Source organism: Humulus lupulus, chromosome 6, assembly GCF_963169125.1.
Source record: "Humulus lupulus chromosome 6, drHumLupu1.1, whole genome shotgun sequence".
In the NCBI taxonomy this organism is placed as follows: Eukaryota; Viridiplantae; Streptophyta; class Magnoliopsida; order Rosales; family Cannabaceae; genus Humulus; species Humulus lupulus.
Genome location: NC_084798.1, coordinates 65,374,424 through 65,446,512, shown reverse-complemented (window position 1 = coordinate 65,446,512; position 72,089 = coordinate 65,374,424). Strand labels below are relative to the sequence as shown.

The 72,089-nt window shown below is 42.2% G+C and overlaps 3 protein-coding genes across 5 annotated transcripts; 2 read left to right on the top strand and 1 right to left on the bottom strand.

The window, feature by feature from the left end:
• Positions 1-28,340: 28,340 nt before the first annotated feature.
• On the bottom strand, positions 28,341-29,150 carry LOC133785167 (uncharacterized). The gene has a single exon (XM_062224422.1). The coding sequence runs from the start codon at positions 29,148-29,150 to the stop codon at positions 28,341-28,343; it is 810 nt and encodes a 269-aa protein (XP_062080406.1).
• Positions 29,151-33,132: 3,982 nt separating this feature from the next.
• On the top strand, positions 33,133-33,903 carry LOC133785165 (secreted RxLR effector protein 161-like). The gene has a single exon (XM_062224421.1). The coding sequence runs from the start codon at positions 33,133-33,135 to the stop codon at positions 33,901-33,903; it is 771 nt and encodes a 256-aa protein (XP_062080405.1).
• Positions 33,904-35,744: 1,841 nt separating this feature from the next.
• Positions 35,745-40,623, top strand: LOC133782234 (uncharacterized). 3 transcript variants are annotated; one of them, XM_062221472.1, is made up of 7 exons: positions 35,745-35,906; positions 36,192-36,447; positions 37,056-37,084; positions 38,064-38,213; positions 38,718-38,768; positions 39,962-40,029; positions 40,125-40,623. In XM_062221472.1, the coding sequence occupies exons 2-7, from the start codon at positions 36,353-36,355 to the stop codon at positions 40,227-40,229; spliced, it is 498 nt and encodes a 165-aa protein (XP_062077456.1). In that variant the 5' UTR covers positions 35,745-35,906; positions 36,192-36,352; the 3' UTR covers positions 40,230-40,623. The 3 variants fall into 3 exon arrangements, with proteins under 3 accessions (XP_062077456.1, XP_062077455.1, XP_062077458.1); XM_062221471.1 differs by having other exon boundaries at positions 38,022-38,213; XM_062221474.1 differs by lacking the exon at positions 37,056-37,084 and having other exon boundaries at positions 38,022-38,213.
• The last annotated feature ends 31,466 nt before the right edge of the window (positions 40,624-72,089 follow it).

The window sequence follows — 72,089 nt, the reverse complement described above, 5'->3', positions numbered from 1 at the left end:
CTTTTGCTAACATAGTATACTGGTTTTTGTACCTTCTCGTCTTCTCGAACGAGCACAGCACTGATGGTGTGCTCGGTTGTAGCGAGATATAAGTACAAGAATTCTTGTGTGATAGGTTTCGACAAGATCGGGGGTTCCGCAAGATGTTTCTTTAGTTCCTGGAATGCGAGCTCGCATTCTTCTGACCATTCAAATTTTTTGCCCCCTCTTAAAAGGTTTAAAAATGGCAGACATCGGTCTGTAGATTTAGAGATAAACCTACTTAATGCCGCCATCTGTCCAGTTAAGCTCTGGACATCTTTATGCTTTTGAGGTGAGGGCATGTTGATTAACGCCTAGATCTTGTCGGGATTAACCTCTATTCCTTGCACATTCACTATGAAGCCCATAAACTTCCCCGACGACACTCCAAAAGAGCATTTTTGAGGTTTGAGTTTCATGTTGTATTTCCGTAGCACGGCAAAGCATTCTTTGAGGTCGTCCACATGGTTATTGTTATGCTTAGATTTGACTAACATATCATCAACATACACTTCCATGTTATTACCTATCTGCTCTAAGAACATCCTGTTCACAAGCCTTTGGTACGTCGCTCCAGCATTTTTTAGCCCGAAGGGCATGAAATTGTAACAGTACAACCCTTTATCTGTTACAAAACTCGTATGCTCTTGGTCTGGTGCATGCATGGCAATCTGGTTATATCCAGAATAAGCATCCATGAATGGCATTAGATCGTGCCCAGCTGTGGCATCTACGAGATGATCGATCTAAGGTAGGGGAAAGTAATCCTTAGGGCATGCCTTGTTGAGATTGGAGTAGTCGATGCAAGTTCACCATGTTCCGTTAGGTTTCATAACCAATACTGGGTTGGCAACCCAATCAGGGTAGAAGACGTCTCGTATAAATCGGTTCGCCTTTAACCTGTCGACTTCTTCCTTCAGGGCTTTCTTCCTATCATCGTCCAGGAGTCTTCGTTTTTGCTGCTTCGGTGGGAAGCTCTTGTCAATGTTAATTGCATGGCTTATCACATTCAGACTTATCCCTACCATGTCCGAATGTGACCATGCAAAAACATCCTGGTTCTCCCTCAAGAAGCAATTTGAAAGGTTTTTCCCCACCTTTACAGTTTTTGGGGGATCAACTTCTTCAAGCTTGACCTCTTCGAGCTCCTCTAGTGACTCGAGGTCAGCCCTTTCATCTATTCTAGGATCGATCTCTTCGTCTATTTCGAAGATTGTCCCATCCTTATTTTGAATTACAACAAGTGTTTGTGCACTTGTTTGCATTTTCCCTCTAACGGAAATGCTATAGCATTCCCTCCCTGCGAGTTGGTCCCCTTTCAGAGTCTCGATGCCACTAGAAGTCGGGAACTGATGGACAGATGCCTGACGGACGAAACTGTCCCCAACCCTACTAGGGTGGGTCTCCCGAGCAGTACGTTATAGGCCGAAGGGAGATCCACCACGACAAATTCCATCATCTTGGTTACCGAGACTGGGTAATCTCCCAAGGTTACAGGGAGTTCGATGGATCCCATACAGGCAATCCCTTCTCCTGAAAAGTCGTACAATGTTGTTGCACAGGCTTTTAGGTCACGAAGTGCGAGTCCCGTCTTTTCTAAAGTGGCTTTGTAGAGGCTATTTACCGATCTCCCATTATCAATCAGGACTCGACGTACCCTCTTGTTCGTAAGCTGAAGGGTGATGACCAGGGGGTCATTATGGGGGAACTGGACATGAGACGCATCATCTTCAGTAAATGTTATGGGTTGTTTCAACCTTTTGTTGTTTCGAAGCTCTAGGTTCGGGTTCGTAGGGAGAACCATTACTAGTTTTTAACTCATTGACATATCTTTTCTGGGCATTCTTGCCCGAGCCTGCGATGCAAGGTCCCCCCGAGAAGGTTATCACATCCTCCCCATCAATCAAAGGGGGTCGCTCATCCTCCCGAGGTCGAGAGTTATTGTTTTGGGCAGGTGGTGTAGCTGCTGTCCTTTGGCCAGCGAAAGCTTGGTTAAGGTTTCGGTTTCTTACATATTGCCCGAAATATCCCCTCAAGATAAATCCTTCGATCCCATCTTTCAACTGTCGACGCTCATCAGTTGTATGTCTAATGTCTCAGTGGAATCTGCAGTACTTGTTGGAGTCTCTTATCGCCTTTTGGTTCCTCATGGGATTAGGTCGTCTGAAAGGGACCTGGTTTTCATTAGCCAGGTAGATATTCTCCCGAGACTCATTAAGCTCAGTATACACTTTGTATACGGAGAAGTATCTTTCCCCGTTCTTCTTCTTTCCCCCATCTACCTCGGGGTTATTCCCTTCATTTTTCTTTCTCTTAGAAGGGTTGTCCCCGGGGGGTTTTGAAGTCGTAGGATCCGCTGAGGTTGAAACAGAGTTTGTGTTTGCTGTAGTTACAGGCTGAGAGGTCATATTCAATGCTGAACTTGCCTCTTCTACATTAACAAACCTCTGAGCTCATCGATTGAAATCGGTTAAGGACCTTACAGGTTTCCTTTGCAAATCCTCCCAGAGAGGACTTCCAGGCATTACTCCAGCTTGAATAGCCATTAAATGGCCACTATCGTCGATATCACGGGCTCGAGCGACTTCCAAGTTAAACCTTGTGAGATAACCTTTCAGTGACTCATTTGGTTGTTGTCGGACATTGGTCAAGGCAGAAGCCTCGGGCCTAATGCCGACCATGGCTTTGAATTGTTTCTTGAAATCTCTCGATAGTTGATCCCAAGAAGCAATCGAATGTATTTTGTATTTTTCAAACCAGTTTTTTGCTGGTCTTGTGAGAGAGGCTGGGAACAGCATACACCTAAGCTCGTAGCCCACATTACTGGCTCGCATAATCATGTTGAACGTGCTTAAGTGACTGTATGGATCTGAATTTCCATCGAATGGCAGGACATGGTGAGTTCTAAATCCTTGAGGAAACGGGGTGTTGGAGATATGCGGGGCAAAGGGCTCGAGTTCTTCATCAAACTCTTCATCCCATTCCCAGCTACGTTCATTCTGCAAGAGCCAGAATGCTCTTTCCAACAGCTCAATCCTTTCTTGGATTGGATCTATGGGAGGTTTGGCCTGAATCAGGGGGAACTGGTTATCGTTGATTACAACTCCAGTTCCCCGCCTCGGCACGGGATGTTTGCGCCTGTTGAGATGATCTCTCAGATCTGGATTCGGGGGATTATCACGTCCCCGATTATGGTTTAAATGCTCCCATAAATCTGGGTGATCTCCTCAATTTCCACGATTGGGACATATCTCTCGAGATTGTAGTACACATCCTCGTCGGCCCTAGGAGTAGGTGGTCCCCGAGAGTCGGATGAACCACTCCTCTCATCGGGATCAGAATTCACCATAGGTTGCATTCCAGGGCGCCGGGGCTACTCATCTTCATCTAGGATTTCCTCCTCAGGAATATTAGGATTGTTTGCAGCCATTGCTAATTCGAGAGGCTTTCTGACTAAACAGATTCACGCATGCACTGTTTAATGGCTCTCAATGAAAGCACCACATTGTTGACGCCGTTTTTCGTCAACTCGAAAAGGAGAACAATTAAACAATAAAATATAAGAGGTGTTATACCCAGATTTCGAGCCATAGTAAATATGACCTCGAAATCTGGGTTCGCCACAAATGGTCTCGTGAGGATTAGAGTGATCTAGGATTGTAAGTCGAGCCTGCAAAGTATGATGTATGATCTCAAATGCGGTGATCTCGAAATGACCTCGATCTCGAAAGGTAGCTCCGGGAACACCTTCATCTTCAGGAACTTCGGAGCATGGTTCTTGAGCTCGATATCCCATCTCGAAAGAAACGTTAGCTCGGGAGATGTCAGTGACTCGCACAATGACATGAGACCAGAAATGCTGGAGCCTTGAAGATACGCTATGACCACCTTGAATATCTACAAGTATTATAACTATGAGATGTAGCCCTCATTAATTGATGTAAATCCCCAAGAATTGTGGGATATTATTTAATACAGTTATACGCCCCCTGATCTTTGGGGGACGTTTCCTTTTATATCTGATTATTGGCAATTAAAGCCATTTATTTTTATTCACAAAAGAGTAACTACCCAAAATATGTGGGATAGTATTCTGCATCCTTCTCTATAAATAGAGAAGTCATGCACCATTGTAAAGGACCGAAATTCTGATCCTTGGGAGAAAATTCTGCAGAATTCATGCTAAAGAATTGTTCAGAGATAATCTTGAGGTTAATAACAGAGACTCCTGGACTAGGCAGATTTAACTGTTGAACCACGTAAAAAACCGTGTGTTTGATTCGTTTGTTTCTTTTGGCCATTGTCTTTAATTGTTTACGTGCTCTCTTCTTTTATCTGTTGACAAAAAACGGCGTCAACAGTTTGGTGCTTTCATTGAGAGCCTCAAGCATCCATCCCTGAGAGATTCATGGCTGCAAACAATTAGAACACTCCTGAAGAAAATTACCCAAGGTGTCTTGGAAAACAGCCAATGGAGAACCCGGACGTTGATGAAAGGAGTGGGTCCTCTGATTCCCGGGGACCACCTCCACAACCAAGGGATGAGGACATGTACTATAACCCTGAGCGTTATGTCCCTATTGTAGAATTGGAGAATCGGCAGCTGAAACAGCTGTTGGCAGAAGCCAACAAACGTAACGAGGAGTTGACTAGGATAGCCGCAGAGGCGCAGGTGGCTCAGCCCCCGCCTCCACGCGAAGACCAAGTCCCTCCTCCAAGGGACGTGCACGTTCCTCCCCGGAGGCCCCGTGGACGTCCACGAAAAAATGCTGCCACAAGGAGGCCAGCACAACCTCCAGCACCAACAGAGCCATCTGCTCCTTCTAGGCCTCAGAGGAGTACCCGAGCTTGGGTCCCGCCTAATCCACCTGTGGAAGTGCCTGCAGGAACTGAGAACAACCGAGCTCCTGCCGAGGCTCGGACTCAGGTTCCTGGTAGTGCACCGAACGCAACTGGCCCATCTCAGGCAAATTCTGGACCCTCCAGGCCGAGGCAAGGACGACAACCACCGTCATCTATACGGTTCCCTCCGTCTCCCATAAGATATCCTTCACCTCCCCGCAGAAACGCTCAACCTGGTCGAGATGAGGATCAAGGGCGTACAGGGGAAAGACAAGGAAACAGAGAGACGTTCCAGGGGCAGAGAGGCGCGCCATCTGAGAGAAGTCAGACGTCCCGATCTCGCACTGCGGAGACAAGGCGACGTAGAAAGGATCCACCACGAAATGACCGATCAATGAGTTTCACCAGTGATGAGTCCGGAGAAACTAGGTCCGTCAGTAAACACGACCGGGGTCGTAAAAATACTAGAAATCACAAGAGCCATCCTGACCTGCGAAATCATCTGAATCAGAGCAGGGGGAAAGGAGATCAGACAAATCCGGATCTAAGGAATCATCTGAATGGGCGTAGAGATCCCTCACGGAGGCGCGAGCCTAGGATCGCGATTAATGACTATCAATTCCAGACACCCCCTAAGGACCCAGTCCAAGAAAGGATTGATCAGCTCAAAAAAGCCTTTAGGCTTTTGAAGAATGAACGAGGGAGTGGTCGATACGAGGACTCTGATGAGGAGCTCGAGCCGTTTGCTCCCAATATTTCTAACACTCAGTTTCCTCAAGGGTTCTGGATTCCTCACGTCCCAGCGTTTGAGGGAAAAACCGACCCATGTAGCCACCTGAGTACATTCAACACTATTATGAGAGCCAGTAACATAGGTTACGAGCTCAGATGCATGTTGTTTCCGACATCATTGGCCGGACCTGCCAAGAGTTGGTTCGAGAAGTACAAGAGACACTCGATAACTTCGTGGGATCAGTTGTCTAGAGACTTCAAGAAGCAGTTCCGAGCTATGATGGGAGTCAGACCAGAGGCGTCCACTTTGACTAACGTCCGGCAACAGCCGGGTGAAACACTAAAAAGCTACCTGACAAGATTTAATCTAGAGGTCGCCCGGGCACGAGATGTGGACGACAGTGGACACTTGATGGCTATCCGAGCTGGTGTGTTGCCTGGAAGCGCCCTTTGGGATGACATGCAAGGGAAACCGGTGAGGTCAATAATCGAGTTTAACAAGAGGGCGCAGAGATTTGTCAATGTAGAGGAGGCGAGGTCAACGCTAAAAGCAACCTCGCAAACCGAAACTACAACGATAAACATTAACTCCGCCTCAACCTCGGCTGATCCAGTAACTTCACAACCTACCTCAGAGAATCCCTCTAAGAGGAAAAAGAGCGAGGGAAATAACCCCGAGGCTGAAGGGGGAAAGAAAAAGAAAGGAGAAAGGTATTACTCCGTATATAAAGTACACACCGAGCTCAACGAATCTCGGGAAAATATCTACCTGGCTAATGAAAACCAGGTCCCCTTCAGGCGTCCGGACCCTATGAGGAATCAAAAGTCCAAAAGGGATTCCAGTAAGTACTGCAGGTTTCATAGGGACACCGGACACACAACTGATGAGTGCCGGCAGCTGAAGGACGAGATCGAAGGGTTGATCTCGAGAGGTTATTTCCGGTAGTATGTCAAAAACCAGAGTACTGGACAGACTCCTGCCAGCCAGAGAGTAGCCGCGCTTCCAGCAGCACAGAATAATAACTCCCGACCTCGGGAAGAAGACAGGCCTCCGCCGATAGATGGAGAGGACGTAATAACCATCTCGGGAGGTCCCCATCTCGCAGGAGGGGGTAGAAATGCTCAAAAGCGATATGTGAATGAGCTGAAGACAGGGGACGGGTCTCCTTATGAACCCGAACCAAGGGCACCAAAAAGCCAAAGAGTTGAAACTCAGCCTATAACCTTCATCGAAGAAGATGCCTCCCATGTCCAGTTCCCTCATCATGATCCACTTGTCATCACCCTGCAGCTTGCCAACAAAAGAGTGCGCCGAGTTCTCATAGACAATGGGAGCTCAGTTAACATTCTTTATAAAGCAACACTAGAGAAAATGGGACTCTCCCTTCGCGACCTGAAGGCTTGTGCAACCACTTTGTATGGCTTTTCTGGAGAAGGAACCGCCTGTATGGGGTCCATCGAACTCCCTGTGACCTTGGGAGACTATCCAGTCTCGGTGACCAAGATGATGGAGTTCGTGGTAGTAGAGTTACCATCTGCCTACAATGTACTGCTCGGGAGACCCGCCCTGGTCGGGCTGGGGGCAGTTTCATCTGTAAGGCATCTGGCCCTTAAGTTCCCAACTCCGAGCGGGGTCGGAACATTGAAAGGAGATCAATTGGCAGGAAGGGAGTGCTACAGCATTTCCTTGAGGGGAAAGAAACAAACGAGCGCTCAAGCACTCGTTGTCATACAAAATAAAGATGGGACAGTTTTAGAAATTGATGAGGAGATCGATCCGAGGATTGAGGAAAAAGTTGACCTCCAACCTTTGGAGGAGCTCGAAGAAGTTCTTCTCGAGGAAGCTGATCCCTCAAAGAAGGTGAAGGTCGGGAAACACCTCCAAGACGAATCAAAATAGCAATTAATTTGCTTTCTGAAGAAAAACCAGGATGTCTTCGCGTGGTCACACTCCGACATGGTGGGAATAAGCCCTAATGTAGCGAGCCACGCATTGAATATAGACAAAAGCTTTCCCCCGAAGCAGCAAAAGCGAAGGCAGCTGGATGAAGACAGAAAGAAAGCACTAAAGGAGGAGGTGGACAGGCTGAAATCAAATAATTTCATAAGGGACGCTTTTTACCCGGACTGGGTGTCCAATCCAGTGTTGGTCCCGAAGCCCAATGGGACGTGGAGAACTTGCATTGACTACTCGGACCTCAACAAGGCCTGCCCGAAAGATTGTTTTCCCCTGCCGAGAATTGACCAGCTCGTAGACGCCACGGCGGGGCATGGTCTGATGTCGTTCATGGATGCCTATTCTGGATATAACCAGATTCCCATGCATGCCCCCGACCAAGAGCATACGAGCTTCATCACAGATAAAGGGCTCTACTGCTACAATGTCATGCCATTCGGACTCAAGAATGCCGGAGCCACGTACCAGCGGCTCGTAAACATGATGTTCTCAGAGCAAATAGGGAACAACATGGAAGTGTATGTTGACGACATGCTTGTAAAGTCTCAACTTAACAAGAACCATGTTGATGACCTCGAAGAGTGCTTTGGCGTGCTCAGAAAATACAACATGAAGTTGAATCCTCAGAAGTGCACGTTTGGGGTGTCTTCAGGAAAATTTCTGGGTTTCATTGTCAATTCTCGTGGGATCGAGGCTAATCCCGACAAAATAAAGGCCCTGATCGATATGCCTTCGCCTCGGAAACATAAAGATGTTCAAAGCTTGACTGGCAGGATGGCAGCTTTGAGCAGGTTCATCTCGAAGTCAACAGACCGCGGTCTCCCATTCTTCAACTTATTAAAAGGAAGTAAGAAGTTCGAATGGACAGATGAGTGCGAGCTAGCCTTTCAGGAGCTCAAAAAGCACTTAGCTGAACCGCCCATCCTATCGAAGCCTGAGACGGGGGAAATACTGTTCCTATACCTCTCAACTACCGAACACGCGATAAGCGCGGTGCTCGTACGAGAAGAAGAGAAATTACAGAAACCCGTCTACTATATCAGTAAAAGATTACTGGGGGCAGAATCAAGATATCCACTGATGGAGAAGCTCGCCCTCAGTCTAATCCACTCATCTCGCAAGCTCTGCTCTGACAGATCAACCATTAAGGCAAGTCTTGTCTAAACCAGAGGCGTCTGGTCGACTCCTAAAGTGGCCTGTTGAGCTCGGACAATTCGAGATCACCTACCATCCGAGAACGACCATTAAGGCACAAGCGTTGGCGGATTTCATAGTGGAATGCACCGGTATAGTCGACGACGAGGTAACAACCACGGCCCACGAGCTGTGGAAACTTTACGTCGACGGGTCATCAAATGAAAATGGAGGGGGGCAGGAGTTATTCTGATCACCCCTGCAGGGAGAAAATTTCACTCTGCGTTAAGGTTCGGCTTTAAAGCATCTAATAATGAAGCTGAGTACGAGGCTTTACTTGCGGGACTACGAATAGCAAAAGAGCTCAAGGCCAAAGCTATACATTGCTACAGCGACTCCCAGCTCGTGGTTAATCAAATCTTGGGAGAATACCAGGCTCGTGGTACAAAAATGGCAGCTTATCTGGAGAAGGCAAAGTCCGCATTAGAGTTTTTTGAGTTTTATGCAATCGAACAGGTTCCCCGAGAACAAAACTCAAATGCAGATGCCTTAGCTCGGCTCGCCACCTCCGCCGAAAATGAGGAGCTGAATGTTGTACCCGTAGAACACCTGTCAGCACCCAGCATTACTGAGCCTGATGAGGAAGATGTGTGTATGATCGAGACAGAGCCGACCTGGATGAGCCCGATAGTTGAGTGCCTCGAAAATGGAATTCTTCCAAAAGATCGAAATCAGGCTCGGAAACTAATGTATCAACTTCCTCGTTACACCATCCTGGACGGAAGGCTATACAGAAGAGGGTATTCCATGCCATTGCTCAGATGTGTAACTCCTCCCGAGGCAAAGAAGATTATTGAAGAAATTCATGAAGGGTTCTGCGGAGACCATACCGGGGGGCATAGCCTATCCAAGAAGGTTATACACCAAGGATATTTCTGGCCAACCATTAAAACGGACTCTTTCGAGTACGTGAAAAAGTGCGAAAAATGCCAGAGATTCGCCACGATACCCCGAGCTCCACCTTCCGAACTGACCATGTTGACATCCCCATGGCCTTTTGCGGTGTGGGGCATCGACCTCATAGGCTCGCTCCCAACTGGCAGAGGAGGAGTAAAGTATGCTGTGGTCGCGGTTGATTACTTCACAAAATGGACGGAGGCTGAACCATTGGCGACCATAACTTCGAAGAAGATCCTAGATTTCGTGGTAAAGAACATCGTATGCCGATATGGAGTGCCAAGAAAGATTGTGTCTGACAACGGAACCCAGTTTGATTGCGACTTATTTACCAACTTTTGTAACAAGAACGGTATAATAAAGAGATTTTCGTCAGTGGCTCACCCTCAGGCGAATGGTCAGGTCAAAGCCGTTAATAAAACTCTCAAAAGTTCTTTGAAGAAAAAGTTGGAAGAAGCAAAGGGACGATGGCCTGAGGAATTACCTCAAGTCCTTTGGGGATATAGAACTACAGCTCGGACATCAACTGGACATACCCCATTTTCTCTAGCATACGGCTGCGAGGCAATGTTGCCCATTGAGGTCGAAATTCCAACGATTCGAACTCAGATTTACGACCAAAGTTCCAATCATACTCAGCTCGAAGAAACCCTAGACTTGATCGAAGAAAAAAGGGAGGAGGCTCAGCTGAGAAACGCTGCTTACCAGCAACGAACCACAAGATATTTCAATAAAAGGGTTCGAGATCGAAAGTTCGGAGTAGGAGACCTGGTATTGAGATGCGTATTCTTAGCAACCCGAGATCCAGCAGCAGGAGTACTCGGGCCAAACTGGGAAGGACCATACCAGATAGAATCAGTCATCCGCCCTGGCGTATACAAACTTGCGAGATTAGATGGGAGCCTCATACCACGAGCATGGAATGGCGAACACCTTAGACCTTATTATCAATAGTATAGGAAAATTGTTGCCTGTAACCATGATTTTCTATCTATGTTAGTTTGTTTTTGAATTTCATCAAATAAAATGTCAACTTTGTTTCACATGTAATTTATTTTTATTTTTGCAAACTCTCTTAATTTAATAACCTATGGTCACACTCATAGGATATTAAGGGGGGCATCATTGGTATACATACCTCCAGCTTAAAAAATAAAAAATTTATAAAGTATTTGGATATAACCAAGTACGCGATCTTAGGTAGTTTGGACACAACCAAATTATCAAACATGAAGTATTTGGAGATGACCAAATACGCGAGCTCAGGTAGTTCGGACACAACCGAATTATTAAACATGAAGTATTTGGATATAACCAAATACGCCAGCTTAGAAAGTTCGGATATAACCGAACTACCAAAAACCTAAAACGTTTGGAGTTAACCAGATGTACAAGCTTAACAGGTTTGGAACAAACCAGCCAAATTATCGATCGATGATAAATGGAAGCCTAAACCCATCACAAAATATGTCGAGATCGAGGCTGGAATATCTTAGAAATATAGTTTCGAACTCTTAACCTCGGAGCCAAAATACTGAGGATGAGGAAAAGTAACTAAAAAAGATTAACCAAATCATTCATATTACATACCATATAAGTACTTTCGAGTTCATGGTTAAAGTAATATCCGACCTTGATAAGTAACGAGGTCGGAAACGGATAATTCGAATAAACTATGCATGAATGCATCGAATTTCGAGCCTAAATCCAAACTATGTTTGTATGCACAAATAAACATAACCGGTTCATCAATTATAAAAATGTGCAAAATATTTCGAGCTAAGAAATGTAAAGCATGAAAAAGATTAGTTAAAAGAAATTGTATCAGCCCCATGGGCATAAATTACAATAATTACGTAAGGGGACGCAGCCCCGATAACTGATCTCCCCGAGGTCAGATTCAGTGAAGAGGAGTCTCCTTGGCCTTCTCAGCATCAGTGGCACCGGACCCCTCAGGACGAATAGCATGACTATCCTCCTGAGCTTCCTCCGAAATGGTCCCCGGAGCAGCCTTTTCCTTCTCGAGCTGCTCAGCCTTCTCCTTCTCAAGCCGTTCAGCCTCTTCCTTCTCGAGCCGAGCATTCCATCGTTCAAGAAACGGCGCCTCGAGGGGACCCAAAAAGCTGGTGTCCAGCTCTTCGTTATAAGCCCACATCCGGTACATGGCTGAGTCGACCGCCGTCTCCTTCTTTTCTTTGTACTCGGCAGTAAGGCGAGCTTTGACATCCTCTATAAGGTCGAAGGTGGCGGTCTTCTCTTCCTCGAGCTTCTTATTGGTCTCTCGAAGCTGGATGTTATCTTTCTTTTGCTCCTCGAGTTCAGTTTTCAGCTTTCCGAGCTCCTTGGCCATTATCTCACGCTCCTTAACCACTGCCTCGAGCTTAGTATTCGCCGCCTTCAGATCATCATTTGCTCTAAGGTGGAGGTCCCTCTCCTCTTGGGCGAGAGTCCTGCTCGAATGGATCTCGTTGTTCAGCTCATAATTGAGCTGGGCAGTGAAAGCAAGAGCCTGAAAAAAGGAAGAAACCACCATTAGCCTCGAGACAGTATGAATGTAAGCAAAAGGAATATAGAAGGATACTTACCGCGGCAGTGTGCTCGATACTCTTCTTGTACAGGACAGTGCGGTCTCGGGTGCCAGTTAGGCACTGCCACTGAGGAGCCTCGAAACTGCCGTAGCTCTGGCCGATCCGAGACATGACATCCGAAATCAGCGTAGATCCATGAGGTCCGGCAGCATTATCCACCACATATGAGTCCATATGGGTGGAAATGGTTAGCTTCTGAGCTCGAGAAGCAGAAGGTCTTTTGGCGAGCTGAGCAGAAGACGTTTGACCCGCCACAGGAGGTTGGGATTCGACCACGGCAGGGACACCAGCCTGCGAGGCCGGTGCCACCGCAGAGACGACGGCCTGCGAGGATGGCATCGTCGTGGGGGCGTTAGTTTGGCCAGTCGACGCAGCAGCAGAGCTCGAGGCCGGCGGGGGAGGAGGAGGCGTTTTCCTAGATCTCTTGGAGCCTTTCCCAGGCTGGCTGGTTTTCAGTCCCCCTGACCTGGGGCGTTTGCTCCTCTTGGCACCCGCATTGTCGATAAGGGCGTCGAGGTCGGAGTCCATATCGCCTGCACAAGTCAACGCAGTGAGTCAGTAAAAGAGGTGTACAAGTTACTTCAGTATCGCAGACGTATAGAATGATGGTAGAAAAAACCTAACTGGAACTTTCCCCCGAGCTTGAGCTTGGGGACCATGAAATTCCCCCGTCTTCAGAAGAGGCGGGGGGAGTGCCTTCCCTATAAGTTGGTGATAACCTCGAGAGGTCCCTACAGTCATTGGTCCCGTACTGCACCGCTATCCCATTCCACACCTCGTCCGTGGTGTACATGGTATCATATTTCTCGAGCCCACTATCAAACCTATGGACACAGTCATCTACCCAACTCCATATGTAGAAGTGGTATCTATCCTGTGGGCACGAGACTAGTCTATTGGGCCTGTGTTTTAATAAAGTGGGGGACCACATTCGCGAAGTAGGAAGGGTTTTACCTCCACCGGAGTCCGAACTCGAGGCTTCGTCATTGGCCTCATTTCCCAACCGCGGACTTCTCGAGCGAATTGGGAGAGATGCTTTCCTTTCTCTCCTGGGAGGAAGGATGCCTGTGGGCAGTGGCACTTCCTCCCAGCGTTCATATTTTTTACTGGACCAGTCAGAGGTTGACTGGCCCTGTCCCAACAACCCACAAGCTCGTAGCTTGTCCTCATGTAATAGAAATGAGAGAGACCTCTTGCCGTAGGGAAGTCGGAGCAGGGCCTCTCTGTGCTCCTTCATTGTTTCGTCAGGGGTGGGACGCTGAAAGTTAGCTGAAAGACGAGGTACACTTCAACTAAATATGGATTTTAGGGCTAAAATTATGAGCTTAAAAATGTATAGTAACAAGAGAACTTACGAATTCGCCTGAAAGAGTGATGTCGAGACAGGGACAGACCGTCTGTCCAGAAAAAGGCCTTCTTGGAATCAGGAGGGTGGTTTGGAAGATCTTCAAAGATCTTTGTCTCTTTGGGGTAGCTCAAAAGATAGTAAAAACCATCTCCTCCCCGAGCTCGGGAGGGATTTCTCTTCAAACAAAAGAGATATAAAATCTCTTGGGGAGAAGGCCCTGTCCACCCCAGCTCATGGAATAAGGACCTCAGGGCAAAGACCGATTCCGGGCTCAGAGATTTGGGCTCGTAAGGGATTGCTCGTAATGACCCCCACCGTCTTTCCGGATTCTGTGACATCTAACGAGAAAGAAAAAATGGTGAGGGCCATGCATGCAAGGATCACGAGCTCGATGGGATGAGCTCGGATATCTAAGGACAAGAAACTGTAACGACCCAAATTCAGTGTTAAGGCTTAAGGGCCTGGAGTAGTGTGCCTGGAGGGCATGATGGGATTTTGTGTGTGACTTTATTAAGTTTAAGGCATCATTATGATTTATTGCACGTTATATGACTATTTGATTATTTGAGATGCATGACTATGTGAATCAGTATGCATGTAGAACTGATTGTCTTAGAATGAGCATGATTGTAACTTGGCCATGTTAGGGCATAACTGTGATAATTGTACTATGTGAATTGTGCCATGTGAGTGTGATGTTTTTATCAGGATGCACGCATCGAGACGGTCCTAGAGAGCCAGTTATTCTAAAAGTCACAACGGGATGTTGTACCCGGCTCGGGAGGAGCCCAGGGGTACTTCGGGAATCTTATAAGTTGAGTTTAGAAAGAGTGATTAGTTATTGGTATTTTGGTAACCATTTGTAACTGCTGTGAGTAACAAGTTTTAAGATAGGAAGTGGTAGAATTGAAATGAAAGTGTTAAGACTTAAGTACCCTTGAAGGTTTAGCTTAGAAGGATTAGTAAGGAGGGGTAATTTGGTCTTTTGGCAAGGCAAATAGACATTTTTGCAGCTGGGATTTAGGGGGTACGGTTTGGGCATTTGGGTTCACTTGTGGCTTTGATAAAATAAGAAGAGAAGGAAAAGAAGAGGAGAGAAAGGCTAGGGCAAAGAAGAAGAAAGAAGAAGAGGTGTAGAAGGGGCTGAAGTGGGAAGCTTAGAAGGAGATCAAGGGAACTTTTAGGGTGGATTCTACTCTTGAGGTAAGGATCTTATGCTTATTTAAGTTTGTTTTCTGTGTTGGTTGAGGAATTTAATGCTTGAGTTAAGATTTTCATGGGTTTTGGTTTGGGTTGTTGAATTTGAAATCAAAGGAGTGGATTTTGTGTGTATTGATTTTTTGGATTTGATTCTAGTGTTTATGGGGTGTTAGATTGTTCATATGAGGTTTGGATTTGAGTTTTGGGGTTTAGGTTTTGGTTTGGGATGATTTGGAGAGGTTAAAGCTCGGGAAAAATTGCAGGAAAAACCCAGAATTATGGGTCTGCGAAGGTGTGCCGCGGCAGGGTTTTTGTGTGCCGCGGCAAGGGAGCTTCTGTCTGATGGGTGCCGCGGCACAAGGATGTGGTGCCGCGGCACAAGGCAATTTTCAGGATAGTTTTTTTGGCAATTTTAGGTCTTAGCTCCGGGGGTTCGGGGGATGCCTCCGGGGTGTTGTTTTAAGGTTTTAGAGGTCCCGAGAGTGCGGGATTGGTCCCGGGAAGTGGTTTTGGGTTTGGTTAGTATTAAAAGTGTTTTACGTGTGTTGTGACTAGGATTTCGGAGAGGCTCGTGCTAGAGGACCGTGCTCATGACCGTGGTGCATCGGAAAGCACGGATTACAGGTAAGAAAACCGTAACACCCGAGATTTGGGCATGGCCCCACTGTGTGATTGTAGGGCATGGCCCCGGATTGTATTACGTGCAAATGCTTAACCTTAAATGAACCATGATGTGTGTGAATGTTTATTTTGAATGTACTATATGTGTGATTATGATGAATTGAACGGCAAGGGCCGAGTACGGCATAGGCCGGGGCGGCCGTGGGGCCGAGTACGGCGTAGGCCGGGGTGGCCGTGGGGCCGAAAGTAACACACAGCACATGGGATGCTCATATTCAGGGTGGGACCCAAGGGATACATGAGTGATCCACGCGGTGAGAACCGAAACTCCAGGCTTTGGTAAGGCCTTGGGGGCGGCATGGCCGTACTTGTTTATTATGATGGTTTTTCCTATATGTCAGTGAATTATGCCAGCTATTTGATTTGCATATGTTATGTGTTATTTGGGTTTTCTTGCTGGGCTTCGGCTCACGGGTGCTCCGTGTGGCAGGTAAAAGCAAGGAGTCAGTCAACCGGCCTTGAGTATGGAGAGCGTGGGGGCGGCGCGTACATGTTCGGCCTGCCCGACTGCTTTGGTTGGGGGCATTTTGTATATGGCTGTATTTAACCATTCTTTTGATAGCTGATCAAGTGTAAATCTATTTTGAGTTGTAAATATTTTGTAAACCTTATTTTGGGATCCCAGATGTTTTATAATTAACGTTTTTAATGAAACTAAACATTTTCAAAGAGTACAGCCTTAAACTCTGGTTTATTCACACTTTTGGTTTTAGAAACCACTTGAGTCAATTAAATGCACAATTTCTGTTTTAAACTCACTTAGTAACGGCTCTAAGGTAGTAGGGCGTTACAAGAAACTAAGTATTAAGACCCTCACTAAAGAGTCAGAGCGCGTGTTCCACAGGGAAGAAAAAGAACGTGGATGATTTTTTGAAAATCCCGAAATTCAAGGGAAAGAAAGGTGGCAGTTAGCCAGGAAAGGGCATTTTTGGGTTTCGTGTAATTGTCAAGAACAAGGGTTTTTACCCGAAAACTTAGTGTACAAGAAACATGGCCTAAAATTTTCAAAACCCAGAAAGTTGAAACCCCGTTCAAAGGACAAAACTGGGCATAAACCAGAGGCGGACATCCAGAAAGAAAATCCAGAAAACATAAAAGCCTATTGATTCAGAACCTCCTATCGTATCATTCTAGTATACGCAACAAGTACGACATAAAAAAAAAAAAAGAGCTAAAAACAAAAATGGCATACTTACACAGTGATGGTGATTGCAGCAAAATCGTCGTTCGGAGAAGAGGTTGCAAGAAAGAACTCACTGACTCGAACAGACCAGGATTCCTTTGTTTTTTGGGTCGAGAAAACATGCACGGGACGGAAGCTTCTTAAGAAATTTTCTGGCTTTCTTGTTTTTCTTTTCTTTCTGGTTTACGATGAACAAACGTAAGGAAGAAGACGAAGAGGAGGTCTTATATATATAGGTGGGAAAACTAAATTGATCAGGAGCGTTGGTTAAAATCCTCAACAGATCGAATGGATGGGAATCGGTGACAAGATGGCGCCGAAAAGTTGTCAGACGAACGATCGTGGGCGTGTTCCCAAGGTACTCAAGTACCTAAAGTGAGCAATACCCATCTGGCACGTGTCCATTTTCAAGAGTGTGACGGTATGGTTCCCAGAAAGAGTAGTTCAAAAGTTTCCTTCTCTTAGGACTCGAACAAATACTTTTGAGGGGGCAAAATGTTATACCCAGATTTCGAGCCATAGTAAATATGACCTCGAAATCTGGGTTCGCCATAAATGGTCTCGTGAGGATTAGAGTGATCTAGGATTGTAAGTCGAGCCTGCAAAGTATGATGTATGATCTCGAATGCGGTGATCTCGAAATGACCTCGATCTCGAAAGGTAGCTCCAGGAACACCTTCATCTTCAGGAACTTCGGAGCATGGTTCTTGAGCTCGATATCCCATCTCGAAAGAAACGTTAGCTCGGGAGATGTCAGTGACTCGCACAATGACATGAGACCAAAAATGCTGGAGCCTTGAAGATACGCTATGACCACCTTGAATATCTACAAGTATTATAACTATGAGATGTAGCCCTCATTAATTGATGTAAATCCCCAAGAATTGTGGGATATTATTTAATACAGTTATATGCCCCCTGATCTTTGGGGGACGTTTCCTTTTATATCTGATTATTGGTATTTAAAGCCATTTATTTTTATTCACAAAAGAGTAACTACCCAAAATATGTGGGATAGTATTCTGCATCCTTCTCTATAAATAGAGAAGTCATGCACCATTGTAAAGGACCGAAATTCTGATCCTTGGGAGAAAATTCTGTAGAATTCATGCTAAAGAATTGTTCAGAGATAATCTTGAGGTTAATAACAGAGACTCGTGGACTAGGCAGATTTAACTGCTAAACCACGTAAAAAACCGTGTGTTTGATTCATTTGTTTCTTTTGGCCATTGTCTTTAATTGTTTACGTGCTCTCTTCTTTTATCTGTTGACGAAAAATGGCGTCAACAAGAGGAAATGAAAGAAGATGAATACAAGAGATTTTTATGTGGTTTAGCAGTTAAATCTGCCTAGTCCACGAGTCTGTTATTAGCACTTGGGAGTTTTCTGGAAACATTTTAGAAAATAGTTGCCCAGAGTTTTTTCTCCATATCTCAGAATTTCGGTCCCTTACAAATGAATTATCCCACTATATTTATAGATAGGTTTTTCTAAATATTTTGCCACAAATCTCAGGAAGATATTCTATAAATCAAATAAAATAATTCCATTAAATGCATTAGTTACTATGTACGCAGTAATATCACACAATATGAGGGATTTAATAACAAATTACATCAGATCCCTTAATCATAGGAAATTTATAACAATAAATACATTCACACACAGTTGACGAGCTTAAACACTAGATCCATGTATCTTCGAGACCGTTTGTCTATTACGAGCTCGTCATCTTGGTTCACCTATGCTCCCAACAAGTAACCATTGACGAAGCCATCCCCTTCGAGCTTACAGCTCTCGAGCTCGAACCATCTTGTCTGAGGGCAGGAGATGAATCAAGAAGTTTATACAAGTGTTGAACCATTGCGAGCCTAATTTATAAGCTCGGAGCACCTTCGAGGCTACATAATGCTCGAGCTTACGAGGTTGTCACTTATAGCGAAACTGAGTCTGACTTGACAATCACATGATGACTATGCTTATTTCGAGCTTACGCCATACGAGCCTGAGTTTCGAGATCAATATTTTCATTCTCGAAATCTGGGTGTAACAAACCCTTTATTTTATAAATTAACTTGTGGATCTCGTGTTTTGTCAAAAGCTTAAAATAAGAATATATAGATAGATTATTTGAACCACATGTATTTTGGTCGATTACCCGTTTAGACCATTTATTGTAAAAAAACTAACTTTTGGATCCCGTATTTTGTTAAAGGTTAAAAATATAAATAGATATATTATTTATTTATATTATTATATATATTTTTAATTACTATCTATTATAATTATTATTAAAATAAAAATGAGAAAAGAAGAGAAAATAGATAATTTAAATGTTAATTGTATACATAGGTTGGTTGTTATTTTGAGATTTTTATTTTACTTTGTTATCATTATACGAATATTTATTAAAAGCAAAATTGAATGTGTATTGGTTAGGAATTTTCATTTTTTTTAAATTAGATATTTAATTAATTTCATTAATTATGATTGGTCAATTTTTTTAAAAACGATATTTAATTTGATTAAATTTATGCTTGTATAAATTGTACATAGATTATTTAATCAAAATAAATATATAATCAAATTTAAATTATTTATGATTTTAAGATATGAATTGTGTATAGAGTAAATAAACAGTTTTTAATAATAGTAATAATATTTTATTATTATTAGTAATAGTTTTTAAATCAAAATAATAATAATAATAATAATAATACGTTGATTAGCTTTTTTTTTTTTAGATTCTCAAGAACTTGATGATTCAAATGTTACTATGATTATTGCTGCAAATATGCTTACATTTTTCTTTTTTCTTTTTGACAGGATATGCTTATTAATAATAAATATATTGGTTATTCTTTTCACATTTCAATGCAAAACAAAATTACTGACACAAAAAAATGCAAAAAGTTTATCTCTTTTACAATGAAAAATGAAGCATAAATATAAATATAAATAAAAAATCAAGAAATTCTTGTATTACTAAATAATAGCAATTATGTTATTACTTTGATTTAAATAATATCTTATTTATTTTTAAACTAATGCGGTTTAAAGAAATTTTAGAGTGTCACATCATCTCATTTGAATTTGAGTTACATTAAATAAAATAATATATAATATTTTAGTTATTTTTAATTTAATTTTTCGATAATTTATGAGATAAATATTATAAATATCTTCTTGCAATATAATAAACATTTAAATTCAATTAAACACTTATTTGAATTTAAGTTACATTAAATAAAATAATATATAATATTTTAGTTATTTTTAATTTAATTTTTAGATTATCTATAATGACTAATTAATTTATTATTAAAAATATTTTAGTTTTTTTTTATAATTTAAATCTATTCTTTAAGTTATTTAAAATATTAGATAGATATTTATAATATAGATTTAGGTTTCCCGTTATAATAGATTTTAAGGCTATTAAATAAATATATATAATACTTATTTATATTGGTATATGATTATAGTAAATTTTTTAAAGCTTTTAAATAAATATATATAGATGATACTCATCATTTATATTTTTATTATTAATTAATAATTTAACTATTTTTGTGACTATATGAGTACTAGAAAATATAACCGCGCTCCGCGCAGTCTTTTGTAATTATTAAAACATATATATTTTAAAATATTTTTTGGGAGACTGTGGGGTGGTGATTCATTTTGACCATACTCGTACAACATGTTCTTTATATAGACACGTGAAGACATCTTGACCATCATTTTTTATTTCATGATGGTGTTCACTGTTATTGTATAGCGAACCTCCTGTAGATTTTTGAAAAATTCTGACAAATTTTAAAGTACTGAAAATAAAGTTCAAAAAACTTGTTGTACATTTACTTTTATTTATTATTATTATACGCTTTGCGTAGTTCTTTTTTTATAAAAAGTCGAAATTATGTATAAGAAAATTTATATTTTGTGTAAGATTTATTTTGGCCAATTGCCTGTTTGAAGTCTTTATTTTTAAAAATTAACTTTTAGATCTCGTGTTTTGTCAAAATAATAAAAATTGGAATTGATAGATTGATTATTTGAACACTGTATTTTTGCTCATTACCCGTTTTGACCCTATGTTTTTTAAAATGAACCTTTGGACCATGTATTTATTTAAAATGTTCAAACTTCTTATGAAAATTAAATTATATATTTATATAATTTTTGTTTCCTGTAAGGGTTCACACTATTTTGAACCTTGTATTTTAGTCGATCACCCATTAGAACTTTTATTTTTACAAATTAACTTGTAGAGCTCAAATTTTGTCAAAATATTAAAATAGAAATAGATAAATCTATTATTTGAACACTATATTTTGGCCGATTACTCATTTTGATTGTTTATTTTTAAAATTTAACTTGTGGATCAAATATTTATTCAAAAAGTTAAAAATTATTTATAAAAAGTAAATTATATAAATATATATAATTTATGTTTTCTATAAGGGTTCATACCATTTTGAACCTTGTATTTTAGTTGTTTACCAATTTTGACCATAATTTTTTTTTAAATTAACTTGTGGACCTTGTGTTTTGTCAAAAATTAAAAAATAGGAATGTAAAGATAGATTATTTGAACCACGTATAATTTGGTTGATTACCCGTTTGAATATTTTATTGTTAAAAGTTAACATTTGGATCCTGTATTTTGTCAAAAAGTTAAAATATAAATAGATAAATTTTATTATTATTAATATTATTATTATTATATGTAGATATTTTTATCTATTATAATTTCTATTAAAATAAAAATGAGAAAAAAGAGAACAGACAGAATAGATAAAAAAAATTCCTTAATAAATTAATAGCTATAAATTAAAAAAGTAATATAAAAAATGAGAAAAATATATTGTTTACTTATATTTATAATTTAATTAAATAGTTGTTGTAATGAAATATCTAATCAAATTTAAATTCAAAATATACATCGTTGAAATAAATCAAATTTAAATTAAATTATACATGTTGTTAATATATATTTTTGTAAAACTATTACATTTAAATTAAAAAAAAAAACATAAATAATTTAAATAAACATTTATTATTTTTGTTGTTGTGCATTATTTTATTTTTAGTAATATTATTTTTCATTCATAATGTGTTCCTTATTTCTAAAAAGATTTTTTCGTGTTTCACATCAACCTCCGCATCTTTTGTTGTTGCGGGAATGTCCACTAAAATTACAATCTATAAAATATTTATTTATTATAGTGACAACAAATCACAAATCCAAAGAATGCAATTAGTAATATCTTATTTTCACAAGCTTAGAAAAATATCAAATAAGAGAAAAATACAATTATAAATATTGATGATTGATGATAATAATTATAATATTTTGTAAAACTATTCACTTTTGAATAAAAAACATAATTATAATATAATCTATATAGATAACCGAAATCTATTATGTAATTTTTAATTAATTTTTTTTTAGTATTTTTCAATGATTAAGTAGTTAAGATATTTAAGCAAATTAAATTTTTAATTAAATTAATATGTATATATATTAATATTTTTAATTGTTAAGATATTTTAGAAAATAGAAAATGAATAAAAATTAAATTAAATGAGAAAATAGAAAGAGTGCTTTGAATAAATTTTAGAGTCTCACATAATCTCATCGAAACTCTTATTTATATATATAGATATAGATATAGATTTAATATTTACTGAATTACATAGCGAAAAGAAAAATTGAAAATTTGGTACGTGGGTTCTTTAAAATTCATATATACAATGTAAATTGATATACTCAGAGTTTACTTTCTTTAGTGAAAATAATAATAATTAGAATTTTAAATAAAAATGACAGCATCAAGCGATTCAACATCCGATAATAAATTTAATTCTCATTAATATTCAGGTATTATATATTCTTACCAATATCAAGGTAGTTCTCTTTCTAAGGAAGAGAACTGCCTGCAAAAGCAACATATTATTTTGTAACGGCATACTTTTATGGGTTAAAACTGAAAAAATTAATAAAATATTAAAGAAAATAAAAAATTAGATACTTTAGATTGTAAAATGTTAATTATAAAATGATATAATAATATAATAAAATCTAATTGTGATAACTGTTTAGTTAAATCATATGTGACAATTCTCATTGATATCTCTTTCATGCTATTATTATTGGATAACTACTGTTACGTATGACTATATTAGAATCAATGTATTTATAAGTATGTGTATTAATTTAGTTAATTCTGTTACATTTGTTGAAGGGTTGATGTACGTATATATGTATGTATATTTTTTTTTTTGACACAATATAAAATTCTCACAAAATAGTAAAAATAGATTGTAAAAAATATAGGATGCCACCTTCTCATTTATATATAGATATAGATATATTTATTTTGTAAAACTATTCACTTTGGAATAAAAAAACATAATTATAATATAATAAGAAAAATAGATATATAGATAATCGAAAATTATTACGTAATTTTTAATTAATTTTTTTAGTATTTTTCAATAAATAAGTAGTTAAGATATTTAAACTAAATAAATTTTTAATCAAATTATTATGTATATATATTGATATTTTGGATTGTTAAGATATTTTAGAAAATAGAAAATGAATAAAAAAAATTAGATTAAATGAGAAAATAGAAAGAGTGATTTGAAGAGATTTTAGAGTGCCACATAATATCCTTGAAGCTCTCCTTTATATATATATAGATTATATGTTCTTACCAATATCAAGGTAGTTCTCTTTCTAAGGAAGAGAACTGCTTGCAAAAGCAACACATTATTTTGTAACGGCATACTTTTATGGGTTAAAACTGAACAAATTAATAAAATATTAAAGAAAATAAAAAATTAGATACTTTAGATTGTAAAATGTTAATTATAAAATGATATAATAATATAATAAAATCTAATTGTGATAACTGTTTAGTTAAACCATATGTGACCATTCTCATTGATATCTCTTTCATGCTATTATTATTGGATAACTACTGTTACGTATGACTATATTAGAATCAATGTATTTATAAGTATGTGTATTAATTTGGTTAATTCTGTTACATTTGTTGAAGGGTTGATGTACGTATATATGTATGTATATTTTTTTTTGGGACACAGTATAAAATTCTCACAAAATAGTAAAAATAGATTGTAAAAAATATAGGATGCCACCTTCTCATTTATATATAGATATATATATAAATATTTTGTAAAACTATTCACTTTAGAATATGTTGACGCCGTTTTTCGTCAACAGATAAAAGAAGAGAGCACGTAAACAATTAAAGATAATGGCCAAAAGAAACAAACGAATCAAACACACGGTTTTTTACGTGGTTCAGCAGTTAAATCTGCCTAGTCCACGAGTCTCTGTTATTAATCTCAAGATTATCTCTGAACAATTCTTTAGCATGAATTCTCCAGAGTTTTCTCTCAAGGATCAGAATTTCCGTCCCTTACAATGCATGGCTTCTCTATTTATAGAGAAGGATGCAGAATACTATCCCACATATTTTGGGTAGTTACTCTTTTGTGAATGAAAATAAATGGCTTTAAATGCCTTTAATCAGATAAAAAAGGAAACGTCCCTGAAGACCAGGAAACGCATAACTGACTAAATAATATCCTACGATTCTTGGGGATTTACATCAATAAATGGGGATTACATCTCATGTTTACAATACTTGTAGATATTCAAGGTGGTCATAGCGTATCTCCAAGGCTTCAGTATCTCAGGTTTCACGTCATTGTTCGAGCCACTGACATCTCCCGAGCTAACATTGCTTTCGAGATAGTACATCGAGCTCGATATCCCTGCTCCGAAGTTGTTCCTGAACATGAGGGGCTCTCAGAGCTACCTTTCGAGATCGAGATCATTTCGAGGTCACTACATTCGAGGTCATGTATCATACTTTGTAGGCTTCGATTTACAATCGTAGAACATACCCTAACCCTCACGAGACCATTTAATGCGAACTCAGCTTTCGAGGTCATATTTACTATGGCTCGAAATCTGGGTATAACAGAATAAAAAAACATAATTATAATATAATAAGAAAAATAAATATATAGATAATCGAAATTATTACGTAATTTTTAATTAATTTTTTTAGTATTTTTCAATAAATAAGTAGTTAAGATATTTAAACTAAATAAATTTTTAATCAAATTATTATGTATATATATTGATATTTTCAATTGTTAAGATATTTTAGAAAATGAATAAAAAAATTAGATTAAATGAGAAAATAGAAAGAGTGATTTGAAGAGATTTTAGAGTGCCACATAATATCCTTGAAGCTCTCCTTTATATATATATATATATATATATAGATTAGAAAATGAATTAAATAGCTATAAATTAGGGAAAATGTAATAAAAAAAATAAGAAAGAATGAAAAAATAGATAGTGTTTTGTAGAGATTTTAGAGTGCACTTGTGGTAGAGAAACTAATTCTACTTTTTTATAGTAAATGTAAATTTACATATATAAATATATATATATATATATTACATTTTAAATATTAAACTGTGATCTAAATAAATAATTACATCGAATTTTTTTAATGGTTATAGAAGTTACTATCACAATAAAGGGACTGCCATTTTTTTTTGTACAAATTTGGATTGAACATCTCCCCTAACTTTCCCCACAAAGTAATATTTAATGTGATTGAACTATACATAAAATTTAACAAAAGTTAATAATGCAATAAACATAAAAACTAAGTAAAATATTATATTTAAGAAAAAAATAAACAAAATTCAATAATAAATATATATATTTGTAATATTACTTTTATCAATTAACTTATACTTACTGATTTATTAAAACTTTGATGTTTCTTTTTTTTCCAACCTCCTCCAACATTCTCAATATCACCCACACCACATAAATATCTGACAACATCTAAAATATGATAGAAAAATAAGATAAAGATGTTAGAATATAAAGATCAATAATTTAAAATAAAAAATTAAAAGAATAACAAACATTAATAATTAAAGAAATACATGAGAGGATTGTGTTATTATTAATACGTAAATCAATCAAATTTGTAGATAAGAATTAGAAATCATTGAAGTTGAAAGAGTTTAAAGAGAAGAAGAGAAAAAAAAGTGAAATTAAAGTAGAGAAAAATATGCGATTAATAGAGAATGTTTAGAATATATATAAAATCACAAAGAAATATTTATATATATTTATTTTTAATTTAAATAATAATATCTTATAAATATCTTATTTAAATTTAAAAAATTACATTTATAGATTAAATGATAGAGTTGTTTGAAGAGATTTTAAAATGTATTTAAATAATAATATCTTATTTAAATTTAAAAAATTACATTTATTATTATTATTATTATAAATTAGATTAAATGATAGAGTGGTATGAAGAGATTTTAGAGTGACACATCATCATTAATTTTTAATAATTAAGTAGTTAAGAAGTAGAATCATAATTAATTACTATTATTATAATTATTAATTAATAAAAATAAATATAAAAATTAGATTAAATGATAAAATAGATAGAGTGGTTTGAAGAGATTTTAGAGTACCATATAATCTCCTTGATGCTCTCATTTATATAAACTAGTAGCAAAGCATATCCATGATGTGCTGTCATTTTTTTTTCATTGAAAATAAAATCACTTGTTTACCTCCATGTCTTCCAACAGCTCAAGCATATTCTTGCATGTGATTATTATCTTCCCAACACAGAACTCTTTACCTTTTGGTGTGAACTAGAAACCAAATGGAAGCTCATGTCCAAGCTCCTTGACAAACCTCTCCATGTTCAACATGCCAAAATCATCCATTACACAACCATCAAAACAAGCCACCTGTCCTCCCTCATATTTCAACTTTCCATTTGGATTAAACCAATTACCTCCATGATGTACATTTAGTGTGAATATCTCTGAATTCAATCCTAGCCATCCAAAATAGTCAAACATTAATAATCTCCCACGTACTTTAAAACTTAGCACATGTTAAAACAAAAGACAACTACAACCCCAACCCAATGCAAATATTCCACAAAAACAGTGTGTGAGACAGTAAAAAACATCGCTTTATAACAAAAATTGTCAAACACTACTATTAATGTACTTACTAAGAATTTAGGTAAGAAAAATCGATAAAAAATGGAACCCAATACAAAACCTGGTGATCTCTAAGCCCATTCATGATTTTGTGTAAGCACAAGCATAACGGTAACAAACACATAGCAATTTTTTGTCTGAAAACTTACCATAAATGGGACCTGGAACCGATGCTTCCCTCCACGACATTATAGTCGTCTTCTCCGGCAAGCCGAACCAGAGCAAATGCCTCCTCCTCCGCCCTCCGTCGTCTTCGTCAATGCAAGACTCATCCTCTTCGTCAACTTGGCTCATCTTCTTCGTCAATGGGGTTTTCAAGACTTTGAGTATTTTTCGTGGTTTGGAGAGTATAACTGAACTTTGGGGGTTTTAGTTTTTAGGTTTTAATAATAATAATAATAATGAAATTAAAGTTGAATTTTTTTTATTTTTAAAAATTAAACATAGGATTAATCTTGAGCTTACACGTGTCCACTATAGCCCACTAACGAAGACCCTATTGATGGAATTGGACGAAATTACAGTTTTAGGATGTTTGAGTACTTTACTTACTAAAAAAAAATATTGGATCCATGCCGGGTATTTTCTCCAAATATTGAGTACTTATGCCATAAATATTCCTAAAGAAAATGTAAACATACTTGCAATATTACAATAAAAAAGATAGACGGCTTACTCAATTCTTTTTTGTATTGACAGTGAATTAAGTTGATTTATTAGTTAAATCACGTCATTTATAATGTACTATTACATACAAATTGACACTAAAATTGAATGAATAAAAACAAAAACAAAAAATGTTGTGATTGGCAAAAAAGTAGATTTCAGAAGAATTAGGTCAATTGTGTTAATATCACATATATTATAAAGTAGTAATAAAAAAAACTAAGTCTACAATAGTGTACAAATAAAAGACAAAAAAATTGGGATATAAATGGAAATAAGAGGAAAGGTTAGACGATTTCTTTTTAGGAATGGGTATATAGTGGCTTAGTAAGATATTATATAATTATTGATTTCAATACTTAAACTCCAAAAATGTGAACTAAAAAGAAAGACAAACTAATATGATCTAATAATATATGTGTTATATTATTATTATTGTTGGGATATTATATGCACATATGTAATATGTAATGTTTCAATAGCAAAAAGGCAAAAAAGAAAAGAAGAGTATACTCATGGAAATACGTTAAAAGGTTAGGCAATCTTCTTTGTATGAAGGGCATATAGTGCCTTAGTATATTATAATGATATATGCAATGGCGGGACCTAGGAATGAGTGGAAGCGGATAAAGATTTTTTTTCCTTATGCTAAAAAGTTAATTAAATTTTTGAAGACTACTTTTTGTGAATGTTCGATTATCAAGAAATCTCAATTATTATTTGAAAAAAAGTACACAATGTGATATAATCTTAGCATAATAATAAATTTTTTAGTTGGTACATTTAAAGTTGTCATTAACGATATTTTATGTGTTTGAAAATAATGAATGATAAGCTCATTATCAATAGCATTGAATAATCATTCTCAAGATACACAGTCAGTTTATCATTTAATCATTGATCTCCCATTTTGTTGCGCATTTAATTCTTCACAATGTTCATTACAGATAATGTTCTTTCTACCGAAGTTGTTGCAATTGGAAGCGCTAATGCCAATTTAATAAGCAAATAAACTAATGGATATACCTCATCTTTTCTTGTCTCAACTAGTTTCTTAGAAAATTCAACCATTCTTTTCAAATCTAAAAACTTGACATGAGAGCGCATATCATCAATATAGGTTTGAAGTTGATATTCTAGTACCTTTATATCCAATGTTGAAAAATCACATGGATAAAGCTGAGTAAGAGAGATTAACTTTCTCTTGTCAAAAGCAGAAAATGAATTAGCTGGAGATAAGTATGCTAAACAAAGTAGCAGCTCAGTACTAGCCTCATTAAAATGACTATTTAGCTCTTGTAGTTGTAAATCTATCACGATATTAAAAAAATCAACATGGAAGTAGTGAAAATTTGTAAGCTTTGGAGCCTTGCGTTGTGATTTCCCTTGAGGACAATACATATGATTCATATCAATAACATCAATATTGAACTCCATACAAAAATTACCAACTTCTTCCACTAAAGAATCCCAACTATTGTCTCTCATCATTTGTAGTTGTTTCTTGCATATTTGAACCAAATCCATGGCATTCACAATATCTTGATCACCTTTTTGTAAGACTTGTGACAACTCATTTGTGATCCCAAGCATATTCTTCACCAAATGCAAGTTAAAGACACAATCATATGTTTGCACTATTTGTAACATAATAGATGCTTCATATTTTTGCTCACTATTCAATCTATCATTTGTAATTTCCTCAAGCATATCAATAATAGACGAAAACATGATAGTAAAGCTTACCAAAGTGTGATCCCCAGCGTGTATCACATGGACACTTGTGGTATTTGTAATCCACATAAAAGAAACAAGAAGTCTTAACTATATGATAGTTAATGCTAATATAGTTAAGGTGGTTAAGTTAGTTAATAGTCTCGGGTTAGTTTAGTCTTTTGCTCTCTATTTAAACAGATTGTTAGAACTCTTTGAAAAACAGAGTATTATGAGTTAGTGAGATTGATTCATACTGAATCATAGCTAAGGAGATTAAAGTCTGAACAAGAATCACTTTTCTTGTTCTCAAGTGATTTGAGAGGCAAAAGTTTTCCCGAGAGTATTTTTTGTATTTGTTCATGATCATGGTGTTTTGATCATTGAGAGATTGAGCTGCTGTAATCAAGAGTTGTATACACATTGTATCAAGATCAATAAAGGGGAGAAACTGGAAGTAGGAACTACCATTTGGCCGAACCAGTATAAAACTGTTTGTGTTTCTTGCTTTATTTTCTTTTCTGTTTTGCTGAAAGAATTGCTGTAGCAATACTTTATCATTCGACTGTTTGATTGGCTTTACTGTGTTCTTGTGCATCAGTTTTAATTATTGCTAACATTTAGCATTAGTTTGTAGTTGTGCTTGCTGTTAAGTTGTGTTAGCAGGGATTACCACAGTGGTATCAGAGCCAGGTTTGCACAAGAACCGATTCTTTGAACAATTTCAAAGATCAAGAAAGAGATGGCATCTTCCTCAACCAGATTTGATCTGGAGAAATTTGATGGCAAAGGGGACTTTAGTCTCTGGAAGGAGAAGATGATGGCGATTCTCATCTATCAAAAACTTGATATAGCTCTGGAAGAAGCCACTGAGAAGTCAGAGCCAGAAGCTGCTAAGAAGAAAGAATCTGACACAATCATCAAACAAGCTCGATCAGCAATAGTGATGAATCTTGCTGATAATGTACTTAGGCAGGTCATTGGAGAAAAGACTGCATTGGGACTTTGGAACAAACTCGATCAACTATACATGGCAAAGTCTACAGCCACAAAGATCTTCTTGAAAGGGAAGTTTTATGGAATTAAAATGAATGCAACAGTTTCATTAGAACAAAATTTAGATGACTTAAACAAAATTGTTCTAGCTTTAACTAACATGGGTGAAACCATAAAAGAAGAAGATCAAGCTGTAATTATTTTAAATGCTTTGCCTGAATTGTTTAAAGAAATGAAAACAGTGATAATGTATAGCAGGGATACTCTGACTTTGGAAGATGTTATGGGCACATTGAGGTCTCGAGATGCTGAAATGAATTGGCAAAAAGCTGCTAAACAAGAATCAAAGTCAGATGAAGTTCTAGTTGCTCGAGGAAGACCATTCAGAAGAGGAAATTCAAGAAATCGATGGAATTCAAACTCAAGATCAAGATCGAGGCCAAGAGAAACAAGAAAGTGTCACCATTGTGGCAAAGTGGGACATCTGATCAAATATTGCTGGGAATTAAAGAATAAGAAGAAGAAGGGAAAAGAAGAAGAGGAAAAGAACAATGGATCTAATGCAGTAACTGAGGATCCATACAGCTCAGATGGTGATGTGTTCACCATAATGGATCACACATCAGATTCGAATTTTTCAAGTGGAAAGGCTTATACCAGTTCAAATACAAGAGATGATGAAGAATGGATTTTGGACAGTGGCTGCACATACCACATGAGTCCAAATCGAAAATGGTTTATGAATTATTCAAAAGTTGATGAAGGGAATGTAATTATGGGAAATGACCATAAATGCAAGATTGCTGGCATTGGATCAATCACAATCAGAAACTCAGATGGCACTATAAAGACTCTAGAGAATGTCAGGCATATTCCAGATTTGAAGAGAAATCTAATATCTCTAGGGACACTTGATGATGAGGGTTATGAGTACAAATCTGGCAAAGGCACCATAAGGATTACTAAAGGTTCTTTATTGGTTATGAAAGGGATTAAGAGACATGGTCTCTATTTCTTAAATGGTGAAACTGTGCTACCTGCACAGGCTGCAACAGTCAGCAAAATAATTGCCGATTCGAAGTTATGGCATGCTAGAATGGGTCATATAAGTGAGCAAGGCTTGGTGGAATTATCCAAGCAAGGCTTACTCAAGAATTATACACATTCTAATCTCCCTTTCTGTGAAACTTGTGTGCAGGGAAAGCAAACCAGAATCAAGTTTACTCAAAGCAGTTTTCGAGCAAAACAAGTTCTGGAATACATCCATGCAGATTTGTGGGGAGCCAGTAGAGTTAAAACTCCAGGAGGTAACCAGTATTTCTTATCAATCATTGATGATTACAGTAGAAAGGTTTGGGTTTTCCTATTAAAGTTTAAAAATGAATGCTTAGATAAATTTAAGAATTGGAAAATATATGTTGAAACTCAAACAGGCTGTAAGATAAAAACTCTAAGAACTGACAATGGCTTAGAGTTTATTAATGATGAATTCAATGATATTTGTATGAAAAATGGCATTCAAAGGCATAGAACTGTTATAAAAACCCCTCAGCAAAATGGTGTTGCTGAGAGGATGAATAGGACACTTTTAAACAAAGTTAGGTGCTTGCTTATTGAATCTAATATGCCTAAGAAATACTGGGGTGAAGCTCTTTATACTGCATGCTACTTAATAAATCGAAGTCCAAGTAGAGTAATTGGTCTTAAGACTCCTGAAGAACTTTGGAATGGTAAACCACCCTCAATGTCACATCTAAGAACATTTGGTTCAGCCTCTTATGCTCATAATGTTGAAGATAAACTAGGAAAGAGATCAATTAAATGTGTGCTTATGGGATACCAAGTTGGTGTCAAAGGATATAGGCTGCTTTCACTTGAAACTAACAAAATCATAATTAGTAGAGATGTTATCTTTAATGAGCATGATTTTCCTTTTAAAAGAAATGAGAAGGGTATGGTTTCTGATTTTGCAGGTAAAAACTCACCAAGAAAAAATGAAGTCAGTATTGAGATCGATTCTACACAACCATATCAAGATGGTCAAGACTGTGAACCTGAAAGTGGTACTGAGATGCAGGAGGAAGACCTTAGTGATTATCAATTAGCAAGGGATCGAGTCAGAAGGGAAATTAAGGCCCCTGTCAGATATGAAGAAGCTGATATTATTGCATATGCTTTAAATATCAGTTCTGGATCTCCAAATGAACCAAAGACATATAAGGAAGCTGTTGACAGTAAAGACTCACTCAACTGGATTAATGCAATGAAGGAGGAGATTGCATCATTGAAGCAAAACAATACCTGGATTCTTGTCCCAAAACCAGAGAGGCAAAAGATAATTGGCTGCAAGTGGATTTATAGAATCAAAGAAGGAATTGCTAACAATGAACCAAGGATTTTTAAAGCCAGACTTGTGGCAAAAGGATTTTCTCAAATTGAGGGAATCGATTATTCTGAAATATTTTCACCAGTTGTCAAGATGAAGACAATTAGAATGATGTTGGCATTGGCAATTCAACATGACTGGGAAGTGGAACAGATGGATGTTAAGACAGCATTTTTAAATGGTCAACTTGAAGAAACAATATACATGACTCAACCTGAGGGGTTCAAAACTGAATCAAGAAGCACAGAGCTAGTTTGCTTACTTAAAAGGTCTCTGTATGGTCTCAGACAATCTCCTAGACAATGGTACAAGAAATTCGACTCAGTTGTCACCAAAGTTGGTTACTCAAGGTCAGACTATGATACATGCTTGTACTTTGCAAATTTAGACTCAAATTCAGCAGTGTTCTTACTCATCTATGTAGATGATATGCTGATAATGAGTAAGGACATGGATTAGATAAATCGATTGAAGAGCATACTAAAAAATGAGTTTGAAATGAAGGATCTTGGAGCTGCTAGAAGAATACTGGGCATAGACATTATCAGAAATAGAATCAAAAGGAGTCTGCTGCTGAGTCAAGAAAAATACTTAAAAAGAGTGATTCAGAAGTTTAAAATGGAAGACTCTAAAGGAGTAAACATTCCACTAGCTGGACACTTCACATTTTCTACTGATCAAGCCCCTAAAACTGATAATGAAAGGAAGAACATGGAAAAGATTCCATATGCAGAAGCCATAGGTAGTGTTATGTACTCTATGATTAGTACAAGACCTGACATAGCTTATGCTGTCAGTGTTTTGAGCAGGTACATGGAAAATCCTGGAGAAGAACATTGGAAGGGTGTTAAATGGTTATTAAGGTACTTGAAGGAAACAAGTAACCTTGGTTTGAAATTTGACAAAACAGGCTTGAAGACTCATCTAGAAGGGTATGTTGATGCTGATTATGCTTCAAACCGAGACACTAGGAAATCAATTACAAGTTATTGTTTTCAGTTAAATGGTTGTTGCATTAGTTGGAAGGTTCAATTGCAACAAGTTGTTGCACTCTCTACTACTGAAGCAGAATTCATGGCAACAACTGAGATTTTCAAAGAAGCAGTGTGGCTCAAAGGAATACTAAATGAAATAAAGATGCTTTCAGGGAAAGTTATAGTCTATTCAGATAGTCAGTCTTCAATACATCTAAGCAGAAATCCAGTGTATCATGAAAGATCAAAACACATTGATATAAGACTTTTTTGGATACGAAACAAGATTGAAGAAGGTGAAGTTAATCTTGAGAAAATTCCCAGTGAAGATAACCCTGCTGATGCTGGTACTAAGGTATTAACTGTCAGCAAGTTCCAACATTGTTTGGACTTGCTGAACATGGGAACTGTTTGAAGATTTCGATTTCTCTCCCCTAGCTCAGTCACATGTTTCTCTTTATGTGGATTAAGGAGGAATTTGTGGTATTTGTAATCCACATAAAAGAAACAAGAAGTCTTAACTATATGATAGTTAATGTTAATATAGTTAAGGTGGTTAAGTTAGTTAATAGTCTCGGGTTAGTTTAGTCTTTTGCTCTCTATTTAAACAGATTGTTAGAACTCTTTGAAAAACAGAGTATTATGAGTTAGTGAGATTGATTCATACTGAATCATAGCTAAGGAGATTAAAGTCTGAACAAGAATCACTTTTCTTGTTCTCAAGTGATTTGAGAGGCAAAAGTTTTCCCGAGAGTATTTTTTGTATTTGTTCATGATCATGGTGTTTTGATCATTGAGAGATTGAGCTGCTGTAATCAAGAGTTGTATACACATTGTATCAAGATCAATAAAGGGGAGAAACTGGAAGTAGGAACTACCATTTGGCCGAACCAGTATAAAACTGTTTGTGTTTCTTGCTTTATTTTCTTTTCTGTTTTGCTGAAAGAATTGCTGTAGCAATACTTTATCATTCGACTGTTTGATTGGCTTTACTGTGTTCTTGTGCATCAGTTTTAATTATTGCTAACATTTAGCATTAGTTTGTAGTTGTGCTTGCTGTTAAGTTGTGTTAGCAGGGATTACCACAACACTTAATTCCACTTTCTTTATTTTGGCCTCTTCCACTCAAAAGTTCTCCACCTTTTAAGGCTTCGATGACTTTGAGAGTTTGTTTTTCCCGAAGAATGTCACGATGCTTAGATGAGGTTCTAACAACATTCATCACATTAGACACTACAGTGAGAAAAATACCTATTTTTTCATAAAATATAAATCATTATATATATAATTTATTTATGAAACAAGTATTAGTAGAGCATGAATAACAAGGAAAATACATGTTAAATCATGTTTCTTTGCCACACCTAAGAGTGTTAATTGTAGTTGATGAGCAAAATAATGGAAAAAAAAAATACATTCATTCTCCTTCATGATAATACTTTTTAACCCATTAAACTCTCCACTCATATTACTAGCTCCATCATACCCTTGACCTCGTAATCTAGATATGCTTAACCCATGTTTTGAAAACAACTAATCTATTGCTATTTTAAGTGAGATCGGAGTGGTATTAAAAATATGTTCAATACCAATGAATTGCTCAATCACACATCCTCTCTTGTCCACATAATGAAACATTACGACCATTTGCTCTTTTATGGATACATCACGAGATTCATCAACTAAAATAGAAAAAAACATCTCCCTATCTCTAATAATAACATTGGTTGTTTCCATAGCACAAACGTTTACAATGTCTTTTTGAATCTTTGGTGAAGTTAGTTTAAGATTCTTAGGAGCATTTTTCAAAATAACAACTCTAACTTTCTTGTTATGATCAACAACAAAAGTTAGAAGTTTGAAAAAATTACATTCATTATTAGATTCTTGATCATGAAGTGCATGATCTTGTCGTACAAAAATATGAATACAATCAACTGAAACAATTAATCGAACATAGTAATTTTTTTTATCCGGGGCTATAGCCTGAGCTAGTTCTAAGTTGGGTCCGCCTATGAATATATATATATATATATATTATGTTATATATTTGTACTCACGTGGTATCATTATATTTTATAATTTATACATTTAATGTAAAAAATCTCTTCAACGTAATAAGACTATAAAAAATACAATATTAATATATTATTATAAAACCTTCGCACGTGCTACAACTACTAAATAAATAAAGCGACCAACCTACCCTTATTATGATATTTTCTATCATTTAAAAAAGTATTAATATTATTTTAATTCGAAAAATGATGACCCACCAATGAAAATACAAGCTCGCTCCGAGTAAAAGCCATCCCTCTTTAGCTCGGGTGGTTCCCAACTCTGAAAGTTCTCAGTCTTGTTCCACACATCTGCCATAGTCGGTCGCTGCCGCCATTAACGTTACGCTCTCCGCTTCTGGTACTCATTTTCCTCTCTTCAAATGTCTTTCTTTTCATTTCAAACACTTGTTACTCTTTTCTTTTAATAAAACATTTTCGTTAATTTTAGTTATATTCGTTGAGGATTTGTTTTAGGGTTTCGAAAATTAGGGTTTGTGAGTAGGAACAGTGGGGGATTTATGATCTGGTTAGGGATTGCAGGACTATTTAGTGTAAATTGTTTATGAGAATGGCTGATATGTATGTATTATCATCGGTTTATAAGCCAAAGCTTTGCTAAGCAAGTGTTGCATGTTCTGTAAAGGAAATAAGAAGGTGAAGGGATGTGGTTATGGGAAGATTTAAGTAGATAGAGAGCTCTACCCACATCTGAAGACTCTAAAGTTGTATTAAGAGCTTTCTTAGTGGTGGGTGGAGTTAGTCATCTGATTGCACAGAGACCAACCCACAATCGTTTAGAGAAAGATGCTGGAAAACCCTTCAGGCCCAGCAGCTTCAGCAGCTGCGGCAGCAACGGAGTCAGCAACAATAGTGAAGCGTTATGCTCATCCCAATCAAAGGTTACTTGACTTTCCGTTTTTTTTTATTCCCTTTATTATAGCATTGTAAGATAGTTTTGGAATCTTTTGTATCTGCCAAAGATCAATTAATACGTGCAATAATCTTCAGGTTTACAAACCTCATGCTTGTTTTCAACCTAATTAGTAGGGAAGATATGGTATGTTATTTATGTACTGTGGAATTTATGGTTGCTATAGGGATGGGGTCCTTGTATGGGGGCAACATAGTGAAGTATTTGTAGCTTATTATTTGGCATCAACCTCTGAGGAGTTTAAGGATACTCTATTTCTACTTGTAAAATTAAACTACAGAGGTCTTGTTGATTTGGATTTGTTTGGTGTTATGAACTTTGGCTATCTCTGGCTCTCTATTTTTGTATTTTCTCAGTTTGTTTCTCTCTTTTTATTGTTCAAAAGAAAAAATATTGGCCAGTAGTGGTGCCCATTGCCTTGTTCTTTTGGTCCCAATTTCACACAACTTCATATGATAATTCTTGATTAGGCTCAAGGCATTTACTGTTGAGCAACATTTATATTGATTGGAGATTTTGTTCTCTTAATTTTTTTTTTATAAATTTCCTTAAAATGTTTCGATATGGAATTTACAGGAGTCGTCTGAACAGGCGCAAATCTGCAGGTCATCTATTCTTTTCCCATACTCATGTATTTATATTTGAGGTTGTATGTTTATATTTTTTTTCCCATTATGTCTTTCTTTCTTTATGTGGTGTTCAATTTATTAGTTTTTTTCTCTTTGTTTTGGGAAGGTGAGTATTATATGTTAATTTGTGCTTTCATTATTCATTTTTTTTTAAAAATTATATGGGATTGAGTTATTAAAATCATATTATGTTAAGGTGCTTAGAGTTGCCTGTCCCAAGCGTAAAGTCAATTCAATTAGGTCTTGTTTGTACCCAGGATGTTGTAGTAGTACAGTATATCAATTTTCCAGCAAAATCTTGAAAGAAGAGATGGGGTAAGGCTGATTCTATCCCTTTCAGGAAAAGGAGAATCTAGAGTTATATGGCTCAAGAAAATTGAAGCTGCAAGTTCAATTGACTCTGAACATTCAATTGAAATGGCTGCCTTTTTATTGCATTTTTACCTAGCTCTGTTGAAACTGGCAGGTTAAATAAATTTGGTTGACTTTTCAATACCAACTTGTCTTATTTATTTATTTTATATTTCCTTTAAAAAATATTGAAGATTTGGGGTCTTATTTTCCTCTCCCTTCACTTTTATCTTCTGTGCCCTTCTTCTCTTGGGCACAATTCTGCATGTATGTTGTGTGCAATCAATGGTTGTACAAAGGGATATTTTAACCAATTAACCCGAGCTAATTTATTAGGCATTAATGAATGGACCACCTTATATGTTCCAAATTCTAAGGTAATGTTTATATTGTCTCTGATCGTCTGCTATTTATTGCTGCATATCTTTTATTTGAATTAGTCTGAGGATAAATGTTCAAAGAAATGAGATAAGCATATAGTCCCAATTACTTTGCCATTAAAATTTCAAATATAAACAAGACCCATTTAAATTTCAAATATAAACAAGACCAAATGCTGCAGATCGATCTGACCGAACCAACAATGTTTTTGGAAATGATGTAGACAAGAATCAAGTTCCTGCCTCTAGAAATGTTCCTGTCATTGATCATGGGGATGCAGGGAGTAGAAGTCTTCTAAATGAGAACACTCGCACAAGGTTAATAGCTTTAGAGGGGTGTTCCAGTAGTGAGGCTTCTCAGCTACTGAATGAACGTAAGATTCTATTATGTTATTTTAAAAGTTATTATATGATCACTATACCGCATGATGTTGACTTTTCTGTCAGCTTTGTTTTGTTCTGTTAAATTGAAAGAAAAGAAAGAAAGAAAGAATTAGGGCTTCTTTTTTTTTTATTACCTTCCAATGATGGACACAGAGAATGTGACCAATTGAGACTAGTGCCATTTCTTTTTATTGCCTAATAATCAACAAATAAATATTTCATAAGTTCTTAAAATGATAAATATGGACTACGACTAACTATGGTATTAATTCAAACAACCCAATTTTAAAATAAGAGATGCGATTATATGTATATATATTTATATAATAGTTTCTTTATGCATTGGATTGGTGCATCATGTGATTTGTAGTCACATTTATTATAAATTTCAAGACTCACTTCTATGATGTTCATCTAGGTAAAATAATTACAAGATTCGTTGCATTCAAACTGTCAACTTACAAAACTTGTTTGCTATATTCAATCAAATGCAGGTTGGGCAGCTGCTATGCAGTTCTACAATGATACAACAGTTGAGTCATCAGGTTAGTGAAGTTGTGAAAGAACTAAGGTTTTCTATACATCTAATATGCATCTCAAGTACATCTTGAGATATTGATTTTATTTTTAAAAAACATATTCCAGTTCTTGTTTATCACTTGATACCAAAACCAAGCATTTCATTGCAAAATTAGGAAATTAATTGGCACATGTATCTACAGTTTTCTGTGGAAATCTACAAAATTTAGAGAAAAGGATGAAAGCATCCTACTATACATGTATGGACAAAAGTATATCAATCATTCGCAAAGAAAACAAAAATATGACAAATAGGAGGACTAGTAGTCTTACCAGAAAACAAAGAAGCACAACAAGATTACAACAGTCTTAATTTAGTAGTAAATCTGAAAACGTAACACTTCAAAACATTTCTGCATAGAATACGATCCCAATACTGGATCTTTTCCCCGAATAGATATCTTTATTTTATATTTTGTCATATGAGGAGATAATTTTGGTGAGTAGTGTTGCCAAGTTCTATCCCTCCTGAATAAATACAAATGAAAATAGAGGGAAATGATATAAAAGAGCTTATTAGGAGGATGGAGATGCCTAGAACCTTGAACATGAGACTTGGGTAAGATGAGAACGTTTCAGTTGAAGATGCTGAAGTGTATTGGTTGCTCCAAGAATTGGAATTTGTCAGAATCATGGTTTAGTACAAATTCTACATATGGTATTGTTCCACCTTACCACTTGGGGTTATACTTTAATCGAGGCACTATGGTCTATGCCTTGGTCCTACATTATTTCATATTGTGATTCAATTTTAAGAGTACGGAATTTAATGTTATAACTGGTCCAGCTTTATATAACGTGGCTTCGATTTGATTACGACTGTTTGATATTTCATTATTACGTTGGTCCTTTAATTTTATACTTGATTTATTTTAGTTATTGGTTTCAAATGTTTAAGTTTAGGTGTAAGACTTGTGCTTTGAGGCCTGTTCCCCACTGCTTCTCCAAAACCAGAATGGCTAAGATATTTTTAACTCTGACAATAACAAGCCGAAAGACTTTTCTGGATTTTCTAAACAAAATTTGCCATGTTATTAAAGAATCATATTTTCATTCTGATTCCAACTTCTAGATTAAGGCATCATTTACTATTCACTTGTCAAATTTCCTTCTTTCTATTGTATTATGTAATTATTCTAAGTTATCTTTTATGTTTCAGAGAAACCAGTTATGTTCTCAGATAAAGCTTCGTCGGCATGGGGTGGTCAGTTCAGGTTTCCTCACCAGGTGAGTAGGGAATATATATCTTACTTCCTTCACCTACCCCCACCTTCCTCGTTCATCTCTCTCTCATTTGTTGCTTTGGTTTGAATGTCTTTCAGTTTATGACTCCAACTGGTCGTCCTGGGTCTCCCGGCTCACAAATGGATTTCTTGGGTGAACTTTGCCGTGCAATATCCAATTTCAATGCCAGTTTCGACTCTTAACCTGAGTTCACATCCCAAATCAAATGAAGTTTGAATTTGGGTCTTGATTTTACATAATTCATGGTAAAAGAACGTTGTGGTTTTAATGTGTCAAAACTCAAGACCATGGTCCAGGCATCGTTATGTGATAACCAAACCAAGAATGGTGTATGCTGTGATTCTTCTGAACTAGGTTTATTTAAATGATTCATTTAGTTTTGTATTATGAAGATGGGTGAAATCGAAAATGAGTGATGTTTGAAAACAAAAATGACCCGACATTGAAACTGGTATATTATTTAATTCCATTAAAAATAATAGTGATTGGGATGCCACTTCTCTACACACGGGTGTGTAAACATTGACGATGTAGTATTATTAGTGATATGGCAGTATAATTGATCACTTGTGATAATGGTTTTATTTAAAAAAATTATGTCATTATGTCTGCAATTTATGTATATAAAATGAGCACGCTGAGACTGGCTTGTTTGCAATTTCCTAAGCTTTTTCACATCTTCAAATTTAACGTGAAATCTCTTTTTTGTGTAACAGCTTTTTTCCTTAATACTGTCTTTCAATTTTGACTCTGACTGCAATCCTGCACCGCATCAACTCTTTTAGCTTTAGCGTCATCTTCGTTGAACCGCTTCACATATTGTTTCAAGGACTTGCTTGGTCTTTGTTTAAGATTTGCAGGGTTGTTTTCAACTTTTTGTCTCATGTGAGCAGCTTGAAACTGTCTCTAGAAGTCCCAAGAAATGTTTTTTGTTTTTGTTTTTAAAAGTTAAAAACTGTATTTTAAAAACAAATTAGGATTTTTTGACTTTGTTTTCAGAAAATAATTTTTAAAATCAAAGTTACAAAAAGTAGAAAATTTTGAGAACAACAAAATGTTTTCTGTTATTCTTAATTTTTTTTATCTATTTTTTTTTCATATCGCTTTTTTAATTATTATAATTTAACATTATTTATTGTCACATCATTTTCTCTCTTATTTGTTTCTCTCTCTTCACTTTCTTTCACATTATTTTCTTTTTCATCATTTTCTATCTCCTTATTTTCTCTTCTTACCTTTTCTCTCTCGCTATTTTATCTTTTCTCATTTTTTATCTTTTCATTTTCTCTTTCATCATTTTCTATCTCTTTATATTCTGTTGCATCACTTATTGTGTCATCATTTTTTCTTTCATCACTTACTATATCTCACTTTCTCTCTCATCACTTAATATATCATCATTTTCTCTCATCATTTTTTCTCTCAATTTCCTCTCTCATCACTTTTTCTCTACTCACTTCTCTCTCTTCACTTTTTTTCTCATTTTTTCTTAGATCAATTTCTATTTCTTCAAATTTTCTCTCTTTGCTTTCTCACTCTTTATTTTTCATCATTTTTTCTTTCAAATTATTTTATCTCATTATTTATTACAAACTTTTTTAAAAAATTTCTCAGAAATAAGAACAGAAAACAGTTTTTGTAGTTTTAAAAAAACAACAGCTGTTTGGTTAATGTTTTCTAAAAATAATTTTTAGTTTTATTTAAAAAAATCTTAAATAAAAATTAATAAATATTTTTACAAGGAGAAAATTATTTTAAGAGTTTGTAATAAATAATGTGATAGAAAAATTGATGAAAAATAAGGAGAGAGAAAGTAAGTTGAGAAATTCTGAGGAAGAAAAATTAAGAAGAGAAACTGATGCAAAATAAAAAGAGAGTGAAAGTGATGAGAGAGAAAATGACGAGATAAAAAAAATGAGGAGGGAGAAAATGATGATATATAAAGTGATGAGAGAAAATAATGAGATAATAAATTGTACGCCCTGGTTCTCCCACAGGCTGATTAGCAGGTCGGGCCTCGGACTAATCAAGGTTAGTCCGTAAATTTCCCCAGGTCGGAGATCCTGTTTCGAGGTCGTACCCCCTTAGCTCGAGGTATCCTCAAGGACTCGCCAAGGCTGCCCAAGACTGGGGGAAGGAGTCTGAAGGCCGAAGGTCGGGTCAGGGAAGCAGCTCGTGGTACGAGCTTCTCATGGATCTCTGACCCTTTGTAAAGTCAACACACGCAAGATAAACGTGCCTATATCTGACATCACGTGTCCGATATCTCCCTGACTTCTCGGACACGCAGCAGGAACGTGCATATTCAGACACCCACGGCTGGGTTGGGCCGTGCGGCCCATTATCTCCTTATCTATCGATTTGACCATACTTATGTGTCAGGTTTAGGAATTAATCATGAATGTCACAGAGTTGATATGACAAATAAGAAGGTCACGGGATGACCTCCTTACCAACTTCCAGGTGCCTCCTCCTATAAATATGGAGACCCTGGGAGTTGATAAGGGTTGGAAAAAATAGTCTCAGAAGAGATATACACTTTGTAACCAAATATCCAGAATATATCAATAATATTGACTAGTGGAGTAGAATGATTTTAACCTTTGAACCACTTAAAAACGTGTCTTGAGTCACTTAGTTCATCCCCTAAGATTTCATATCTTTGACGGTTCTACTTTCAGTACTAATCCCTTTCTCTTCTTCTCTTAATTACCTGTTGGCGAAGAACCGCGTCAACAGTTTGGTGCTTTCATTGAGAGCGAGTTCAATTAGTGCAGCCACAAACACCCAGCTATGGTGACCACTCGATCCAGGCATGGCAACGAAACAGAGCAGCAGGAGGGGCAGGAGGCCCACCATATTGCCATCCTTGATGACCAAATTCCTGAAGTCCAACAGAGGCCAGGAAAGCAGCCGGTGGGCCAAGACGACACTGGTAGCTCAGCACCCCGGCCACCTAATCCGAACCCGTGTTATTATACTGCGGTGGAGATGGAGAATGCTCAACTGAGGAGCCAGTTAGCGACAGCCGGTCGGCAAATCGAGGATATTCTGGCTCGACTACCCCCTCTCACAACCAACGTTAACGTTGGAGAGAGGCAAGGTGAGGCTCCTAAGTCTCACCGGGGTAATCGACCCAGGCATAGCCGGTCGGATAGGCCTCCTGCAGCCAACTCCACCCCTTCATCACACCATCAAGAGGCAAACTTCAGGGAAATGCCTGGGGTCAGACAACAGCAATACAGCCGTTCGGTCAGGACGTCAACTCCTAGTTCTTAACCTTCCTCGGGAACGCTCAGGAGAGCTCGAGGAAACTCCCGAAGGAGATCCGGGGCGGGCCAGCAGCGCCAGCCCGTCCCAGAGGCCCCTCCTGCGCCTCGTCCAGCTCGCCCAGGGTGGGACCAGCAAGCTGGCAGGGCCAAAAGGCCCCCACCAAATTTGATCCGTCCAGACGGAACTAGGATCGCCTCCCCAGTCAGGCATCCTCCTTCTCCAATCAGATATCCGTCTCCTTGGCCCTTCCGAGACATCCTGGCTTACGGGAGTAGTAGGAGAGACCCACCATCAGCGGGACCTTCCCAGCGTAGCAGGGCGCCTGAAGAAAGCTCAGGTCCTCACCACCAAAGGCGGACTCCAAGCCTATCCGGCAGGAGTCATTGGACCGGCAGCCGCCGGAGTGATCTCTCCGGAGGAGACTTGCGTTAGCGACTGAGTTCGGCACAGAGCCACCAGACCACCCAGGGAGGTGACCTTCGAGATCGCCTCAACTCTCACAGAGATGACAGGGCTGGAGAGGGTAGTCAGGCCCGCTCGGCGGGAGTTCGATCCGAAGTACGTAACGGAGGGAATGTCCCAAATAACCTATCTCAAGATAGGAGGGGCAACAACCCACCTAATATGTACAATGGGTCCGGAGCTGTGGAGCAGCCCCAGAATAACCCAGGATCTCAGGACCAAACCCTCGAGCGCCTAGCTCAGATGGAGGAACTGATGAGGAAGCTTCTGTCAGAAAAAGAAAAAGACGAATATGATTCGAGTGACGAAATGGAACTCTTCGCCCCCAATATAGCAGCGACGGCATACCCATCTGGTTTTCGTATGCCCCACTTGTCAAAGTTCAACGGGGACGGGGACCCGTCGGACCATTTAGGGATGTTCAACACCCTAATGATGGCCCATAACATTGGCCCGGAGCTGCGTTGCTTGATCTTCCCTTCCACACTGATCGGACCTGCCAGGCAGTGGTTCAAGCAGAGTAAAAGGCAGTCAATCAGCTCCTGGAAGACTTTCTCAGCTGACTTCAAAAGGGCGTTTCGCGCCTCTCAGGCCGCCCGAGTCCAAGCCGATTCCCTAGCTAACGTGAGACAGCAGCACGGTGAAACGTTGAAAGCCTACTTGAGCAGATTCGCGAATGTCGCTGCTCGAGCCAGAGACGCTGACGATAGCTCTAAGCTCATGGCCATGAGAACCGGAATCCTGGTCGGGGGAGACCTGTGGAAAGATATTCAGAGGAAGGGAGTCAGCTCGGTTAACGAATTCCTTAACAGAGCCCAAGAGTGGATAAACTTAGAAGAAGCTGAAGCTTCAGCCGCGGGGACCAGCTAGGTTCCCGAGAAGCCCGCTGGAACGGGGGCGAAGATCGTGGTGGCGATCCCCGAGATCACGCAAAACAACCAGCCCGGTGTTGGCAAAAGGAAGGGAAATGGTGAAAACAGCCAGCACGGTCAAAAGAAGAATAAGTCTGTGGATAAATTCAAGCCCGTGTTCACAGCATATACCGAGCTCACCCAGTCCAGGGAAAGCATCTTCCTAGCCAATGCTGCTCGGGTCCCCTGGAAGAGACCGGAGCCATTGAAACACCACAAAGGAAATAGAGACACTTCAAAATTCTGCCGTTTTCACAACGACGTCGGCCACAATACTGACGATTGCAGGCATCTAAAAGATGAGATAGAGACTCTCATCTGAGCAGGCCCCTTGGCGCAATATTCACGAAACAGGGTCCCAGCGGGTCGACCCGCTCCAGAAGTCTCAGCCAGTCAGCCCGGGCCTCGGGTAGATCAGGACGTCCCTCCTCCCGTGATCGAGGGAGAGATATCCACCATCTCTGGAGGACCGCACATGGCTGGCACGAGCAGAGGCGCCCAGAAGAGGTATGTGAATGAGTTAAAGGCCCACAACGGAGTGGAGTTCATCCAGGAGCAGCGTCATTCAAAACAGCAGCGTTTAGAGAAGCAACCGATTACGTTTACGGAGGAAGACGCAGGTCATGTCCAATTCCCCCATAGTGATCCCTTGGTCGTAGCAGTCCAGCTCGCCAATCGGAAAGTGAGGAGAGTGTTGGTGGAAAATGGAAGCTCGGTGAACCTCCTATTCCGATCCACCTTAGAAAAGATGGGTCTAACCGTCGCCGAGCTAAAGGCGACCTCCATGATGCTATATGGTTTTTCGGGAGAAGGATCGACAGCGATAGGGACGATCGAGCTGGTGATCACCCTAGGAGAAGAGTCTCGGATAGTCTCCAAACTACTTGAATTCGTGGTCATTGAATGCTCCGCTGCCTACAACGCCATTTTGGGCCGACCTACGCTCATCGCTTTCGAGGCCATCACTTCCATTCGACACCTCGCCATGAAATTCCCTACTTCAATAGGAATCTGCACCATCAAGGGCGATCAGCTCGCTGCCAGGGAATGCTACAGCATTTCCATGAAGGGAAAGTCTAAACCCGGGCAGCTGGCTATGCCCATTTTGAGTGAAGAGGAATCCCAGGAGCCCTTGGTGGTTCCTGAGATTGAAAAACCTCAAAACGCCCAAGGGGAAAGTGTCGCCCTTAGTGAGGACATTGACCCCCGACTAGGCGAAGATAGGTCCGAGCTCCAGGCTATTGAGGAACTCAAGGAGGTGAACATTGATCCACAAAATTCGTCACGGACGGTTAAGCTCGGGAAGAACCTCTGCGACAAGAGAAAGGCGGAGCTGATTACGTTTCTGAAGAATAACTTGGACGTATTCGCGTGGTCCCACGAGGACATGGTGGGGATCAGTCCGAGTGTCGTCATGCACACGCTCTATCTGGATAAAAGCGTTCCTGCCAAGTCTCAAAAGCAAAGGCGTTTAGGAACAACCCGAGCTGAAGCTCTAAAAGAAGAAGTGGCCTGGCTCAAAAAGTGTGGCTTTATCCGCGAAGCCAAATTTCCAATTTGGGTCGCCAACCCCGTGCTAGTTCCAAAGCCCAACGGGAAATGGCGGACCTGCATTGACTTCTCCGACCTGAATAAAGCCTGCCCCAAGGATTGCTTTCCATTGCCTAGGATCGATCAGCTGGTGGATGCTACGGCGGGGCACGAGCTCATGTCCTTCATGGACGCGTACTCAGGCTACAATCAGATCGCGATGAATCCGGCAGACCAGGAACATACCAGCTTCATGACCCCCACGAATGTCTATTGCTATAAGGTCATGCCTTTTGGCCTGAAGAATGCCGGAGCTACCTACCAGAGGCTAGTAAATAGAATGTTCGCGGACCAGATCGGAAAGAACATGGAAGTGTATGTTGATGACATGCTCGTCAAGTCAAAGACTGCCGACAACCATGTTTCCGACCTGGAAGAATGTTTTAAAATACTACGGGAATACGGCATGAGGCTTAATCCTCAGAAGTGCACGTTCGGGGTCGCATCGGGGAAATTCCTGGGGTTCATAGTCAATACCCGAGGAATCGAGGCGAACCCCGACAAAATCAGGTCACTGCTCGAGCTTCCCTCCCCCAGGACGCGGAAAGACGTCCAAGGCCTCACAGGAAGAGTAACAGCACTCAACCGGTTCATTTCCAAGTCGACCGACAAGTGTTTGCCCTTCTACAACCTGCTCCGGGGAAACAAGAAGTTTGAGTGGACAGTAGAATGCGAAAGCGCATTCCTCGATCTGAAGGCGCATCTGGCTGAACCGTCCGTGCTGTCCAAGCCCGAGGCAGGAGAACCTCTTTTCCTCTACCTGGCAGTCACTGAGGACGCAGCTAGCGCCGTGCTGGTACGGGAAGAGGACCAAGTTCAAAAGCCAGTCTACTACATCAGCAAGAGACTCCTCGGAGCAGAATCACGGTACCCACTGAAGGAAAAACTGGTGTTTTGCCTAATCACAGCCTCGCGAAAGCTCAGACCGTATTTCCAGTCCCACTCAGTACACGCCATGACCGATCAGCCTCTAAGGCAGGTTTTGCAAAAGCCTAAAGCATCGGGACGTTTGTTAAAGTGGGCGGTCGAGCTCAGTCAGTTCGAGATTTTCTATACTCCACGGACTGCCATAAAAAGTCAGGCGTTGGCTGACTTCGTGGCAGAGTGCACGGGATTCCAAGAGGATCCATCAGAAGGCCTACTTCAAGTCGCCTCACTGCATTCGTCGTGGAAGATCTTCGTTGATGGTTCATCTAACGAGAGCGGCTCCGGGGCTGGAATCATTCTAATATCCCTCGAAGGACATAGGTTTCACTCAGCGCTAAGGTTCGGGTTCAAGGCGTCCAACAATGAGGCAGAGTACGAAGCTTTGTTAGCTGGGCTAAGGGTAGCTCAGGAGTTAAAGGCGAGCTCCGTCCAGTGCTTCAGTGACTCCCAGCTCGTGGTAAACCAGGTTCTGGGCGAATATCAGGCGCGGGGACCCAAGATGGCCGCCTATTTGGCAAAGGTAAAATCTGAGCTGTCCGCATTTGAGTGAGGATCGATCGAGCAGATACCTCAGGAACAGAATGCCAACGCGGATGCTCTCGCCAAACTCGCCACCTCGGGAGAGACAGAAACCCTGGGGTTGGTGCCAATAGAATTCTTGGAAGAACCAAGTATAGAAGGAGATCGGGCAGAGGTCGAGATGATTGACGCTAGGCCGACCTGGATGACCCCCATCATTGAGTATCTCACAGAGGGCAAGTTTCTCGAGGGACGTAACGATGCGCGACGGGTCTTGTATCAAGCTTCGAGGTACACGCTGGTCGATGGTGTGTTGTACCGACGTAGACATTCCCTACCTCTCCTCCGGTGCGTTCATCCAGGTGAGGCACAGGCCATCCTGCAGGACATTTACGAAGGATTCTACGGAGACCATGCTGGGGGGCAAAGCCTGGCCTTAAAGGTTCTCAGGCAAGGTTATTGTTATCCAGATTTCCGGATAGCGTTTAGATTGATGACCTCGGGGAAGCAGAATTATCGATGTCTTTCACGGAGGGTGACCAGAGCTCGCGGATGGACAGAAAGGCTTCGCCTCTCCTGTCTAGTATCCGGATTACTCTTCCAAACAAGCACAACACGGAAACTCGTCAACTCTCCCGGACTCCCGAAGGATACCCCTCGGGGAGGCCCCTTCCAGGAGAGGCTCTTCGAGTGGTCTCCGCGGAAACAGTTCCGTGCCCCGCACAGAACAAAACCGAACGGTCGAGTCCGGGAGAAGGCATATTTGGAATGATATCCGTCTGACACAGAATCCCGCCTGACACGCCCGTCAGGTCAAAGCCGCACACATCCCAGCACGCCTAAGGGTAGCTTTTCGCCTACTGTTCCGCTGACAACTTGGAAAAGACGGCTGACTTTGTGTGTTCCCCATACTTTCACGTAAATATACCCACATAGAGTCTGGTAGCCATGCGACTATAGTAATTGTATCCCCTATTTATGGCTGGTGTAATTAAGACTCATGTACGTAGAGAAAAACCCTAATCCGAAACCCTAGCTATAAAGACTCCTTCCTTTTACAAGAAGGGGAAAAGGAGGGATCAGAGAGCAAAAGACTCTACCAAATTCTCTCTAGCTTCATCTTCTTTAAGAGAACCCGAGAGAAACATTGTGAGGGTGTGAAGTTCTTATGCACCAGCCATCTTACTGTAATCTTTTCCAAGTATAATAACATCGACTCGTGGACTAGGGCTTGTTAATGCCTGAACCACGTAAAAACACTGTTTGTTTAGTTACATTTCAGTATTTCTACGGTTCTTATCTTTTTATTATTCTGTTAGTTATTCGTTTCCGAAAAACTCGGTAAACATTTTGGTGCTTTCATTGAGAGCTGTAGGAAGTTGTTAGTCAGCTCTTTTTCTGTGTACGTTTTTTGTATTCACTTCGTACTAAAGAGATGGTGACTACGCGAAAATCCGCTGTTGACAAAAATGCTACGGTCAACCCCGATACCGTGATGGAAGATGTGGTGCAGAGCGAACCCTTAGACTACCGAGGTGAAGACCCGACATCCCGCCAGGATCAGGTCAGTACCGAAGATACAACATACTTAGAAGACGAAGAAGAGTATGTCCAAGACGGTTATTACAAGGACGGCTGCTACTATGAGAAGGACCCAGAACTGGTCCAAGTAGCCGAAGAACTGGTGGCCACTAAGGCCAAGCTTGCTGAGCAGGAGCGCGTCTCCGAAAGAATGCAACGCATGATGGAACGCCTCCAAAGTAAGTTCGGAGATCTAGGCGACTCGGACGAGGATACCTCTGTTCGGGGTGGTGCTGATGCCCCCATGCCGGATCCAGCCGCTGCTGGACCATCCAAAGCCGCCCCTAACAAGGGCAAAGAAAAAGTTGGAGAGCCTGTGCGCGCTAACGCCCCTGCACCTCCTAAAGGCGTGAATCACCAGGCCGACTGCCCCCCCGCGCGCAGAAGGTCTCTGGCGCTCCTAAGCCCAGACGCCCTTCAGCCCCAAGGGGGCACTCTGTGCCTAAAGGGCCCGGTGCTAAGGCACCCAGGCCTAGGGGAAGGAACAACCGCCCCAGTGATTCCGTCAATCAGGACGGTCGGGCTGCGAACTCGCACTCCGAAGATAGCTGGTCCACGGTGGACCTAAGAAGAAGGTTGGAGGCCAAGTATGAGAAGGCCAAAGGGGAAAAAGCCCGGCCTCGCGGAGATGACCTCCGAAATCATATTAATGACAAGCTCCGGGGACGTGACCTCCCGGAAAGTGATACGAAGAGGCTCGAGGAACAGATTGCTGCCTTGACCAAGCTGGTCCGGAAGCAAAGTGGGGCCCTGTCAGATTCTGAGGAAGAAGACCCGGAACCATGTATTAGGAGGATCGCGGAAACGTCCCTCCCGGATAACTTCAAAATGCCTCACATAGAATTATATGATGGGAGGACAGACCCGCGTACCCACCTAGCTAAATACAATAAAATGATGCAAGTGGCGCGCGTCAGTGAGGACGCCAAATGCATGTGCTTCTCACTCACCCTTACCAAGTCTGCGGAGGACTGGTGGAAAAGATTAGCTCCCGGATCAATCCACAGTTGGAAGGGGCTACAGTCCGCGTTTAGGAGGCAGTTTATTGCTGCCCGCGACCACGACATGGAGGTTGGTTCCCTAACCAACATCAAACAGCAACCCACTGAGAACCTCAAAGCTTTCATTAAGAGAATGATGGAAGCTGCTGCAAAAACCAAGGTCAGCGATGACATGAAGCTGATCGCCCTTCAATCGGGCCTTACTGTCGGCTCCCTGCTATGGGGGGAAATGCAAAGGAGACGGGCAGAAACCCTGTCCGAATTCATGTCAAAAGCTCAGGGAATCATCAACCTTGAGGATGCCTACCAGCAAGCCTTTGGAGTTCCCCCGGCTCCAACCCCTTCCGTGACTGCGCCGAGCTTTGCTTCGCAAGCTCCCGCACCAGTCCTCACGCTTCCAGGAGCCCGATTCACTCCGAGTGTGTATGGGCCTTCCGCGTCTGCTCAGACGCCGGGTCAAACCCATTTCTCTGGGTATGGAGCGGTACAAACCGGATGTAGTATCGCTCCTAGCATGCCGCAGCCGCAAGCGGAAGCCCCGGAACGAAGTTTGAGCCAATCGCGGAGCAAGCGAAGCGGAAGAAACTCCAACCGGGGAGACCATTCAAAGAAACCCCGAAAGGATTATGAGCCCAAGTTCACGGAATATACCAGTTTGATAGACTCGCGAGAGAATGTCTATCGGGCGACCTGTAATATGGTCAACTACAGGAAGCCCCCGAAAGTGTCTCACGGAGGAAGGCGTCCGCGAGACTCCAATAAGAGGTGTGAGTTCCACGGAGACGTGGGGCACACCACGAATGAGTGCCTTCAGCTGAAGGATGAGATCGAGTCCTTGGCAAGAGCGGGACACCTCGGTCAGTGGGTGAGAATACCCATAATCTATCCCGGACAGGGGGTAGTTCACGGAGCTGCATATTCACCGGGACAGAGGGGGGCCGTTAGCGCTCCTGGAGCCGGTCACCCCCAAGCTCCCGGGTCTCAGTTCCCAGCACTTCCTCCTCCACCTGCTCCGGCGCCCATTGCCTTGTTGGCTCCAGGGCCAGGCAACCCATATCCGCCCGGCCTTGCTCCGCCACCCGTTGACGGACACGTCGCCACCATTTCCGGAGGACCACACCTTGCCGGAAGCACCCGCAATTCCCAGAAGAGGTACTTGAAGGAGTTAGAGCACGCCGAGGAGATGTGCGCCTTGGTCCAATCACCTGGTCAACGTCCCCGAATGATGGATCTTCCCATCACCTTCACGGAGGACGATGCTCGACATGTGCACTTCCCCCACAACGATCCCCTCGTGGTGGAAGCCCAGATTGCCAATAAGAAGGTCTCACGGGTCTTGATCGATGACGGAAGCTCCGTGAACATCCTCTTCAAAGCGGCCTTCCACGCGATCGGATTGACCGAGACGGACCTGGCCCCATGCCCCATCCAGCTTCAACGTTTCAATGGGGACGCACTCATGCCATTAGGCAAAATTCAACTTCCGGTCACCCTCAGAGGAGAAAGCGACGCTTGTGCCTTCAAGCATAGCACATTCGTGGTGGTCGACTGCCCCACGGCGTATAATGCCATCTTAGGCCGACCGGTCCTGATCGATTGTGGGGCCATAACCTCGATACGTCACTTATGCTTGAAGTTTCCCTGCGACGATGGGCGTATTGGCACCCTCCGAGGAGACCAGAGAAGTGCACGGAGCTGTTATAACGTCTCCGTCCGAGCTGTCTACACGGTCCGAGAGACGTTTGCTGCCATTCCTTTGGCGGAAGTATTGCCAGAAACTAGGGATGCTCAGGAGGCATACTTTGACGAACTCGACCCAAGAGTGGGAATCGAGAAAGCAATAGAGCCGATGGAGGAAGTCGAAGAGGTGATCCTCAATCCGGGAGAACCCACCAAGGTCATTCAGGTGGGAAAAAACCTGCCGTCGGCCGTTCGAGATAAGATCGTGGCCACTGTGAAGGATAATCAGGATATCCTGGCATGGTGCCACGCTGATATGACGGGGATTAATCCCAATGTTGCGTGCCACGCACTCAACATAGACCCAGCTGCAACTCCAATTCGCCAAAAGAGGAGGCCGCTGGACCCAGTGAGAGCCGAAGCCGTCAAAGCTGAAGTGGACAAATTGATGTCCATAGGCTTTCTCCAGGAGTCGCACTATCCCGTGTGGTTGGCCAACCCAGTTCTGGTCCCGAAACCCGATGGGTCCTGGAGAATGTGCATTGACTTCACGGACCTAAACAAGGCCTGCCCGAAAGATTGTTTCCCTCTCCCGCGAATCGATCAGATGGTGGACGCTACTTCCGGGTACGAACTCTTATCCTTCATGGATGCGTACTCCGGATACAACCAGATCAAGATGCATGTCGCGGACCAGGAACACACCAGCTTCCTCACGGATAAGGGTGTCTACTGTTACGTGGTCATGCCTTTCGGTTTGAAGAATGCTGGGGCGACTTACCAGCGTCTGGTAAACAGAATGTTCAAGGACCAACTGGGGAGGAACATGGAGGTGTACGTGGACGACATGTTGGTAAAGTCCAAGACCTCCGGGGACCACAGTAACGACCTTGAGGAAGCTTTCGCCGTGATCCGAAAGTACGGGATGAAACTAAATCCAAAGAAATGTACTTTCGGGGTCTCGTCTGGGAAGTTCCTCGGTTTTATTGTCAGCTCCCGCGGCGTGGAAGCCAACCCTGAGAAAATAAAGGCGTTCATAGATATGCCTTCCCCCCGGAAGCATAAGGATGTCCAAAGCGTCACCGGAAGGATAGCTGCTCTCAGTCGCTTCGTATCCAAGGCCACCGACAAGTGTATCCCCTTCTTCAATGTTCTGCGAGGGAACAAGAAGTTCGAGTGGACCCCCGAATGCGAAGCGGCCTTCCAACACCTCAAAGAACATCTAACCCGAGCCCCCATTCTGTCCAAGCCGGTCGAAGGAGAGGCGTTGTTCTTATACCTTGCTGTGACTGAGCACGCAGTAAGTGCCGCTCTCGTCCGGGAAGATGGCCGTATCCAACTCCCTGTGTATTACGTAAGCAAGAGGTTATTGGACGCCGAGTCCAGATATTCGATGATCGAGAAACTCTCCCTCTGCTTGCTGATCGCTTCACGGAAGCTGAGGCCATATTTCCAGGCGCACACCATCAAAGTACTCACCAACCACCCTCTCCGACAAGTCCTGCAGAAGCCCGAGTCTTCTGGCAGATTGCTTAAGTGGGCCATGGAACTAAGCCAGTTCGACGTCCACTACCAACCGCGTGTTTCCATAAAAGGTCAAGCTCTCGCGGACTTTATTGTGGAGTGCTCGGGAATGAATGACCTCCCAGAATATCCTGTCCCGGAACTTCCCACCTGGAAGGTCTACGTAGACGGAGCCTCAAATGAAAAAGGAGCTGGAGCGGGGGTTATCCTAATATCTCCCCAAGGGCATCAGCTCCAGAGCGCCATCCGTTTCGCATTCCCAGCATCCAACAACGAGGCAGAACACGAAGCCATGTTAGCTGGGTTACGACTGGCCAGAGAAGTCGGAGCCCAAAAAATCGAAGTGTACAGCGACTCCCTACTTGTGGTAAACCAAATATCCGGGGAATACCAGACGAAAGGCGAAAGGATGGCTGCCTACGTGTCTCTCTCCCGCGACCTACTGCAGCATTTCAAAGGCTACAACATCTGCCAGGTCCCCCGGGACCAGAACTCACTTGCGGACACGCTGGCCAAGCTTGCAACGGACTCGGAGATTGAACAGTATGGCTTAGTCCCCATCGGGCACTTAGAAGCCCCCAGTACTGAGACGCGAAGGATAAACGCCATCATCGACCATTCCCACTCCTGGATAGGACCCATCCTCAGATTTCTCACCACCGGAGAACTCCCCACCGATAAAGCTGACGCAAGGAAGCTCCAGTATCAAGCTCCCCGCTACGTGGTTATGGATGGAAAGCTTTACCGCAGGGGGTTGTCCATACCCTTCCTTAGGTGTGTTGCCGGAACCGAAGTCAGCACCATCATCCATGAGATTCACGGAGGCTTCTGTGGCGATCATACCTCCGGGCTGAGCCTCTCCAAAAAAATCCTTCGACAAGGATACTTCTGGCCCACCATGAAGAAGGATTGTGTGGATTATGTCAGGAAGTGTGAGCAGTGCCAGAGGTACGCCAAGGTTCCGCGAGCGCCGCCTACGGAAATTACCCTAATGACCAGCCCCTGGCCGTTCGCCGTTTGGGGCATTGACCTAGTAGGTTCCCTCCCCACTGGAAAGGGTGGAGTGAAGTACGCCATAGTCGCGGTAGACTACTTCACCAAATGGGCTGAAGCTGAACCTATGAACACGGTCACATCTAAAAAAGCACTGGATTTTGTCATCAGGAATATAGTGTGTCGTTTTGGGCTTCCACGGAAAATTGTGTCCGACAACGGAAAGCAGTTTGACAGTGAACACTTCACGAACTTCTGTGCTTCGCATGGAATTATCAAAAGCTTTTCCGCAGTCGCCAGACCCCAGGCTAATGGACAAGTGGAAGCTGTAAACAAAATATTAAAGACCACGTTGAAGAAAAAACTCCAAGCATGCAAGGCTCACTGGCCGGAAGAACTTCCGCGAGTACTTTGGGCTTATCGCACAACAGAGAGAACTTCGACGGGGCACACGCCTTATTCCATGACCTTCGGTTGCGAGGCCGTCATCCCAGTAGAAACTATGATCCCCTCTCACAGGCAAGACACCTACGATCCTACCCGGAACCATGCCCTCCTCCAGGAGTCCTTAGACATGATCGAAGAGCTCCGGGAGCAGTCGCAGGTCCAACTAAAAATGTACCAAGGCAAGATAGCCCGACACTTTAACACGAGAGTCCAGAGCCGTGCATTCGAAGTTGGGGACCTTGTCCTACGGAGAGTATTTCCTGCTACGCAGGATCCGGGAGTAGGAGTCCTCGGACCCAACTGGGAAGGCCCCTACGAAGTCCAAGAAAAAGTGGGCCATGGGACGTATCACTTAAAGAGACTCGACGGATCTAAAGTCCCGCGCGCCTGGAACGCGGAGCACCTCCGCCGTTACTACCAGTAGGCCCCGGACCATCCAGTCGGAAGTCCTTGGTGAAAATAACAAAAGTGAAAAATGTGGAAATAATCCTCCCTGTTGTAAAACTAACGCCCAGCAGGCTATTTTAACGAAACACGGAGGGATTCACTCCGCTTTTACCGCACTTTTTATCCCTATGTTCAAAGCTGCGTTTTAACAAGTGACCACGCGGTCCGGAGACGTCCGGACCCCACGCTCACTTGGGGGGTATACATGGTTAAGGCTTAGCCATACGCCCCTTGAACAAAACGTACACAGAACACCACTTATGTGCTAGCATTGTGTTTGAAGTTTTTAAATTGTTTTGCTCTAATTGTTAAGCTTAGGTTTATTTGTTGCCATGAACATGCTTGCATTACGTGTCATATGTGCATTATGTGCTTAAGTGAAAATTTCCACAGAAATGCCTGCCATTATGTATCATGAGAATTATCTCTTGTGTAGCCCAGCGATGGACAGGACTGGGGGTTAAGGCACGTTCATAGAGCTACGCCAAAACACCCCCAGCTCCTTGACAAGTCCTTTGCAGAATTCTCCGCGAGCTCTGTAGAGCTTTGCTTCGCAAGCTCCAGCTCCGGGTCCCGTAAGGCGAAAGATGGCAAGATCCGCGAGCGCTGAAGAGCTTTGCTTTGCAAGCTCCAGCTCCGGGTCCCGCAAGACAAAAGATGGCAAGATCCGCGAGCGCTGTAAAGCTTTGCTTCGCATGCTCCAGCTCCGGATCCCGCAGGGCAAAAGATGGCAAGATCCGCGAGCGCTCTAAAGCTCTGCTTCGCGCGGATCTAGCCTCGCAGGGCTCCATGCCAGGTCCCTGAAGCCAGCCACCATGAGGTTCGCAACAACAGTTAGTTTTGCTTCGCAAAGATCTAACCTTAAGTCTAGCGACGCTCACCAAAAGAACTCCCGTTCCAAACAATAGAACGACTCACCTTAGCAATCCCAGCGAACAGTATAACTACAAGTCCCGGGATTGGCTATTTGCCTCAGGAAAGATAAAGTACGGTGAAAGGAGCCTGGCCGTTGGAACCAGAAAACCTTCGTAACCTGGAAACTACGTGGGGAGAGACATCATCCGTTAAAGCTTCAACTGGGAAGTGCATAAGTTTTGGCCGTTGGAACCAAAACCCCATACGCCCCTACAACAGTTTCTACCGTATAAATGTCTACCCTAAGCGCAAAGATAAATAAAGAACTCGGCAGAAAAAGAAAGGAGAATGCTATGATTATGGCAAAATTGTCCGCAATGAAAAACTCAAAATGAAAAACAATTAAAGATAAAACCCCTTCAAGCATTGGGGGTAACTACAGCGTCCACGACCGCAGCTTCGAGGGCATCTGTTTCAGCTGAGGCTGGCGGAGTCGGCTCATTGGAAGGAGGGATTTGGTCATGAGAAGGTTCAGAGGTCCCCGCCTCTCCGGGATCTCCCGCCTCAGGAGCTTCAGCACGTTCGTCAATGTTATAAGTTTGGACGTACGCCTCTGGGCCCTGATCCCACACGAGTAGCTTCTCCCTCATGGCTTCGGCATCATCTCCCAGATAGCCTAACACCTCCGGGTTCACTTTCCAGAGTTGATGCATGAGGACCACATGCGATATATTAATAGTTCTGTTCAGTATCACCTCAGCATCCTCCTTCTCCTTCAACCGCTCCGCCTCGGAGGTTGCCAGCTGTTCTTCCGCGACAGTTAGTTGGGCCCTCAATTTTTCCATTTCGGCCTTGGAGGCATCCCGCTCCCCCTTAAGAGAATCAATCGCCTTGCGCTGCTCCCTATTTTGGTTCAGCACGGATTGCTTCTCGGTCACATGCCCCCTGGCAGTGAATTGCAAAGCCCCGATCTCTTTATCCTTCTCGGCGAGCCCCAACTGAAGCATAGACACGAGATCCCTGCTCCTCTTATGAAGTTGCTCCTCGTCGTGCAGCTTACTCTGAAGAGTGGAATATTCCTCTTGCCGCTTAAGGAGGAGATCGTTCTTTGATTGCAAGCGGGCTTCCAGGGTATCTTTCTCCACCTTGGCTTGGGACAGCTCTTCCCGGAGCTTGGAGTTTTCGGTCTTAATTCCATCCGACCGCTGTCTAAACTCATTCTCTGCCTTGGCCCGGTACTCTTGATATTTGGCAAGATATTTCTTCTCCGCCTCTTCTTCAGCCGTGCGCCGGGCCTGATCAATCTTCTCCGAAGCCCCCAAGGCCTGTTGGGTCAGTTTCTGTTTCTCCGCTTCCAAGGCCTGGCGAGCCAGTTGGCTCTCCTCCAGCTGAACCAGAGCTGCACCAACCTCCCGGAACGAGCGTTCCGCGATCATAGAGGCCTGCAAGGAAAGACAACAGAGTGAGCTAAAGCAGGACCAAAAGACAGGTGGTCCCAAAAAAAAAAAAAAAAAAAAAAAAAACTACAACTGACGGCTTACCCCGGACAGTTGCTGCTTCACAGCGTGTGTCAGCAACAGCGGATCCTTGCTGCTGCTGATGGCCCATTTCTCAGAATTGAGCTCGCATAAGCTCAGGGCCATGTCCTCCATCATCTCAGCTCCGAACGGCGCCAATGCACGTCCGAGCCTAGGCACCAGCCTCTTCTCCAAGGCTGGACCATCCAGAACCGCTCCGGCCGGGTGAGGAGATCTCACCCCCTCGGCCAGCTCAGCCCTCTTCACGGCAGACAAGTTATCTGCCCTTCCCTGAGTAACGGCCTTCTCCGCCTCTAGCCGCCTCTTCAAAAAACTATCGGCCCGTCTTACACCCTCCAGGAGGGCAGCGGGAAAACTGGTCGGCTTCCGCGGAAAGTGGAACTTCAGGCCAGGCAGGGGAAGATTGGTTGTCTGAGAAGACGGAGACCCCGGAAGGGTGGCCCCCCTTTGGGCTGGAGGAGGAGGCAGCCGGGGTATTAAGGCCCCGGTCTGTTGCTTTTGCTGCTGCGGTAGCAGAAGTAATTGCCCTTGTTGCTGCTGCTGGTTTGGATGTTGCTGTTGCTGCTGCTGCGGCGTTGGTGATTGTGTCTCTTGTTCCTGTTGCTGCTGTTGTTGTAGTTGTGATTGCTGTCGTTGCTGTTGTTGTTGCCTTCGACCGGGAGAAGAGTGTCTAAGGCGTTTGTTCTTAGCACCCTCAGCATCTTCTCCGGGACGCTTGCTCACCCCAGTTGTCCTCACGGGGAACACAAGCCCTTCCCCGTCGCTACTGCTACTCGAGACCATCATAGTCTCAGATTGTCCTTCAGCAGGGGACTTCTCTACCCTCGGAGACGCTTGCGCCTCGCCGCTTGTCTTCTTGGGGGAAGCAGCCTTACCTCCCCTACCAGCCTTGGTCTTCCTTCCTTTTCCCGTGGGCGGGTCTTGGCTGGTGGCAGCCTTCTTAATAAGCAAAGTAACCCTCCCCAACATCTTGGCTTCGGGATACTCTGCAAGAAACGTACAAAGCAAGGTTAACGAACCAACAAGAAATGAGAAAGAAGATAAGCGGAAGACAAGACAATCAGCAACATAAAAGTACAAGCAAGCCCGCCAGCAGGGAACAAGAAACAAGAAAAAGAAAAGTTTGAAAGGGACGACCATGCACGAGAAACGTGGATGGCCTTCCCCGAGCAAAACAAAACATCGCTTCCTGCTCCAGGAAGCTCCCGTACTCCTTGAAGTCCGGGAAGAACATGCTGAGAGAAGAAGGGTCAACCATGGTGACACCTTCTGGCAGACTACCATCACTCAGACACCAGAGGAGCTCATCTACCCTATCACAGTACCTGTCGAAAGGTATCCTACGCGGATCTAGCCTAAGGAAACGAGGATCAAACCCCATCTGAGAGGTTTGGGTAACTTCTGACAGGCTGGGGGTGTGGATCAATCGAAAACTAGTCTTACCTCTCCCGGAGGAACTAGCCCCCGGAGCCCCTTCATTAGGGTAAGCCGCGGCGTGGCGAGCCTCGATCTCCTCTCCCTTCGGCTGGGGGTCGGGGAACCTCTCCGCCCAACTAGGAGATAGAGTATTTTCGTCCCGAGCGGCTTGAGTGATCACCTTAGACAGCTCCAGGGCAATCTGCTCCCGGATGTCAGCCGACACCTGAGTCTGCCCCCTACCACTTACTGGCTCGATATTTTGGAAGGAGGCGAGTAACCCATACTCCCTCAACGATTCGGAGGTCACAAGTCCCTCCACTCTCAACTCTTCCTCAGAAAGCCCTTCGTAGAACTTGGACCTCCTTATCATCTCCGCGCAGCGAGGTGTCCGCGGAACGACTTCTGCAAAAATCAAATACAAGCATTAGAGATCCTCCCAAAAGGCAAATCAAATACAAAGAAACAAAGTTGAAAAGGAAAAGAGGAAACACTTACCAGGGATTTTGAAGTCCAAAGATAGAGCTGGCACCCTCTTCAGCGGGAAGCCAGTCGTCAGGAACCAGTATTCCCGGAGGTCTGGAACCCTCGCGGTATGACAAGTGGGGCACATCACATCCGGGTGCCTTTCTAGCCTGTAAAACCCCACCTTGTCTGAGTGACCCCTCATAGGCTGAGACTTCAACCCATAAAAGTATAGCACCTCCTCCGGGGTAGGAGCTTCCAGTCTCCGGGACTTGCAAAAGATGAACCACCCCGCTAAGAGCTTGTAGCTGGGAGGAATTAACTGGAAGGGGGCAATCCCCACCTTCACACAGAAATTGGCGAAGTAACTCCTTAGGGGCAAGTGCGCTCCGCACACTATGTGTGCCCAGCTCCAGGCACCAAAGCCCTCGTGGCTCTGGCTAGCTGACTCGCCCAGCACCGACAGACGGTGCCACATCAGACCTGGGATGTTCTTCAGGCCTGCCTCAGAGGAATACAGCTCCAGCATGCCATAATTCCTGAAAAGGTTCGGTTTTTGGTCCATCTCCCAGATGGAACTATTGGAGGTTGGTGGGCTAGCCGCGACCGCTTTCGCCTTTCCTTTCCCCTTTCCACCAGCGATAGGAGAGCCCTTCTCTTGGGCAGATTCAGCCTCCCCCGCAGCAAGGAGTTGTTCCTTCGAGATGTTCGTCACTGGACAAAAGAAAAGAAAGAAGAAAACACTCTAAGCAGTCAGCACCCTTGTCATACCCTAGTGGTATCAAAGGCGTCGGGGAGACCCTCCCCGAAAACTGCTTGGAGAGGCTCCCACCGAGCTTGCCGAGGGATTGGCACCATGCCACCCGAAGGACAGCAAGGAACCAGACTCAGACCCCGAGCCTAAGCCCACCAAAAGAAGTGTTTTTCCAGAGAAAGACACCCTAAAGGCGTTCATGCTTACGCCCTAAAACAGCAAAACAAGGGACGACTTTCCAAACGCAAATCGCCAAAACACGCAGAAAAGGCTACTTATCGACTCACAATCAATCACATGCCTACCAAAGCCCTATTCACACATGCACATAAGCAATAATGGCAGAAACCTCTACTCTAACAACTACCAACAACCTAAGGTTTGGGAGGAAAGAGCAAAGTAGAAATACTTACTGATATTCGGGTAGGTAGAGGTTGAAGGAGTAACTGGATCACTGCACAGCACGATCGCGAGAAGTAAAAGCTGCAAAGATAAACGGCGATTCAAACCAGGAACTTCGGGGAATAAACCCACTGCCAAATCAAAAAGAAAAGTTTCCAGATACTTACCAAAAGAAATGGCAAGTTCGGAGGAACGTAAGCTGGGAAGCCTGAGAGTTCGGAGGTTTGGAAATCTGAAAATCCTAAAGATGGAGAATCTGAAAGCGTAAAGAGGAAGAAAGGTCCTTTCCCTCGTTTTTATAGCAGGGAAGAAGCCGTTTCGAATTCCTCGAATGGACGGTCCCGATCTTCCCATTCCATGTGCGTCAGATCCAACGGCTGGAGAGGAAGCGACGATCCTATTTATGACTCCTCGGATGGGAATAAAATATTTATTTCCCATCATTACACCACCTCGGGCCCTGAGTACCATTAAAAACCGTCAAATAGTCAGATGACTGACGCACGCATCCTCAACCAGTCGCCTCACGCACACGTCTTGGTCGCAGAACCATTCCTAGAATGACACGTGATCCTTGCCGCACTTGAGTACTTGATCTCAAACAAAAGAAATTCCTTTTTCTCTTTCATACTTATACTCAGGCGGGAAAAAGGAACCCTTCCGGGAACACAGAAGGTGCCCCCTCGCCTAATCTAAGAAACCGATTGTACAAGCTCCCGGATCTCTCAAAGCTCCGCGACCTTGGGGGGTAAATGTTATCCAGATTTCCGGATAGCGTTTAGATTGATGACCTCGGGGAAGCAGAATTATCGATGTCTTTCACGGAGGGTGACCAGAGCTCGCGGATGGACAGAAAGGCTTCGCCTCTCCTGTCTAGTATCCGGATTACTCTTCCAAACAAGCACAACATGGAAACTCGTCAACTCTCCCGGACTCCCGAAGGATACCCCTCGGGGAGGCCCCTTCCAGGAGAGGCTCTTCGAGTGGTCTCCGCGGAAACAGTTCCGTGCCCCGCACAGAACAAAACCGAACGGTCGAGTCCGGGAGAAGGCATATTTGGAATGATATCCGTCTGACACAGAATCCCGCCTGACACGCCCGTCAGGTCAAAGCTGCACACATCCCAGCACGCCTAAGGGTACCTTTTCGCCTACTGTTCCGCTGACAACTTGGAAAAGACGGATGACTTTGTGTGTTCCCCATACTTTCACGTAAATATACCCACATAGAGTCTGGTAGCCATGCGACTATAGTAATTGTATCCCCTATTTATGGCTGGTGTAATTAAGACTCATGTACGTAGAGAAAAACCCTAATCCGAAACCCTAGCTATAAAGACTCCTTCCTTTTACAAGAAGGGGAAAAGGAGGGATCAGAGAGCAAAAGACTCTACCAAATTCTCTCTAGCTTCATCTTCTTTAAGAGAACCCGAGAGAAACATTGTGAGGGTGTGAAGTTCTTATGCACCAGCCATCTTACTGTAATCTTTTCCAAGTATAATAACATCGACTCGTGGACTAGGGCTTGTTAACGCCTGAACCACGTAAAAACACTGTTTGTTTAGTTACATTTCAGTATTTCTACGGTTCTTATCTTTTTATTATTCTGTTAGTTATTCGTTTCCGAAAAACTCGGTAAACAGTTATTACTGGCCAACTCTGTCCAAAGACTCGATTTCATATGTGAAAAAGTGCGACAAGTGCCAGCGTTTCGCTGCGGTTGCCCGAGCTCCTCCAGTCGAACTGAAAATGATCTCGGCCCCTTGGCCATTCGCCGTTTGGGGGATAGATTTAGTAGGCGCCCTGCCTACTGGAAAGGGCGGGGTCCGTTACGCCATGGTAGCCATCGACTACTTTACTAAGTGGGCCGAGGCAAAGCCGTTGGCAACAATAACATCGAAGAAGGTACTGGATTTTGTGGTTAAAAGCATCATCTGTCGGTTTGGCCTGCCGAAGAAAATTGTCTCCGACAATGGCACTCAGTTCGACAGCGACCTGTTCACTGAGTTTTGTGAAAGGCACGGGATTGTGAAAAGCTTCTCCTCTGTGGCCTATCCTCAAGCAAACGGCCAGGTCGAGGCTGTCAACAAAACTCTAAAGGCGAGCCTCAAGAAGAGGCTAGATGAGGCAAAGGGGGTCTGGCCAGAACAGCTCCCCCAGGTCCTTTGGGCGTACCGGACCTCGCATCGGACTCCTACGGGTCACACTCCTTTCTCCCTAACCTTTGGGAGTGAAGCAGTCCTCCCCGTGGAAATTAAAGTTCTGTTGCATAGAGTCCAGTCCTACGACCAAGATAGGAACCACGAGCTCCTATGCCATTCCCTAGACCTTATCGATGAAAGGCGAGAGGATTCGTAACTCCAGCTCGCCCAGTACCAGCAAAAGATCACTCGCTACTTCAACGCTAAAGTCAAAAAACGTACCTTTAGCGTTGGTGACTTGGTCCTAAGGAGAGTGTTCCTGGCCGGAAAAGATCCCAAGGATGGAGTATTAGGACCGAGCTGGGAAGGACCATACCAGGTCATTGAAGTCATCAAGGAAGGAACCGTTAAGTTAGCTCGACTTGATGGAGGGGCAGTCCCACGGACTTGGAACGCCATCCACTTGAAGAAATATTATCAATGATCCACTTATAAGGTCTGGAAAGCCACTTTTTATGTATTAATAAAAATCAAGTTTTTCTTTTTATTTGCAAGTGTAATCTTAAAGTAACCACGAAAAACCCTTTCCCAGTTACTTGGGGGGCATATTGTACCTGGATATAACCAGGTCTCCTTAACGACTTAGGTGTTGATTCTTATCTATGTATAAGGGTTAACGCGAACTAAGTCCTATCCTGGTTTTAACCAGGTCATAAAACTGAGAAGTTAACTTAAATTTATTGATCGTGGTTCTTCTTAAAGAGCTCGAGATATGGATAAAAGTTGACACGAACTAAGTTTTCAAAATAAGCTCCTGGTTTTAACCGGGTCATAAAACTTAGAAGTTAACTTAAATTTATTGATCGTGGTTCTTCTTAAAGAGCTCGAGATATGGATAAAAGTTGACACGAACTAAGTTTTCAAAATAAGCTCCTGGTTTTAATCGGGTCATAAAACTTAGAAGTTAACTTAAATTTATTGATCGTGGTTCTTCTTAAAGAGCTCGAGATATGGATAAAAGTTGACACGAACTAAGTTTTCAAAATAAGCTCCTGGTTTTAACCGGGTCATAAAACTTAGAAGTTAACTTAAATTTATTGATCGTGGTTCTTCTTAAAGAGCTCGAGATATGGATAAAAGTTGACACGAACTAAGTTTTCAAAATAAGCTCCTGGTTTTAACCGGGTCATAAAACTTAGAAGTTAACTTAAATTTATTGATCGTGGTTCTTCTTAAAGAGCTCGAGATATGGATAAAAGTTGACACGAACTAAGTTTTCAAAATAAGCTCCTGGTTTTAACCGGGTCATAAAACTTAGAAGTTAAACTTAAATTTATGGATCGTGGTCCTTCTTAAAAGGGCTCGGGATATAAATAACGGTTAACATGAACTAAGTTTATCAAAAAACAAAGCGTATTATAGCCAAAAGCATGAAGAAATACTCAAGTTAAAATTGCAAGGCAAATTGTCTCGAGGAAAAAATACCTCGTGCTAAGAATTACATAAAATACTTCAAAATAAAGAGAAGGAAAAACGCCCTAAGCCCCGTCAGTCGGCCCCTTGGAGGTCGCGGTCTCATCCTGCTCCACCGCACTAGAGGCTTCCCCAGTCTCTGAAGGCGGCACCTCTTTGTCAAAGCGGGCTTGGAACTTCACCAACAAGCACGCCCAGAGACTCGACGGCATGAAGGAGAAGTCAGCCTCCGGGTTGTGGGCCCAGCAAAGATAGAACAGTTCCTGCATGGACTGTTTCGAGGTGGCCTGTTCAGCTTCAAGGGCGGCCTGGGCCTCGGTCTTCGCTGCCTCGAGGTCTGTTCGCGAGGTGGCAAGGGATGTCTCAAGCTCTTTGACCTTCGAGCGGGTCCTCTCTAACTCGGCTTTCGAGGTCGCCAGCGTATCTTTCGCCACCTGAGCCTCCTGAAGAGCGGCCTGGTGCCCAGCCCTCATCTCCTCGAGCTGAGCTCTGGTCCTGGCGATGCCTCGGTGTACGGCAGCGATGCCCTGCGAGAAATGGAAGATAAATTGGCTAAGTAGAAAAATAAGGCAGTGTGTGAGGGGTAAAGCCTTTAAAGAATGGGGCAGCTTACCGTTAGGATCATGTCCATCGATGACTCTATTACGTGGACCGGGCTCAGTGTCTCAATAGCCCGGAGCTCCTTCTCTTTGAACTTGTAGAAATGGTTGACGGCGTAGCTCGCCGACTCATACACCGTCCCCCAGAAGGCTTCTGGGATCTTCTCCAGATCCTGGGCGTCGACCGTGATGCGTACGCCGGGGGCCACTGCAGCCGGGGTCCCGACCTCCATTCCCATGTCCTGGGTGGCTGATGGAGATCGCTGGGGCGGCGGGGGCATATGTCCTGCTCTGCCAGCAAGAAGAATTGCCCCCCCGACCTAGGGTGGTGGGGTTTTTCCCTTCTCCTTTGCCGGAGATTTGGTGGAGCCCCCAGCCGTGCTCTTGGACCCTCGGAGCCTTTTCAATCTTGGCCCTGTTGGGGGATTCCCCCTGAAGTCTATGCCCCGCAGACTATCCTCGGGCTGAGACATCTCTTCTGCGAAAACAAAAAACATGGTTATTACAAGTTAGCAATCAGGCAGAAATAAAAGCAAAAGGTTAAAGGAAAAAAGTATACGAATACTAAGGGAGCCCTACCCCCCGAGCTGGAAGAACCTAAGACGATTATTTCCCGAACAGGCGCAAGTTCTGGGTCCGGTTCTGACTCGGGGCTAGACTCTTCTACATACTGCCTAAGCCCCGGAGCATAGATGCCCCTCTGGAGTGATGGCCATGTGCGTAAGTTGGTCCCATACTCCTAAAAAATGATCGACCTAAAAGCTAGGGTATTATCTACTACTATGGTACCCCTAGGCCGGCTATCTTGGTGATCCAGCACGAGCCGGTCAACACAATGGAGCAGGAGTATGTTCAGGTTCGGGTCCCTTCGGTGACGATGGACGATCTGCCTAGGATTGAACCTAACCAGCCGGGGGTTCGCAGTGGCCCTATCTACATTCCTAAGCAAGAAAGGGTTACCTTGGCCGGAAGGACCTGCGGCTGCTCCGGATTGGATCCTCTCCTCGTCCATCCCCTGGGCGACCTCCAAGTTCCTCTTCCTATTCCTCATGAGCGGAACTTCAGCCGTCTCGTCGTCCTTGTCTTCCTCTGCCGCGACCTCCTCAACGGTGATAGGTCTGTTTGAGCGAGCCGGGGGCGGCCCCCGGGGCCTCTTTAGGTTCAGAGTCTGATTTGGGAAAATCAGTTTGCAGAACACCATCGTCTCGTCCGTCACGAGCACACGATAGTCCTTTTCACTGGGGGGCAAGCCTGCCAGTGTTTCATATTGACCCCCGAGGGTCGCAGACTTTTCGGTCCTCGCGTAGATGGTTGCAAGATTGGACTGGAATCAGAATGGAATACGGGAGGAGCTAAAATTAAATAACACTTAAAAGGCGAGCTAAGGTCAGGGTTCACTTACGAGGACGGTTGAAGTAGTGGTGCTCACAGTTCCGGAACCCAGTTGACATGAAGAACTGGTCCTTGAAGTCATTTGGATGGCTTGGCAGCTCGATGACCGCCGCTGTGTTAACTGGGTTCAATAGTAGAACCCGTCGCCACGCCCCCGCTGGTCCGGGCTGGCTTTTAAGCAAAAGAAGTATAAAATATCGGCAGGAGTAGGGACCTCCCACTCCTGCTTCTTGAATAAATACCTCAACCCTGCCAGCAGACGGTAGGAGTTGGGGAGAGATGAAAAGGGGCCAACCCCACGTAGTTCAGGAAATCAGCGAAGTACTGATCGAGGAGAAGGAAGGCCCCTGCCTTGAAGTGTTCACTACTCCAGGCCGCGAACGATTCATCGAGCGGCGTGCAGCTCCTCTCGCCATCCGAGGCAGGTCGGGCAATAACAGAGGCTTTCCCCAGTGGAATGTTGTGACTGAGGAAGAGTTTGTTGATCTTCGTCTGATCGGTTATCTTTGAGACGATTCTCTCCACCTCAAAGAATGCGTCGGGGGCCACCTCGACTTGTTTCTCCACGGCCGGCCCAAAGTGGGGGATCGGCGAGCTGGGCATCACCGCCTTTCCCTTCTCCTGCCGGGAGGTCGAGCTTCCAACGTTCTTCTGAGGGAGGTTCTTTTTTGGAGCCATCTGGTCGCCTAGTGAACACAAGAAAACATTTTAGAAAAGGCGACCCAAGCAGGAGGAAGAATAATTATTATTTGCACGAGCTGAGGAAAGCCCAGCTCGTGGGAGGTGGAACCACGCGGTTCAGTGAACACGCGCGTATACTCCCAACAGATCCCAGATTACTCGGAATTCGTGTGTCAGGGGGTTCAGAGTAAAATTTTCCTTGGGAGGAAAGTTTTAGTAGGCAGGAATTGCAAAACCGCCCATGAGGCGTGTTCCCTAAGCTACCCGGTTTTGCACCCAAAATTCCCAAAACTCCTACCCAGAAATTTTCCCAGAAAAAGCATCCTGAAACCCATGCTCTAAGGAGATTTCCTACAACAAGTATGTCCTAACCTAAAAAGGGCTATCACCCTCCATATCCACGCAACCCAGAAAACCCTTGCATGCGGCTACAGTAAATTTTTTTTTTACCTAAGCTACAGTAGCATGTTTTCAAAATGAGCAGGGTCAGGAAACTTACAGTGTATGGCTGGAAGGTTGAAGAGAATGCTGCGTTGATAGGAGCTTCGTCGGTGAAATAGCTTCCAAAGCTTCGGAGAAACTCGTGCGCCTAAGCTTCTTGAACAATGAAGATGGCAGCAGCGGAGGCAAGGGTTTCGTTTTTCTGAAAGTTAGAGAGGGAAGAAGGAAAGAAATTTGGGAAATTTTGAATGAAGGGGTGGCCCGTGCATAGGGTGGCCACCCCTTTTTTATATACGTGAAGGATCACGTGTAGAAGGCTCTTGGGTGACCTTAGTGAGGGATCCGAGGCCTTCCACTCGAAATACGAAACGACGGCTGAGCTTAGACTAGGCCATTAAATGAGGTTCTCGTAAAACGTACCGTCACCACCCACGGCGTTCCACGTATCAGACGCCTGCACAAAAAGTGGAATGTGAAGGGTTGTGGGGAAGTCTAAAAGCCCCTGCTGTGGTCTTCTATATATGACGTCATATACCACGAGCAGGAGCTTGGGGGGTAGATGTACGCCCTGGTTCTCCCACAGGCTGATTAGCAGGTCGGGCCTCGGACTAATCAAGGTTAGTCCGTAAATTTCCCCAGGTCGGAGATCCTGTTTCGAGGTCGTACCCCCTTAGCTCGAGGTATCCTCAAGGACTCGCCAAGGCTGCCCAAGACTGGGGGAAGGAGTCTGAAGGCCGAAGGTCGGGTCAGGGAAGCAGCTCGTGGTACGAGCTTCTCATGGATCTCTGACCCTTTGTAAAGTCAACACACGCAAGATAAACGTGCCTATATCTGACATCACGTGTCCGATATCTCCCTGACTTCTCGGACACGCAGCAGGAACGTGCATATTCAGACACCCACGGCTGGGTTGGGCCGTGCGGCCCATTATCTCCTTATCTATCGATTTGACCATACTTATGTGTCAGGTTTAGGAATTAATCATGAATGTCACAGAGTTGATATGACAAATAAGAAGGTCACGAGATGGCCTCCTTACCAACTTCCAGGTGCCTCCTCCTATAAATATGGAGACCCTGGGAGTTGATAAGGGTTGGAAAAAATAGTCTCAGAAGAGATATACACTTTGTAACCAAATATCCAGAATATATCAATAATATTGACTAGTGGAGTAGAAGGATTTTAACCTTTGAACCACTTAAAAACGTGTCTTGAGTCACCTAGTTCATCCCCTAAGATTTCATATCTGTGACGGTTCTACTTTCAGCACTAATCCCTTTCTCTTCTTCTCTTAATTACCTGTTGGCGAAGAACCGCGTCAACATAAATGATGATTGAGAAAATAAGGAGATCAAAAGTGATGAGAGAGAAAGTGATGTTAGAGAAAGTAAGGAGAGAAAAAATGAGAAGAGATAAATTAATGAAAGAGAACGTGATATGAGATAATAATAATAATTAAAAAAAGTTATGTGAGAAAAAAACTCACAAATTTTTTTTTGAGAATAACTAAAAATAATTTTTTGTTGTTTTCAAAATTTTCTATTTTTTGTAACTTTGTTTTTAAAAATTATTTTCTGAAAACAATGTCCAACACCCTAATTGTTTTCAAAAAAACAATTTTTATGTTTTAAATACAAAAAATGTTTTTAGTGAATGAGCAAACACCTTCATAGTTAAGTTAGCCATGAACCTAGTGCACCATTGGGGTAGCTATGGTGAGAGTAGTCCGATAAACACAAACAGGAGTGTCCTTTGACATGTGGTGCAAGTTCATTAACATGTTGAATGTAGAGGTACTCAAGCATGTCGGTAGTATGTCACAGGTATTCTGAAGTTTGGGGCAAGTTTGTATGCCGTACCGTATTGTATTATATATGATTGTATAGTATTTGTTTAATACAACACTATGTTTATTATTCACTTGTATTAAAATATTATATTAAATTATAGAGAAAATTACATAAAATACTAATTTTTGCTAAAAAATTACGTTTTTATGGTCACACATTTGTTTTTTCAATTGTACGGTTTTAAGAAAAATTTACATTTTTACGGTTTTGTCTTTTTTCTTTTTGGGTTGTTTTCATGTTATTTTTAGTTTTTTTTTTGTGTTTTCACGTTGTTTTTAGGTTTTTTTGGGTTGATGTTTAGTTGGTTCAGTGAGTTGTTTCCAAGTTGCTTTCAAGTTGTTTTTCCTAAAAACCGTATTTTTCGTAATTATGAAACTTTGAAAATCGCATTTTTGAAAACTTGAGTGCTTATTTTTGAAAAAAAAATAGGAATCGCAAAAAAGTAAAAAAAAAAAAAATGTTAATGTATTAATTAAAACTAAATAAAATAAATATTTTCAAACAATAACATATGTGATACTACTTCGACCTCGACCCTGAAACCCGACCTGGCCCCAACCTTGGCCTCGGCCCCGACCTTTGACATTGACCAGTTCCCCAACCCCGATCTCGGCCTCGAACCACGACCCCAAGCCTAGACCCAGACCTGACCCTGAACCCCAGACCCTGACCCCAACCTGGCCCCAACCTCAACCTTTGACACTAACCCATACCCTAACCCCGATCTCGGCCCCGAACCCTGACCCCAAGCCCGGACCCAGACCCGACCTTGAACCCCAAACCCTGACCCCGGCCCCAGCCTTAACCTCGACCCCAACCCTTGACACCGACCCGGACCTCAGACCTTGACCTTGAACCCCGATGTCGAACTCCGCCCCTGATCCTGAACCACAGACCCCGATCCAGACCCCAGATCCCGACCCCATCCCAGACCCCGATCCAGACCCCAGATCCCGACCCCATCCCAGACCCCGACTCTTGACACCGATCCAAACCTCAGACCTTGACCCCGAACCATGACCTTGAACTCGGCTTCGGCCCCTAGGCCCGATCCCGAACCACGGACTCCAGACCACGACATCGACCCTTGACCCTAAACCTAGCCCCGACCATTATGCTGACGCCAACTCCCAACACCGACGCTGATCCATGACCTCTACTCTAAACCCAAACTCACTTTGGACCCCAACTTTGACCTCGACCAACCATCTTGATCCTGACATCGACACTGACCCTTGACACCGACCTAGACCTTAGACCCCGACCTCAAACCCAGGCACCGAACTCGACCTCTTCCTTGATCCCAAACGCAGACCCAGACCACGACACCGACCCCGACCCTAACCCCAAAATCAGCCCCAAACCTGACCCTTGACACCAATTCGGACCTCGGACGTCGACCCTGAACTCGATCTCAGACCCTATGTAACGACCCAAAGATCACTAAGAAGGCTTAAAGGCCTTGATTAGTTTGTCAGGAGGGCATAATTGGTTTATGTGTGAATTAAGTAACTTAATGCATGATTCCGTGATAATCATGCTTGTATGATTATATGAATATATGAAATGCATGTCTAAGAGTATTAGTATGCATGTGGGCCCTGTTTAGCTTAAAAGGGGTATATTTGTAATTTTAGCCCGTTGAGGGCATAAATGAGATTATATGTTATAATTGTGAGGACCAAATTATTGTGTGGATATATTTGCAGCATGCGGCTTGAGGCGATCCTAGGGAGCTAGTTAGCGGGAAAGTTACAACGGGACCCAATACTTGGCTCGGGGCGAGTCAAGGGGTATTTTGGGTATTAGATGGTTATTTGGGTTATCGGGTTATGGAAATAAATAATTGGAGATATATTTGAGGTTAGGAAGCCTAGGAGGGAATACTGGGGAAATTTACCATGTTGCCCTCGGGGACGTTTTTTGTACCCCGAGCCTCGGGATTAACTTAATTAATTAAGGATAGATTAAGCAAAACTAAGAAAGCAGTAGAACAAGGCCAAACCGACCCTTTTCTCTTTTCTCTCTCTCTCAAGGGAAACCACAGAAACTAAGAAAAAGCTTGGCTGGAAACTCAGAGAATTTGAGCTGGGACTTTGGAGATTAGCTCAAGGTTAGCTAAAGGATCTAATCAAGGGTTGAGGTAAGTTCTGAGTTATATCTTTGGTTATTGAATTCTGTAGATGTGGTTGGGTTCTAAGTGTTTATGGGTTTTTGGTAGGGGTGTACACGGTTTGGTTTGGTGCGGTTTAGAAGAAATTTTAAACCAAACCGCTCCTGCGGTTTTTTCAAAATGAAAACCAAACCAAACCATTAAAATTAAAAAACCAAACCAAACCAAACCAAACCAAACCAAACTATAAATAAACGGTTTGGTGCGGTTTGGTTTGGTTTTAACCATATAACCAAATTATTAAAATTTAAAACTTTTTTTATTATAAAATAATTAACTAAATAATTTTATTTAAATAATAATAATTTTAGCTTTACTTTTAAGACCATAAAAGTCTACAAGAAGCTTATTGTCTTTGTTGTTGTAAGTTTAAGTATTTTGAATCATTTTATAGAAGTGAGAAAAAAAAATGTTTACTTTCTAAACAATGTGGGACTTTACATTTTTTTTTACTTTTAGAAACTTGTGCATCTATTAAATACTATTAAAAACATATCATAAACAATTA

Bases quoted from the DNA above. Each gene is read 5' to 3' on its own strand.
- LOC133785167 (XM_062224422.1), bottom strand. From the start codon at position 29,150: ATGTTTTCGTCTATTATTGATATGCTTGAGGAAATTACAAATGATAGA.
- LOC133785165 (XM_062224421.1), top strand. From the start codon at position 33,133: ATGGAAGACTCTAAAGGAGTAAACATTCCACTAGCTGGACACTTCACA.
- LOC133782234 (XM_062221471.1), top strand. From the start codon at position 36,353: ATGCTGGAAAACCCTTCAGGCCCAGCAGCTTCAGCAGCTGCGGCAGCA. The intron at 36,448-37,055 runs GTTACTTGACTT...TGGAATTTACAG, and splicing joins TATGCTCATCCCAATCAAAG to GAGTCGTCTGAACAGGCGCA. The intron at 40,030-40,124 runs GTGAGTAGGGAA...AATGTCTTTCAG, and splicing joins AGTTCAGGTTTCCTCACCAG to TTTATGACTCCAACTGGTCG.